The 72089-nt window shown below is 35.9% G+C and overlaps 3 protein-coding genes across 3 annotated transcripts; 1 reads left to right on the top strand and 2 right to left on the bottom strand.

The window, feature by feature from the left end:
- Window positions 1–25808: 25808 nt before the first annotated feature.
- LOC110739337 (glutathione S-transferase-like) lies at window positions 25809–40507 on the bottom strand. The gene is made up of 3 exons (XM_021919803.1): window positions 40448–40507; window positions 26508–26556; window positions 25809–26423 (listed from the first exon to the last, which is right to left on the bottom strand). Exons 1-3 carry the CDS (start codon window positions 40505–40507, stop codon window positions 25975–25977), a joined length of 558 nt encoding a protein of 185 aa, XP_021775495.1. The 3' UTR covers window positions 25809–25974.
- A 15724-nt stretch (window positions 40508–56231) lies between these two features.
- Window positions 56232–57914, top strand: LOC110739336. Its single transcript, XM_021919802.1, has 3 exons — window positions 56232–56627; window positions 56714–56805; window positions 57023–57914. Exons 1-3 carry the CDS (start codon window positions 56232–56234, stop codon window positions 57912–57914), a joined length of 1380 nt encoding a protein of 459 aa, XP_021775494.1.
- Window positions 57915–62786: 4872 nt separating this feature from the next.
- Window positions 62787–65115, bottom strand: LOC110739264 (glutathione S-transferase-like). Its single transcript, XM_021919730.1, has 3 exons — window positions 64851–65115; window positions 63606–63654; window positions 62787–63443 (listed from the first exon to the last, which is right to left on the bottom strand). The coding sequence occupies exons 1-3, from the start codon at window positions 64995–64997 to the stop codon at window positions 62986–62988; spliced, it is 654 nt and encodes a 217-aa protein (XP_021775422.1). The 5' UTR covers window positions 64998–65115; the 3' UTR covers window positions 62787–62985.
- Window positions 65116–72089: the final 6974 nt, after the last annotated feature.

The raw sequence follows: 72089 nt of genomic DNA, 5'->3' as shown, positions 1-72089 counted from the left end.
AATTATATGAATGATGATGAGTAGATTGAACATGAAATACTCATATATATGGATCTGAAGTTCGTTAAATTTATGAAGGGTCATAAATAATAATGAAGAAAAATGAAGGTACGTATATGATTTAGAAATTTCTAATAGTTTCTAAAGTATAAGAATGAATTTATATATAGATAATTTTGAATAGTATTCTAGATACCAACTTTGGGTGAGAATTGATGATACTAGATTAACTCACTTTCGGAAGTGAACGAGAATTTGTATGATTGAAAAGATAGTAAACACGTTTGCATGATGTTTTATTGATCATATATAACGGAGAAGTTCATTAGAACTACAAAAATGATAATATATTATCTATTTGAGCAAGAAATAGTGTTACGAGACATTCAAGAATTTAAAGATGACATTTTGAGCAACTTAGTTGAAAAATGTATTCATTATGTCCATACTTTAATTTTGAGAATTTTCGATATAAATATTCATATAATTGGGCCAGAGGAAAAAAAAAATAACTTTTCTTTGTTTGATACATGCATTGCAAAAGAATTTATGGCTTTAAAGGAGCAAGAGATTTAAAGATTGTTGGACTGTTTTTATACCCCCATATGCAAGGATTAGGGGGAGATAGTGTTTATTCCATTATTTTATGTAATCCTTGCACATGAATAATTAAATATGTTGATGGTTAGTTTGGTACATACACTAGCATAAATATCAATAATTTATTTAATAGAGGTGGCCACATGATAATCAAATATTTAGAATGATACCATCCAGAAGATGGATATGAATAAATGTCATTAACTATATACTAGCTATAAATGTACATATTAAGTTGATGTCCTAGAAGAACAACATTAGTTGCTACTGAAACTAGCACACCTGAAGTGTGGTAATCCAAAGGGTTACAACGATAAGAATCCTTAGAAGAGGAAAAGAGCAATAATTGACAATGACAAATTTGAGAAAGTGACGCATTTTGATGGATCTCCTGAAGAGATCATTTTTAGTACATTAAAATATGTTATGATTATATAAAGTACTCCAGAAGAGTATAAAATGTTGTCCAACGAGATTAGCATGTATCAAGATTACAATCAATTGAGTGTTAATTAATTGTCTTGCCAATCGTAGAAAGAAACACATGAATTGGTGTACTTATATCACATCATACTCATTGCCATGCATAAAGTATCTCTAATAAGGTGATCACCAGTATTATAAAACTGACCATAATTTAAATACTAAAGGAAAAGTGATTGGATGTGATAATTAAAAATTAGGCCATCTGGGGTTTAATAAATTCCCGTTATGGAAACCTGAAGTTTCATTTGATATGAAAGAAATAATGTGTTAATGCTCTCTCATGTTAAATATATGAAATAAATTGAATGGCAAGACATATTGAGCTATATTTGGATTGTGATTTTTAATAGTTTGTGTTAAAAGAAAAGTTCAAGAGATAATATAATTGGTGACCAGAAGTTCACTAGAATAATTTATATGCTGACAAATATTAGGTGACCAGAAGCTCACCAAGTACAAGTTATATGTGGAAATTTTAAGTGACTAGTATCATACTATCAATGTTTCTAGTGATCCCGAAAATCACTACCTAATGGAATTACAAAAAAGTTTATGTTTGTATAACAATTCTTTTGATTGGGCTATTGTATGTTAGCACATAAGAAAGAGAATAAGAAAATAGACAACTGCACAATTCATAATCCCCGTATTAATATTGATCTCTAGAAGAGAACAAAATTTCATTATTCTCCAGAAGTGATAGAAATTTGTTGAATGTATATGATTATCATACGAGATGAAATTTGTTGCACACGAAATTATATTATTTTAAGTTGGTGAAGAATTGCCCCAATATTTGAGATATTTTACCAACTTAGGGGGAAGAATTGAAGTAAGTTGGCAAAATTATAAAATTATAATTAGTTGATCCCTCTAATGGTACTTTGTAAAGTTACATGCCAACTTATTATAGTGATAATGATATTATGTGCATACATTAAGATTGATCTGAAAGGAATGGTGTCCTTCCAACAAGTGTATTATTCCGATAGAGGGTTCGGAATTATCGGAAAGCTAATTCTTCAGTAAGGTCAAGTGATCGGAATGTCTAGGTGGAGGCCGCTTCCGATCAGTAATATTAATGTACAATTAATATTACAGCTTAATCTTGACTGAACCCTTCGGGTGACACCCAATCGAGTAACCGATCCGAGGTGACGAATCAATCCGAAGGATTAGATGAGTCGTTAGAGTATTACGAACAAAGACGTCGGATATCGAGCTTAGAGCGTCGAAACCGAGTGTCGCAAGTCGAGTCGAATTTAGAATTCGACGAGACGTAAAATCAATCAAGTTACAAGTACGTGCCTAGCCGTAGCCTCACATTGGCCTAGCCATGTGAGTGCTAGGCTAGGCAAGCCCCATCGCAAGCCTAGTATGCTAGGCATGCTAGGCGCATGATGCTGGCCAGCCATGGCAGCCCCACACCATCGCATAGCAGCATGCTATGCTGTGCATGGTGCTGGGCGCTAGCAACCTAGCTAGCACGCTGGGCACTAGCAGCCTGGCTAGCATGCTAGATGCTGGGCAGTGGCACGCAGCAGCACCAGGCATCGCTGCGCATCATGCGTGCTAGGCATCGCATGGCAGCAGCATGCCTCGCACATCGCAAGCAACACACGCACCAGCCAGCAGCGTGCTAGGCATGCTGGGCAGTGCGTGTGTGCATGTGCCTTGCGTAGCAGCGTGCTAGGCTCATGCGTGCAAGGCTGCGCATAGTGCTAGGCAATGGCGCGCCCTAGCAGCCAGCCTCTCGCAAGCACGCATCATCGCAGGGCTGGGGCCTTGCTAGCAATGCGGGTTGTGCGTGAGAGTTGGGCTGGGCGTATTGCGAGGTCAGCAGTAGCATGGGCGAGCATCCTTGCCACACACAGCCTAGGCACTAGGCGCCAGCAAGGCTGCCTTGGAAGCCAAGGCTGGCTGGCAGCCAGCTGTTCCAGCCACATGGTGGACACGGTTTGGGTGAGGGGACCAAGGCTTGTGGGCATTGCCTTGGGCATCAAGGCAATGGTCCCCCCCTTCTTGGAATGGTCCTCACCTAACCATTCTTCCTCCATTTGACACTTGTAACTCATTGATTGCATTGTTCATTAATTTACTTTTGATTAAAATAAATTAGTAGGAAAATGAAATTCTCCCACATGGATGGGAGAAGGGAGATTCAAGTCTCTTTTCCCTATAAATACCCATGTTTGGGTTTTGGGAAAAACCACTTGAGTTGAACTCAATGAGGCATCTCCCTTAATGTGAGAAAACCTCTAAGTTTGTAATACTCTAGTCTTTCTTGGTCTAGCCTAGACTAACCTTCGGGGTAGGGGCCGTTCGGGTCGGGTCTCGAGGGTGGACTCCGTTGGAGGCCGTCACACTTGCGAGGCTAGAGCTTTCGAAGTAAGAGCTCGATTTGCGAGCGAAGCACGCGTCGAGGGTATAGCTTCTCTCTCTCTTCTTTTAATTATTGCTTAATTATGTTTATGCTTGTTTAATTGCTTTAGTTATCGGGGCGGGTCTTAGGGGGTTTCCTTTCCGCGCAGTGTGGGTCACTACGAAACCCTACAGCGGTATCAGAGCCGCGATCCTTTTAATTATTGCAATTATTTTTTAATTAAGGTGTTTTAAAAGAATTTATTTTTCTGGTTCATGTTCTTCTAATTAGATTAGAGGCTCGTTTTAATTAATTTTAAACTCGTATTTTTTATCGATTTGGCTGTCGAACCCAGATTTTGGCTCAAAAATAGTGATTTTTGGGTGGAATCGACATTCTGAAACAGATTCAACCCTTTTAGGACTGTCCAGAAGCCAAATTCGAACCAGAAACCCAAGTTTTTGGGGTTTTTTCGTTTTCAACGAAAATTTTAAATCTTTTTAAGCCTTGATTAATGCAAGCATTACAAGGTTAGATTAAATGCGTTATTGCATCACTAATCTACTGCTATTTTAATTATCCTTAAGCATAATTATGGAGTTTTAATTAGTGCTTAAGTTGATATGCTCTATTTCACATAAACTTGTTCATTCACAATTTTGCAAATAAATTGCTATAATGTGTGAATACTTGTTGTGAATATGTAAATTTAAGTTCCCAAGTATGTTAAAGATCTATTATTTAAATGTTTAATTGATTGGAACTTTAACCCTAAATTCCATATTGAACAACGTTTGGATTTTTTCATTTTTGGTTGATTAAAATCCTTGAAGTTCAAATTCTTGTGAGTAAAATAAAATTTTGATTAATCTTCATATTGGAAGATGTAATCTTGGTATTTTACACAAGTATGAAAGTTGGAAGATTTTTATCATTAGATGGTTAATTTATTTTTCCAACTCCCATTTGTCAAATCCATTATTAATTTGCAAATTGGCTAAATTAATTATGGACATAGCTCATTTGATTTAATGCATCAAGTTAGACCTAAAATTGATTCAAAGAATGGTTCTTGGATAATTTAGGCTTGTGCACCATCAAAATTGAATTTAATTAAGTTAGACTTATTTTATTTTCATATTTCCTCAAATTGATTCAATAATAAAATTTAGAATTAATTTATGTCACACATAAATCGGGATTAAAATCCCGAGAAAAATGCACGCAAATCTAGCCAAGAACACCCAAGCATCACCAAGGCTAGCCGGGCTGCCCACACAACCCACATGTGGCTGCCTTTGGTGCGCATGGTGGTGTTCTCACCTCGAAGCGTTGCGGGAATGTGGCAAAGGAATGGATGCGCAAGGGATGTTCTTGTGGCATGTGGTGTGTGGCTGCTGGGATGCTCGCAGGGCTGCTTGGCAGCAAGGCAGGGAGCCCCAAGCAAGCCCAGTCACTCCAGCCAGCACGCATGCTAGCATGCGCAGCATGCTGCGATGCATGCTTGTGCTGGCAAAGCGCAGAGAGGCCTTGCTAGGCAGGTTGTCTGCGCCCAAGCACAGCATAGCCGCGGAAATGATGCTAGGTTTTGGTTTTGTGTGGGCTGTTTTTGGATGCATGGGCTATGTAATTTTTGCGAAAATTTTGCCGTTTTAAAATTATTTATGTAATTATTTTAACGAGGTTAGACCTCGGTTTTTCGGGCTTTTACAAAATTTTGATTTTAACAAATTATGGGTTTTGCCGACTTAATTAATCGGATTAATTAAGTATGGATGCGAAATTTAGTGGGAGCTTATTTGATTGTTTGAGCAATTTGTTTTTAGAAATAATGAATTAAACAACTTTGGCTAGTTTTAATTAGGCGCGTTAATCGGATTAATCACCTAAGTTAGTTACTAGTTTTGCGTGTTTAATTGTGTATTTCGTAAAATGCATGGGCCATTCACAAATAGTGAATGGGTGAATGGAAGACTGTTTTCAAAACAGGTTATTGAAAATGGCAACTAGTGGGGCCCGACTAGGATAGAAAATACGGACTGCGCTCCGTTATGTATTTTTGTAAATCTAAATACGGTCTACGAACCGTTAAGTATTTTTGTACTATTAGATTAATCTTAGTCGTTCTTGCTAGTTTATTTTATTTTGGCCAAGATGTCTCAAGACGGCGTTTCGATGAAGACGAGCCAAGATGAAGACCCATGTAAATTGAAGATTTCAAGGGGTCATGCTAGTTGCCAAATGCATCTACTTTATGCTTTATATATATTGTGATTATATATATATTTGAATGTTAGATGCATGTCTAGGATTTCAAATGTTGCGATGATTAGTTAAGTTCACTTAAATCAACCGACATAGAAACCCTAGGTCCCTTAATAATATTGAGCTAAAATTTGCCGTTCCAAGAACAACACTTACCGAACTAATGCGCGTACGTGATGGATTACGCCAAAGCGAGGCATCACTACTTCCCTAGGAACGTAAGGTATACTAGGTATACAAGTTGTCTTGGTTAAACTATATCAGTAACGAGTCCTTAGATGTCGTGGCAATGGAGATAAAATGTCACGGAAGCATTAGATGCGACGTTTTATCGAACCAAGAGTAGCTTGGAGCTATTAGCAATTGGATTGCTTACCCTAAGATATTAAGTGTTAAGACAAGCCAAAGAATGCTTAATCACTTTCTGATTTTTGGGATCTTGGAATCGTTTTATTCTCGCCTATAAGGGACATTTATTTTAATGTGTGGATAAAACGCATAATAAGATTGAAAGTTTACATGCATGCTTAGAATTTCAAACTTATTATGATCTTGATAAATGGTTAAACTTTGCACTTATATTTGTAGAATTCGTAATCAAATTATATTGTTTCCGTTGATTGGTAAAAGAAATCTTCTGTTGATTGGTAAAAGAAATCTTTCAAGAATGGTTCACAAAGAAAGAAAAGGCATTTATAAGATACAACTTCTCATAAACGACTAAAGTCAGAAAGGACGGTTGGATATCATGTTTTCGAAATACTAGGTAGTTTTGATAAACATGAAATATTGAGTTGAAAAACTCAAAATTGTCAATAGTTGACAACCAACATATCTTTTCGCTTCATACACAAATGAGTAGGACTCATTGATGTAGCAATTCAAGTACGAATTGAAGGAAAAGATGGAACTTTGTTTCACGGCGCATTAGATGCTTAATTATGCCTAACAAAGTATAAAAGTCGAGGAACTTAAAGAAATGATCCTTAAATTTATGAGATGATGTACTATAAGAAATATAGGAAACAAGGAACAAAGAAAAGAATGAGATTCCTTTTCTACCCTTGAGTTCATGTTAGTATGTTCAACTTAGCAACTCGTTATCTTCACAAGTATTGGATACTACTTGAGTGTTCCACTTTGAAAGTGACCTCAAACCGTTGAAGACAAGCTAAGTTATTGACTTACAAGCTTAGAATGAAGCAAGTAATGCTACATCAGTTGTAAGGTCACTTGTTTTGTTTAAAGTCCTTTTAAGCCAAGGCTGGAACAAATAATGGTTATTGTGTTCCATAATCAGCAAACGATCCGTTTACACACGGAAAGACTCACATTCAATAAAAGAGCAATAGTTGCGGGATTTTATTTGAATGGCATGGTTGTCTAACCCATGAGCCAAGAATGCTTGATTATAAACAAACATTTCCCTGACATGAAAACTCAAAAGTTCAAGTCATGAACATGATTTGTGTTCCAAACATCTTTAGCAATGTCGCATCGATAAGAACATATTCAAGGCCCTATTAGATAGACTCTTGATAGTTGATGGATTCAGAATCGTTCTAAGACAAGCAAGTCTTACTTGTTAAAATCGACAAAGAAAGGAGCTATTATGCTTGGCGTAGACAATTGACTCCGAAAGCTAAAAGAAATTCATTACTTCAAATGTCTCACAAGAATTTGCAAGAATATGGCTATATTCATCAAATGTGAGCAAACTTGACCTCGAGTAGCTCAAATGTTCAGTGAAGTATAGAATCGACTTGGCAAGATATCAAAACATCTAGATTAGATCAAGTGATGTTTGCTTGAGCCAAGTGTGATCACATCAAACTTATGAAATTGAAATTTCATAAAGAGCTCCAAAAGAACATAGTGTGTCTTGACGGAGAACTCGATGCCATTTGGAAATGACTCGAATGATGATGGATCACATCCCTTCCTATAAAGTTCTTAAGATTTGCACAAATGACTAAATGTTACACTAAACAAAAATGTCGAAGCTAAGAAAGGACACCATATTCAGTTATGGATAGAAATAGTTTCTAGCGTCTTTTCAAGTATATGTCTAGGGCTCTTAGCTCAGTGGGAGTTCATTAACTCAGTGGGAGCTAAGTGGCTCAATAAGGGCTAAGGTAACTCGAGTGGGAGCTAACTGTTTGTTTCACAACGAACTTTTACCCAAAGACAATATACATGTCTCTTTGTAAGTATTCAAGTGAGACTACGGGCATTACCTCCATAACCTAATTGAGAACATAGTGTTTGTTACTCTAAATGGTGTCTTTCTGGAAAGTAACACCTTTCCAAAATGACAAGTGGGAGGAAAATCGAACTCGACGAAGTTCGAGAGGACGAGCAACAGTGTCAACCTGATAAAACTGACAATCAAAATGCTTTAGAAGCAGTTGATAAGATTGGTCAGAATCAAACAGACAATGCAAATGCTCAAAATCGAACTCGACGAAGTTCGAGAGGACGAGCAACAGTGTCAACCTGATAAAACTGACAATCAAAATGCTTTAGAAGCAGTTAATAAGATTGGTCAGAATCAAACAGACAATGCAAATGCTCAAAATTGAACTCGACGAAGTTCGAGAGGACGAGCAACAGTGTCAACCTGATAAAACTGACAATCAAAATGCTTTAAAAGCAGTAGATAAGATTGGTCAGATCAAACAGACAATGTAAATGCTCAACCCATTGCCCCGTACAGGTATAGAATTCACCAAAGGCTTGGATTGAATCCTTTAATTTTCTATTAAGTTAGAAATAAACCTAAGACTTACATACATATTATTCACCATTGGATGGTGAGGGAATAGTGTCTTGTAAATTAGCTACGACAAATCCAAATTTCGAATAATGGCTAGAAGCCATAAAATCCGAAATAGACTCCATGTTTGCAAATCATGTTTGGAACTTGATTCATTTGCATGAAGGGTGACAGACCCATCAATCGCAAATAAGTTTTCGAGAAGAAAACTGATAAATGTGGAAATGCATAAGCATACAAAGCTAGATTGGTTGAAAAGGATACAATTAATTCACGGTGTTGATTTTAATAAAAACCTATTCACCAGTCAGTACGCTAAAGTCTTTTCGTGATTGTACTAGCAAAATTGCGCATATGAAATATGGCTAAATACGAAACCGCCTTCCTAAAATTGGATTTTGGAAGAGACTATGGAAATAGTCTAAGGATTTGTAATTCTAAATAATGCTAGTTTTAAAAGCAAGCTCAAGAAATCCATTGTTGGATTAAATGAAGCATTGCATGAAGGAATTGGAATATGTATTCTCATATAGCCAATAAAAGGTTTGGCTAATGAAGAATCATAGAAAACCTCATAAACAAGAAGTTTAGTGGGAGCAAAAGTCAATCTTGTATGGTCCAAACAAGAAGTTTGTGAACTCTATTGTGAAATGACTATCAAATGCTAAATTCTTAGATTTGAAAGGATTTTTGATAATGGACCAAGCAAAAGGCGCCACTTAGTACATATGGGAATTAAGATCGATTGGATAGACTTAATGAAACGTTTAAACGAGTAAGGAAATTTACCGTGTTAAACATGAAGGACTTGAAAAGGCTTTCGACCCATGTGTATAAAGCTAAGTAAATTTTTAAACTAAGTATAAGCTTGGAAAATACTAAGTCAAACAAGAAAGACTCTGGTAGAGACTTTGAACCATGTCAAATAGCAAACGATTTAGCAAGACTCGGTGAAACTGGATGAGCTAAAAGTTACATGGATGGAATCACATTGGGAATAGTTCTGCAATTAAAACCATCATATACGCTGTGATATGGAAGCGCCACAAACTTACATGCTTAAAGCATGAAAAGTATAAAATACCAATCAATCTAAATCTAAGTGATGAATCGTTAGATTATGGTCAAGAAATTCCAAAGTACTTTGATAAGTAAAAAGGGGATGAGTTCTTGACGCATAGAAACAATTGTAATTTGAGAAATTGATGTTGCAAGCACATACTTAGCAAGGATTAGATCCTTAATAAGGAAGCCTCTTATAAGCACAAACTAGAATGTGTCGTGGCTTGAGAATGGTAACATGGATGTAAATCCACGTATAGTGTGCGGAAATTTAAGGTAAATTTCCATAATCACAAGTGATTAGGGCCTCCCAAATCTTTGTGAATCGTTCGGAATAAAATCCGAGCAAAGCAACGTCAGAATGTCTACTGAAATATACGTTGAGAATATTGTTGCCTGGAAGGCAATAATGAGAAAGTGTTCAATGGAAAGTTCGTTGTCGAACGTTGATTGTAGGTTGTCAAGTTGAAAGATCTCAAGTCATGAAAATGAGTGGGAGCCGTCACTTGGACAATAAATCCTAAATCACATATGATCCATAACAATCTCAAAATCTTATTGACTTATTATTCGATAATGAAGATGCTAAGATTTGCAAAGTAATAGTGGCTAAACCTATGCAATAAGTGAACAACAACATTCACAATTGCATAAAGAAATCAAGCATATTAAGTATGGGTGTGATTTCTATAAATGTTTAATGAAGAGTATTACTCTTGAAACATTTGGTGAAAGCCATTAATCATAAGATGAAACATTAAATAGTTTCATGGTGGAATTAAAATTTTACTAATAAAATTCCACAAACTATTTGATTATGGTTTAGAATCAAATAATGAGTCCATTCGATTTGTGAAAATATTCAAAACAGGGTATCAAGACCATGTCTTGGATAAAGAAACACCTGTTAAGTGAACATTGAATATTTAAATCGAATATTGTCCCTAATCGAGGTCATTTAAACAGATGGACGATTAATGACCACCAGAGATTAGTGCGTAGTATGATTTACAACACCGTTTCTTGTGCTGCAAGGACATAGTAGTCATGAATCATTTGCACAGGTGCTAGTTAGGAACTACACCTGATCGACCTATGAGAGTACTTTAAGAGATTCAAAATTGTCATAAGTACATATCTCATTATAACTATCGGAACCTCTTTCCTCGACCATGAGTATTGTTGAAGTTCTCTTGTTTGAGTACTAGTCGTTTTGATGTTGTCAAACGTCTGCCGTAACTGGGGATTATAACGGCAACACTCAGGCGGCTAGGTCCTCTTAGTAAGAAAGCTTACAATACAAGACTGGGAATGTCCCCCTACTAACAATAGGGAATATGTCTTTGTTGTTTACAAGGCCGCTCGACGAGCGAGACTGTGAAAATGCATGGCTGTGCTCAGATAGATTTTAGAAATCATCTGCTTATTGACAGTCAAACTCGGAGATCGAGAAACACTTCTGAACGTAATAAGGATGACGATGAATCTTACCTTATAGTTCACGAAGAGACATTAAGCGACATAAGAAATGGGCTATACACTATATGCACACTTGTCCGGAAGGACAAGTGGGAGATTGAAAGGAATGGTGTCCTTCCAACAAGTGTATTATTCCGATAGAGGGTTCGGAATTATCGGAAAGCTAATTCTACAGTAAGGTCAAGTGATCGGAATGTCTAGGTGGAGGCCGCTTCCGATCAGTAATATTAATGTACAATTAATATTACAACTTAATCTTGACTGAACCCTTCGGGTCACACCCAATCGAGTAACCGATCCGAGGTGACGAATCAATCCGAAGGATTAGATGAGTCGTTAGAGTATTACAAACAAAGTCGTCGGATATCGAGCTTAGAGCGTCGCAAGTCGAGTCGAATTTAGAATTCGACGAGACGTAAAATCAATCAAGTTACAAGTACGTGCCTAGCCGTAGCCTCGCATTGGCCTAGCCATGTGAGTGCTAGGCTAGGCAAGCCCCATCGCAAGCCTAGTATGCTAGGCATGCTAGGCGCATGATGCTGGCCAGCCATGGCAGCCCCACACCATCGCATAGCAGCATGCTATGTTGTGCATGGTGCTGGGCGCTAGGATCCTAGCTAGCACGCTGGGCGCTAGCAGCCTGGCTAGCATGCTAGATGCTGGGCAGTGGCACGCAGCAGCACCAGACATCGCTGCGCATCATGCGTGCTAGGCATTGCATGGCAGCAGCATGCCTCGCACATCGCAAGCAACACACGCACCAGCCAGCAGCGTGCTAGGCATGCTGGGCAGTGCGTGTGTGCATGTGCCTTGCGTAGCAGCGTGCTAGGCTCATGTGTGCAAGGCTGCGCATGGTGCTAGGCAATGGCGCGCCCCAGCAACCAGCCTCTCGCAAGCACGCATCATCGCAGGGCTGGGGCCTTGCTAGCAATGCGGGCTGTGCGTGAGAGTGTTGGGCTGGGCGTATTGCGAGGTCAGCAGTAGCATGGGCGAGCATCCTTGCCACACACAGCCTAGGCACCAGGCGCCAGCAAGGCTGCCTTGGCAGCCAAGGCTGGCTGGCAGCCAGCTGTCCCAGCCACATGGTGGACACGGTTTGGGTGAGGGGACCAAGGCTTGTGGGCATTGCCTTGGGCATCAAGGAAATGGTCCCCCCCTTCTTGGAATGGTCCTCACCTAACCATTCTTCCTCCATTTGACACTTGTAACTCATTGATTGCATTGTTCATTAATTTATTTTTTATTAAAATAAATTAGTAGGAAAATGCAATTCTCCCACATGGATGGGAGAAGGGAGATTCAAGTCTCCTTTCCCTATAAATACCCATGTTTGGGTTTTGGGAAAAACCACTTGAGTTGAACTCAATGAGGCATCTCCCTTAAGGTGAGAAAACCTCTAATTTCATAATACTCTAGTCTTTCTTGGTCTAGCCCCGACTAACCTTCGGGGTAGGGGCCGTTCGGGTCGGGTCTCGAGGGTGGACTCCATTGGAGGCCGTCGCACTTGCGAGGCTAGAGCTTTCGAAGTAAGAGCTCGATTTGCGAGCGAAGCACGTATTGAGGGTATAACTTCTCTCTCTCTTCTTTAATTATTGCTTAATTATGTTTGTGCTTGTTTAATTGCTTTAGTTATCGGGGCGGGTCTTGGGGGGTTTCCTTTCCGCGTAGTGTGGGTCACTACGAAACCCTACATGATCTTGCCAATTTTTCTTTAAATCACTACACCTGAAGTATAGATTGTATGATTGGTTCCAATATAGATATAAATATGGCAAGATACTGCAGTTGATACTTTTAAAGTACAATTATAGTATATTAATACCATGATGTGAGAAATACCCTTGATAGGTGGTATAGATATATGAATTATTATAATAGATGGCCTATTATGTAAGAAAAGTTATAATGGTACCAATGAAAAATGTATTCAGATATCATTGTCAAAATAGCATGAAAATTAAAATTGTATCTTGAGGAATTATATGATACCGGTATATGATGGAACCGATATATAATATGCATATGCAGAAGGAATGGACTTGTGCATAAGGGCACTACTACATTTTTTACCAAATGCAACGGCCTAATAAAGGCTAATACAACGGTATTTTAATTGCTGTTACAATAGAGTAGGCTATTGCCACGGATTTAAAACTAATGCACTTAGAGGTAGAGCTATTGCCACAGCTCTAAAGAACCGTTGCAATAGCCTAGCTATTTTAACAAAAATGAGAGCTAATGCAACGGTAGTGTTGTATCATGAAAATTTTAGCTAAGCGTGCATTTCTTCCCTCTAATTTTTTCACCAAAAATTTTGAACAACACGGGTTTAATTTTCACAACTTATTCTCACACATTCTCACAGCACCCATTCTCACATCACCCATTTTCTCAATTTCCCCCAATTCTCCATTTTCCCCATTTTCTCAATTTCTCCCAATTCTCCATTTTCCCCATCATCTCACATTCACATATTTGCTTCAACTCCAGAATTACTTCGGAATTCTGAGGTGAAAATCACGAAAAAAATCATTCAAAAATTCGAAGAGGAAAATAAGCAAATAATTATGAGGAAGTAGACGAAGGCGGCAGTCAGGATCGGAGGTGGTGGCTGATAGCGGCAGTCAGGCGGTGGTGGCTGATAGCGGCACAGGCGGTCTCAATTTCATTCTTGCATGTCCCTTCCTTAAGCTGATTGCTCGAAATTCTGTTCAAGGTATACAACGAATTTTCGTTTTTGAGAATTAAATTTGAAGTTTATGCTTTTGTGTTTGGGATGAAGTTGAATATTGATTTGGGGTGGCTGATTTGGTTCATTCATGGGGTAAGACTTTAGAGATCCAAGTTTATTACTTTTTTCTAATTGCTATATCCATTTTTGTAAGCTGTGAATTATTTGGGTGAACTTTTTTTCCCTGTTTCTCTCTTATGTATGTATATGTATGTAAATTTCGGTTTCTGACTATTTATTTTTGATAATTGGAGGCCGATTTTTTTTTTCCATTTTTCTAATTCAATGTCAAATTAGGGTTTTTTTGATTTGTTGAATTTGATTTATCTAGAGAGTGATTTGCATACCAAAAGAACTGACCACACTGAATTTTTAGATAAGAATTCTGAATCCGTTAAACCTATTCATCTAGAATCACCGTCTTCTCTGCTCCTATGGACGTTGATTCTCATGTTCGGTATTCCACTTTTTCTATAAATTTATATACTTTTCAACTCTTTTTCAAAACCATGATTATACATGTCAATTTTGGGTTTGTATTTTGTAGAATTGGTTATCCCTGAGGTTGATAAAGCCCTGCATCAGGAACTTGAAGGAATGGGATTCTCAACTGCACGGACTACTATTATATAATGTGGCTCTTATGTTCAGGTAATTCCAGTCTTGAGGGTGCTGTCAACTTGATAGTTGAACACGAGAACGATGCTGACTATGGAATGCTGTAATTGATCTGATATCCATCTGTTCTTATCAAACATTTAGGTATATAGTATAGATTATGGAATGATCATTGGACATTGGCTGAACATATTTGCTGATTCAGATTTATAATCGATGTATTTATATGTTTGCATATATTAGACAGATGAATTTAGAATAGAGCAGAATAAATATACTGAAGCTTTGCTTGGTTTGAACGGGTATGGAGGAAATGATTTTGGATTTTGGAAGGAGTTTGACTTGGCTAGTTTGGAAAGGAAAATATAGCTTCTTTATTCTTTAATACCTTAGGCCTAGTAATTTATGTTCCTCAGTATGTATTTGGCTTTGATTTTTCTTGTTTCATTCTTGGTATTTGATTGTATTTAATGGCATTATTTTTGTTGAAGAGGTCTATTGACTAAGAAGATTTTGCAGTCTTTATATGGCATGTAATGGTTCAGAACGTTGCACATATTTAAAATGCTTGCTAAATTATGAGGAATAAATTAAGCTGATGAAATATTTTGCTTTAATTTTAACACTATTAAGCAAATACCAGATGAATAATATTCTATTGGTTGGGTTGGTTGTTTATTAGCTAATAAAGCATCTTGCATGTACCTGAAAATGGCTTGCTTCTTGATATTGTCATTGAAAAGTTGCTGTTTTGATTTTTCCTGATTTCTATCTCAACACTTTTGTCTTCTTTCCTAACTTTAAAATTTAAGTTCTCATTGTTGATTGATGCAAATACCTGCCTATGCAGAATGAAAATAAAACATTTCACATGCTTCTCCTATCTATTCATAAGAAATTTGGGTTTGAGTTCTTTTTATAAGTTTTCTCTTTTCTTTGTTTCCTTCTCTTCCACTCAAATTCTTCTGATTTCTACTATTGCCCAAATCTCAAGGAAAATATCGTTATTTCTTCTCATTTTATGGGCTATTAGCCCCAATTTCAACTAGTAAAATTGGTGAGTTCACTGATATGAGCCTCGTTAATTCCGCCATATTTTTTTTAATAAGACTTTAATTCCGTCATTTACCTTGTTCATAAGTTAAATTAATTTTTGGTTTTTATCTTGTTGTCTTAATTTGGTGTTATATATGGAGTGGATTTCGATTTTTTGGTTATTTACCAATTTTACACTTTTGTCAGTTCATAATTTTGTTGAATTTTTTTATTCGTTCTTTGTTTGGTTAATAGTTATGTATAGAACTCGTTATACTGTGGTCTTAGTTGATTATTTGCAATTCTAAAATATTGTGCTCTATAATTTATTTTTCTAAAAATTAATTATTTTGAAAATGGAGCTCCCCTTTCTAGATCTGTTTAAATTGTAGAAGAAAATTGAGGAATTAGGATAGGAAAGGGCCGATAACGACCAAAATATATGTTATCACTATCGAGAATTTTTATTGAAGGTCTTTACTTTTTCTCTTCTACCTTATCAATGGCAGATCAAAAGTTTCTAAGAAATAGATAATTATTTGTTGAATATGGTTTTGTAAAGGAAGTGAATGGAGGAGGAGACACACTTTGTGTGTGAGGTGTGGCTTTCACCATTCCCTCTTTAGCAAAGTCGTTGCTTTGGTTGTAGATCTCCCGTTACTCACAAGCGAAAGTATAATCTTTCTCTTCATTTTTTTAATCTCTTTTTGGATTATTTTATAGCTTTGATTTGATTCGCACGGTCTAATGTCGATTTTTATTCATTTATGCATGATTTTGTGAATTAATTTGAGTGATAGGTGGTATTATAATTGACTATGATTTGAGCTAATTTGAATTGGTAGATTGGTTTTGGGAAATTGGGTTTAAAAGTTTATGGTGTAAATCTAGAATGTGATTATAAATTTTTGTTGTCCATTGTTATTGTTGTAGTTATTATTATTGATATCTAGCCTTTAATATTGATATTGTTGTGGCTGTTGTTGTCTCTGATGTCTATTGTTATGTAAATTGTAAATTATAAATTTTAATAGCCGGAGAGCCACTGAAATTCTTTAGTCAAAACTTATGACATACTTATGCATCTGTCTTTCTAATGGCCTATTTCTTGTTCTATAGATGATTTATTGTCAGGTCAAATCTAGGATGCTTAAAAATATATGGCCTTTCATTTGAATGCCTTTTCTTTTACTACGAATTGTAATTGACTTTGTAAATTTTTAATTTTGAGGTGCCCCTTTGTAGGCTACGATGCTTGCTTCTGATTTCGGCTAGTTCTTTGTCACATTTCTTTCTAGACCACTTATTTGAGGTAATGCTCTTTCGCCAACATTATTGTGAATAACTGCATCTTGTAGACTTATAGTATGAAGTGATAAAAGTTAAAAAATAAAGCTAATACCTGGGTAGCAGAACATTATTTAGTGGTCCGATGCAATTAATATTAGAAATTGTTTCCTCTACCGGGTTCTTGTTTGAAAATTTTTCCTGCTGTTAGCGTTGTGTATCATGAGAAAGTTGTGAATATTGAATCTGTTGGCCTTTTGGGTTACTCTGAAAAAAATGTAGTGGAAGACACATGGTTTGTAAAATCAGTTTTCCATTCTATTTAAATAATTATAGTTGATCATGCCGTTCTTGATTCTTGCTACTAATTTTCTTTATGAGTTTGTTTAGAGATATTGGAGTATTGTTAATGTTCGTATTGGATATGAGTTCATAGGGTATGATAATACGAAGATAAAGCTTGACAAAGACAAGTTATCACTTTGAAATACTTTGCTTGGTTTTGTATAATTTTGTTGCATGTATAGTAGTTATCCTACTCAATTCTAATTAAGGTTTTTTTTTTTTTTTGGGTTTATTCTCCTGTTTTATTATCTATATATAAAAAGAGCATTAGGATCTATGATTTTGTATACATGGCTAGCTTTAATTTTAATTGATTTTGGCAAGCTTAAATTGACAAACGTACATAATGAAGCTTGGAAAACAATGACAAGATATATAAACAATAAAAAACAATCTCAGATCAATGTCAAAATGTGACTTCTTTAAGCTTTTGTGCTACTATAATGTTGGGATGTTTATGTTGCTTGTTATGTTGCTTTTGATAACTATAGGACATCTAGTTCTCTAAATTTGTCTTTATTTTGATCCAAACACCCAAATTTGTTGGTAAAAAATGGTTACAGGGAGAGTAGACTTAGTTGCTGTTCTTCTGAAGATATTACATTCTTGAAAGTTTGTAAAATAGGGGAAATTGATGTGAAAGGGAGGGGGGCTGTTTTTACTCGTTTTATGGATAGCTGGGTGCCCTGGTTTATTGTTTAATAGATGTGTTTGGTGTGTGCCCTCCTTATTTGGCTTATGGTTGCTGCTGGTTGCCGCTTCTGGTTTGGTTTCAGTGTTGGATCTGATAGTGGCAGATCAGCAGCTCTGGTTCAGGGTTCCACCTGCTTGCAGCCTGTTTTGTGCCTGTTGTGTTTTTGTTTGGTTTTGGGTTGGCTCCTGCGTGTATTGGCTTCAGGGTGCTGCTGTTGTGGCCTGCGGTCTAACATGAGTATTATTGTATAGCTGAATTCTCCGTGCGTTTTGAACTTTTCTCATGTTGATTGTGGCCTTGATCTAGTATAATTTATAATTTAGTTCTATTATGTTTCTATTACTTTATTCTATTTTACGTGTAGGTGCATGGGGGAGCTAAATGGAGCTGAAGTATAGTAACTAGCTAGTCATTTAAAAAATGGTGCATATACGTTGGCGACTCTTATTCAAGCTCAACTTTGTGAAGATTTGGAAATTCCGGCTTATATATATGTTGAAAATTTGTATTTTGGAGGATTAAATTAATTATATAAATTTTATTTATTATTAGTAGGGTGTCATACAAAAAACAAGCAACTAATATTTTATAATGTACGTATTTAGCATTATAATTATTTTACATAAATTTAATGATATTTTGTTTCTTAGTATATTTATATTTGTACTGACTATTTATACATATATTATATTACCGTACAATTCAAAAAAAAAAAAAAAAGATCAAATGATCAATCCGTTGCAGTAGATACGTACTCCATATATCATTTGTATTAATTAGCTTCAGGCATTGCAATAGGTATCAATTTCATCACAATTAGTAGTAAGTAATCTATTGCAACGGATAATTTATACCGTGGCATTAGGTGTAGAGCTATCGCAACGGATTATAGCTGCCGTGGTATTAGGTGTTGTATATCGTTGCAATAGACCTACTGCAACGCCAGCAAATACCATGGTACATGGCCGTTGCATTCGGCCTAATGCCACGGAATTTGAGGCCTAATGCAACGGATTTGGGGGTTGCAATAGCTCAAAAATGTAGTAATGGGGATCAGAAATATATGTTCATTTTGATGTCCACATGAAACTAAGATAATAAATCAAAAGCTTATCATGGACAAGAAGTCCAATGAAATATGAATGCTAATGATCAAAAGTTTATCATGGACTAGTAGTCTAATTAGAAAATGGATTTCTGAAATCCACACTGTACAATGTTTGCATTTTGAGTCTTTAATTTATGTGCATGTTTGAGTTTTAAATTTATGCATCACTCATTGTATGTATAAGATGTAATTTGATGCATTACTCATCACATATATATTTTGTTTAATATTTTATCATGAACTCTACATCTCATATTGCATGCATTAGTAATAGTTCTATACAACAACAATTGTGTTATATGTGAATGTTTGTGGTATGACGAGTCTATAATTATGATGAATACTTACAAAAAGAAACTTATACTCCGATGGGCTTATAATTGTGATGAAAGTTTATATGATGACGATCCAATTGCATGTTATGTATCATGCATGCATGAAAAGTTCCCGAAGAGCTTACATACAACGTATTCAAGAATCTAGCCCTTCAAATTTTATATTCTAAAAAATGACAATGTTGATATTGTAATCAAACTCATGGAGAGTATTGGTGACTAAGTTATTGAGAAATCAACCTAAATTTTAACCATGTGAGAGTTAATCGATTTTGTACACATTGGAGAACTCTCGTATAAAATGCAAAATGTCTAAAGAAGAATAGTAATGAGATATATTATAGTAAGAATCATCTTCTTATGGTCCAGAAGAACCATGAGTAAAGTATATAATAATTACTTATGTTATATATTACTAATTCATATAAACTTAGATAATGATATCAAGATATCACGAGTTGCCATAAATTATTATCAATATTTGATTATCAATAGCTACTTTAACGACCTCTAGAAGTAGGTATAATTTTGATGGTAAGGTAACTTGAAAGAAAAATGTCATATAAGATAGTGGTAAACGCAACATAGATATTGTTCTCACAAGTGTGGAGAAATGAAGATGTCTCACAGTGAAGATTAGAAGATTCAAGTTTGATTATATCAGGGAGGATCAACTATCAAGTAATGATATTCAGCTACAAGTGTGAAGTAACTAAGGCATTGGATCATTACATTGGAAGATCTCAAGTTATGCATTCATCAGGGAGAGAAAATACGCGCTGCACTATTTTTCCCTTAACCATGGTTTTGTCCTACATTAGGTTTTCCTGGTAAGGTTTTTAACGAGGCAGCATGTCAAGGCGTATTGCGACAGTGTTGTACTCTTTTTCCTTCACTAGGTTTTTATCCCTTCGGGTTTTTCCTAGTAAGGTTTTAACGAGGCACACTATTCGATAATGGTCATCCAAGGGGGAGTGTTATATAATATATGTATTTAGTGGATGCCCATTATACCATTATGATAATTCTAGGATATTCTAGATATACTATGTTTATTATTCTACAAAGAAACCCTAATTGTATCACATGTATATATATATGTACTCCTACATCATTGAGTAAATAGGATATAGATCTATTTTCTCCCCTATTTTCTTCTCTTTCTCTTTAATTTCATAACAATGTTATGATTTTTACGAGTCTGAGAGATTAATTCGTATTACATACAATAACTAATACGAGTGCTCTCTCCATTTTTTAAGTATTTTGTTTTGAATTTCATTCACGAAATTTGAGAAAGAGTTGAAAGTATTAAATTATTATTCAAGTGACTATGTTGTAGGGGAAAAAAAGCATTAGTGGATATTGTAAGTAGGAGCGAGAGAGAGTGAAAATTATAATACTTTCCTCCCGATCACTAATGCCCCCATTTCAGTTCAATAATTTTCATTCTCTCTTGCTCCCTTCAAAAAAAAAAAAAAGAAAAGGAAAAGGAGCAAGAGAGAGTGAAAATTATTGAAATGAAATGGGGGGTCTTAGTGGTCGGGAGGAAAGTATTATTATTTATAATTTTGTATCTAGTCGTTTGATATTATTTTTCAGCTATGTGTAAGATATGTAACTTACGACACCATTGCAAATAATGTGGGTAAGAGATCAAAATAACCAGCTTTAATACTTAATTAGTTGATAGTGAAATTGAAAGATTAAGTATGCTTTTCATCTCATAAGAAGACCTTTATGTTAAATATATTGTATATATTAGTCAAAGGAGATAATTCTCATAATTATCTTAGTTTATAGCCTCTGTTATATGTATATTGTGTAGTTTGTTCTCCTAGTTTGTAGTCTAGGATAATGCATAGCCTTTGTATATATATTCTGTAAAAAGCAATGAGAAAGCTAAGAAAAATATTCCCTCATCTTTCATGGTATCAGTTGCCTAGGGCACGATTCCTTCTTCTCTTTCGCTACTATCCTCGACTTACCGCTCACCATTATTGTTTTCTCTTCTTCTTTTTTTTTTTCTTCTCTTCTTTCTCAATGGGTGATTCTAAGTCATCTTTCTATCCGCAACATACCGTTCCCAATATCAAGAACATCATTTCCATTACCCTAGAAATGGAAAATGTGCAATACTCTACGTGGGCGGAGTTGTTCAAAATTCACACAAAATCTCGTCAGGTCCTTCACCATATCATTCCCCCTGCTGAGACAGACAAAGGCGCAAGGAGAAAGTTCCATCTACCGAGGAAGAAAAGGAACTATGGCAGACCCTTGATGCCACGGTTTTATCGTGGATCTATGCTACTATCTCACGTGACCTCCTCAATACCATTATTGAACCAGATGCTACTACCATGGAAGCTTGGGATAGGCTGCGTGACCTATTTCAAGACAATCAACATTCTCGGGTTGTCACTCTTGAGCAAGAGTTTTCCACCACGATTTTGGAGGACTTCCCTAATGTTTCGGCATAATGTCAACGTCTGAAATCTCTCGCTAATCAACTTAAGAATGTCGGTGCACCTGTTTCGGAAAGTAGGATGGTTCTTCAATTAGTTGGGGGCCTTACGAAAGCGTACAGTGGTGTGGGTACGCTTATTAGGCAGAGCAATCCTCTACATACCTTTTATCAGGTACGATCAATGCTCACCTTGGAGGAGGCTGGCATGGCCAAAGAAGCATCGACGGGGTCCGATTCGGCGATGGTGGCTACATCTCCTGATAATTCGCAACTTGAGTCCGGTTCTCATGGACATTCAAAGGGCAAAAATCAGAAAAAGGGGAAGTCTGGTGGCAACCGAAAAAATTCTGGAGGTGGATCCGGTAGTGCAGGTCGCGGTTCCGGCGGCGGCAAGGCTGGTCAGGGGTCCGGGTCCGGCGGTGCAGGTCGCGATTCAGGCGGCAGCAGACTCCACCTCCATACTGGCAACAACAATATCCGAGTGGGGGTGGATGCCTCAAGGTTGGCCCATTCCACCATGTCCCTATCCAACTCAAGGATGGGCTAGGCCCCCCTTTCAACAAAGGCAGCTAGGTATCTTGGGCCCACGCCCACAACAAAGTCAGCAGGCTTATACAGCTTCCTCTACTGGGCAGCCCGGTTCTTATGGTCCTTCTTATGCTCCAACAGACATCGAGTCCATAATGTTATGCACACTATGACTTTTTCTCAACCCGATCTGTCGTGGTACATGGACACTGGGGCTACTTCTCATATGACCTCCTCTCCCGGTAATTTCTCATCTTATTTAATTTGAGCACTCATCCTAATAATGGCATTGTTGTTAGTAATGGTCATACTATTCCTATACTTGGTTATGGTCACACTAACTTACCTTCCCCTACTACTCCCCTTTCTTTAAAGAATGTTCTTCATGCTCCTAATCTCATAAAAAATCTCATTTCTGTTAGAAAATTTACCGATAATTCTGTGATAGTTGAGTTTGATCCTTTTGGGTATTCTGTGAAGGATTTTTGGACGGGGATACCAATCATGAGATGTGATAGCCAAGGGGACCTTTATCCTTATACCAACAATCAAGCTCATTCTTCTACCTTCGCCGCCATCTCTCTTAAGCTTTGGCATGATCGGTTGGGTCATCCGGGTGCTCCTATGTTAGATGTTCTTAGGCATAATAAAAGCATTGATTGTACTAAACATTCTAGTTCTAGAATTTGTGGTTCTTGTGTTTATGGAAAACATGTTAAATTGCCTTTCATTTCATCTCTTCAAACACTATTATGCCATTTGATATTATTCATAGTGACTTATGGACATCTCCTATTTTGAGTTCTTCGGGCCATCATTATTATATTGTGTTATTGGATGATTATTTGAAATATTTATGGACTTTTCCTATAGCTAAGAAGTCGGATGTTTATGACACTTTTCTAACTTTTAAAGCCCATATCCTCACCCAATTTGAACTGAAAGTAAAAAATATTCAATGTGATAATGGGAGGGAGTTTGATAATGGTCCATTTTGGGATTTTTGCAAACGAAATGGCTTGTCTTTTCGTCTTTCTTGTCCCCATACATCTTCTCAAAATGGGAAAGCCGAACGAAAAATTAGAACTATCAATAATGTCACTAGAACTCTTCTTGCTCATGCCTCTCTACCGCCTTCTTTTTGGCATCATGCTTTGCAAATGGCCACATACCTCCTTAATATTCTTCCGAGTAAGTGGTTGGGTAATAAGTCTTCTTTAGAGATCCTTTATCAATGGATTCCTTCTTATTCTCACTTACGGGTTTTCGGGTGTTTATGCTACCCTCTTATTCCATCTACAACCATTAATAAGTTACAACCAAGGTCTACTCCTTGTGTGTTTTTGGGTTTTCCTCCTAATCATCGAGGCTACAAGTGTTTTGATTTATCTTCTAATAAAATCATTGTTTGTCGCCATGTCTTGTTTGATGAGAATGTGTTCCCATTTGCTAAAATTCATACTCCAACTACTCACTCGTATGATTTCCTAAGTGATGGATTACATCCTTCTATTATTCATCATTTAACCCAAGCTGGTGATATCCTACAACAGGCCCAGCCCACATCTCCTCCTACTTCACCCACGGCCCAACCCAACTCCCCTCCCTCAGCTGCTGCCCAATCTCCTTTGGGTACGCAAGAGGTGCATGGGCCTCCCTCAGCTTCTGCCCACTCTCCTTTGGGTACGCAAAAGGCGCATGGGCCTTCCTCTCCTTCAAACCCAATCCGTGCCTCACATATCTCTTCTTCTCCCTTGGCCAAGCTACAAAACGGCCCACCTGCTCCCACTCCTACCCATATTCCAGTCCAACAGCCTTCCGTCGTTGTGACTCGTAGTCAGAATGGCATTTTTAAGCCAAATAACAAATATTTTTCCAATGTTGTTGTCACGAGGTCTCCTTTACCTCGTAATCCGATCGCGGCTTTGCGTGATCCGAATTGGAAAATGGCCATGGAAGATGAATATAATGCTCTAATTAAAAATAAGACGTGGGAGTTGGTGCCCCGTCCGCCTGATGTGAATGTTATTCGATCTATGTGGATTTTTACTCATAAAGTCAAGTCTAACGGTAATGGTAAAGCCCGTCTTGTAGGTGATGGTAAAGCTCAACAGGTTGGCATTGATTGTGGCGACACTTTTAGTCCGGTTCTCAAACCAGCTACAATCCGTATGGTTCTTAGTCTTTTCTTGTCGAAGGCATAGCTTATACATCAGTTAGATGTTAAAAATGCTTTCTTACATGGTGAGCTACAGGAAACATTTTATATGCATCAACTAGTTGGTTACAGAGATCGGGTTCATCTAGATTATGTTTGTCTCTTGCGTAAGTCACTTTATGGACTTAAGCAGGCTCCCCGAGCTTGGTATAAGCGCTTTGCTGATTATGTGTGTTCTCTTGGATTTACTGACAGCAAGATGAATAACTCTTTGTTTATCTACCACAAAGGGTCTGATATGGCTTACATTTTATTATATGTTGATGATATTATTTTGACTGCTTCTTCTGATGCTCTCCAATGTTCTATCATGGCTCTTCCTAGCTCCGAGTTTGCTATGAAGGACCTTGGTCCTCTGAATTATTTTTTGGATATTGCTGTGACTCGACATAAGGGTGGTTTGTTTCTCTCACAATGTAAATATGCCGAGGAAATAATTGACCGTGCAGGGATGTCATCGTGTAAACCGTCTCAAACTCCGGTTGACACGAAGTCAAAGGTAGGCACTACTACTAGTGCTAATTTTGATGACCCATCTCTGTACAGGAGCCTTGCAAGGGCTCTACAATATCTTACATTCACCAGGCCAAATATTTCTTATGTCGTTCAGCAGATTTGTCTTCATATGCAAGACCTGAGGGTTGATCATATGTTTACTCTCAAACAGATTATTCGGTATGTACAAGGTACTCTTGATTATGGTCTACATTTATATCCATTTTCTATTTCTTCTCTGGTTGCATATACTGATGCAAATTGGGGTGGGTGCCCTGATACGAGACGTTCGACGTCTGGTTATTGTGTTTTTTTGGGTGATAATCTGATATCTTGGTCATCCAAACGCCAACCCACATTGTCAAAATCTAGTGCAGAGGCCAAATATCGTGGGGTGGCGAATGTTGTCTTCGAATCGTGCTGGATTCAGAATCTTCTCTTGGAATTACATTGTCCAGTTAAAAAGGCTACTCTTGTTTATTGTGACAATGTTAGTGCTATTTACTTATCAGGAAATCCAGTTCAACATCAACGTACAAAACACATTGAAATGGATATTCATTTTGTCCGAGAGAAGGTTGCACATGGGGAAGTTCGAGTTCTACATGTGCCTTCACGATATCAGATAGCGGAAATCTTCACTAAAGGTCTTCCGCGAGTGTTGTTTGAGGATTTTCGGGACAATCTTAGCGTCCGTCGACTTCCTGCTTCGACTGTGGGGGTGTGTTAAATATATTGTATATATTAGTCAAAGGAGATAATTTCTCATAATTATCTTCCTAGTTTATAGCCTTTATTATATGTAAATTGTGTAGTTTGTTCTCCTAGTTTGTAGCCTAGGATAATGCATAGCCTTTGTATATATATTTTGTGAAAAACAATGAGAAAGCTAAGGAAAATATTCCCTCATCTTTCACTTTATAGCTAAAAAAAACTCAGGTATTATTATTACATAAGAACAGCACATCAAGCCAGAGTCATTAACATTACAACCACATAGAAAGCAGAACACCAACATAAGTTCGGGTGCATTACACTCTAACATAGCAGGACTATACATAGCCGATTATATTATAGCATGCCTTAAGTTTGTTTCTGCAAGGCCAAGGACTTTCCCCAAGAGGGCCTAGCTAAGATATCCTTGCTCCAAGCACTCACATGAGGGCGTTCATCGAACAACTTCTTCTCTTTTGTACCAAGCACGTAATGCATGGTAGGCAAGTGATGAAGATCAGCCAAAGTGAAGGAATCACCGGCCAAATACTTGAACTTAGACAAATGAGCCTCGTAGACATCAAGGATCTTAACCGACTTAGCTTCGTTCTCTTCAACTACAGCGTTGTCAGTTTGTAGGCCGAACGTGCTCTTGAAAACAAGCTCCCAAGCGAGTTTATAGGCTACTTGATCAAATTGGTGAGCCTCGACTTCCATCCAAATAGCTAGGTCGGCCATTTCCTTTCCTTCTTTGTACACAAGGGGAGTTCCCTTGCCTTCATGGTTGTATGCTATGTATTTTGTAATGGCCCTTGACTCTGTTTTAAAAATGAACGTATCAAAACATGAGAACAACTAATCAAATCGTCGCAATTCGTGTTTGTTTAGGTATAGTGTCTTACCAAATAGCTTGACATCTCCATCTTCGAAAGCTGGTACTTGATCAAATGGCTGCAATTATACCACGAATAAATCAAGTGTCTTCTAGAGAGCCAAATCTAAACTATGAAGACTAATGGAAACCAGTCACAGCTATTTCAAATTATTGCAATCAAACAATTCCCCTCAAGCTTAGGATGATTATTGCTTTTGCTTCAAATAATTCACAATCATTAAAATATTATGGTAGTTATATTTCAAACGGTCATTATAAAATTTTCATAATTTATTGTAGTCTAGATGAAATTGGAGAATGTAGATGCCGGATGGCTTTTTATTAATGAATTGATTTGTTTCAAAAAAAAAATTGAAATTGGAGAATGCTTGTCAAACATGATTCTATTTGTAATTACAAACTAAGTTTATTAGGCGTTTATTAGGTTATCATTTTTAAAGGAATGAAGGTGGGGTATAATAAATAATTGATTATTCATCAATTATAATGGTGTATGAAGGTTCAATGGGCACTCAAGAGGGGGGGGGGTGAATTGAGTGTTAAGTAATCGTTGGCTAATTTTGCTTCTTTTCGGATTATGTGTGAGGAACCAGTTGTGCTGGTTCCCGTACGCAGCGGAATATAAATAAGCAATAAAGAAGACAACAAATTTAACGAAATAAAACAAAGCAATAAAGAACACAACAAATTTAATGAGGTTCAGCCAACTCAGGCCTACGTCCTCCTATCCTAAGTTCTTTATTAATCTACTCCGAAAAACAAAGACAAAGAACACTCTGCTGTTCCCTACTCCGGGAACCAGCAAACCCCACACTCTACTCCGAGTGTGCTCTCGACTTACACTCGTAAGCCCAATGTGTTTGAACTCACAAACACTCACCCAGCCTTTAACCCCTTTGTTAAAGACTCAATACAAGAATCAAGAACTCCCCTTTGATCTCACTTCTACGAAGCTAATTAAGAGAAAATATTTAAGTACTAGAATGCTCTTGTATATGACTTGATGAATGGGATTAGTGCTTAAGTATATGCTCTCAAATAATTGCTCTTTTGATTTCTGGAGAGGCACACGAAATATGTGAAATAAGATGAGTTTATATAAGCTTAGATTCCTAAAACCTAGTTTCCTTAAATCACACAATCTTAGAGAATAAGATATAATGTAATTTTAGGAAAGTTTTTATCTTATTTGATTTAATCACAAAGATAGAATCAATTAAGATAAATACTCCTAGTTTTTAGGTAACCAAGAATATTTCATCTTATTTCCAGCTGCACAAAATATTTTCAAGATAATCTTTTCGAAAAAATCTTTTTGTAAAATCTTTTTCCAAAACGGCAGCTCGAATACAGTGAACCTGGTTTCCCGACCTGGTTCCCTGAATTGAAACATGTTATGAAACCTGTTCCAACTTTGTACCAGATTTCATATCATACTTCAATATACTTTTAAGCACTTATATAACCCAAACATGCAAGCATACTACGGAGCATATTACATGAAAACCTAGATAACATATTAAAGCATAAATCGTCTTTTCTTCATGTAATCTTCAAGACTTGAATCTTCCTTGAATACTTCTATTATGAGCAAACAATCTTTCTTCGAAATATCTTCGAAAGGCTTCTATGCTCCAAGTCTTGGAATCAACTCAACTACTGCACATGTAACATGGTTAATGCACAATAAAGAGTATGTGACTGCTTTACCACGTAGCAGCCATGGAAACAGTACATACTGGTTCCCTACCAGTACATAACACTTTTATCATATAACTGTTCCCTGTATAAAGACAAGTTAGTTCAATAAGAAAACTCATGTAAGTAATAACTTGTCTGGGGAAACAGTGTTCTATGTTAGCTGGTTCCCCCAACTGTATCGAACACTTTCAAGGACCTGTTTCCCTTAGCTGTTTGTCATCATTCAAAACTATCAATCAAAACCTAAGGGACTCAACAAATTCCCCCTTTTTGATGATGACAAACTTTTGAAGTTCCTGAACCTGTGAACATGCTCAAAAGGAAAACCGTCAAAAACTTCAAGGACTCAAGACTCTTTGGAACAAGTCAGTTAGGCCAACTGGTTCCCTAAACATAAAATAGAAAATACGAAATAAAAAGACTCAAACTGACTCAATCTAAACTAGCTAAACCTTAGGCTTCAACTTCAGACGACTTCCCCCTTTTGGCATCATTAAAAAGTATCCACAAGTAAAAGCAATGTGCACAAGTTAATGTGCTTATCCATACAATGGCATCAACCACCATTCAAGCATTATGCTGCAAAAAGAGATTAGTCAAACAGTTCATACCATAGCAGAGTTAGTAGTTCATACAAGCCAACAAAGTTCAACCAAAGAAGCCCAAATCCATCCAAAAAGAAAGTTCATGGAATGGAGAGAAGTAGACAGACCAACAAAATCAGTTATTTTAGAATAAACATGAGGGTGAGGAAACAAGAACAGAAACAGCATCACTCCTCATCATCATTCTCGTTCCCTTCCTCCTCCTCGAACTTTGCAACATCTTCTGTATTATCATCTGATTCCTCTTCATCCTTGTCACCATGCTCTGCTTAAACCAAAATCATTATATTGCTAAGCATATTCTTGTGATTCCCCAATCTGTTTCAAAACCACTTCCTGACCTGCTGGTTCCTCTATTTTTTTTTTTTTTTTTTTTTTTTTTTTTTTTTTTTTATAAAACATGAGAGATATGTACTGATTCAGAATGTTCTCCTTGTTGCATAACGAGTGCAAAACTGTTCTCCTTGTTGCATAATGAGTGCAAAACTAGCATCACATCAATCAAGCAAAGAGGTTCTTGCTGGTACCCTTTTTCTCTTGGTTCCTGGAACAGCATCAATGGACTGTTCCTCCTGCACCTTCTCAGTGAACTTCTTTAATTGAGTTACTCTACTTCGTACCATGGTCTTAGCAATGGGTGTTTCCTCATAATAACCAACAATCTCTATTTCATCCTCTTCACTCTGAATTTTCTGAATTTCCTCCAACTTCGGGCTTAAGGACACTTATGCTTCCATCTGATGTTCCCCCTGAGACTGAGCTGGTTCCTTGAGTGAACAGTAACCAAATGAACAATGATGAATTTAAAGCATACGAGAGAGAGAAAGAGAATTTCGAGTGATGATGATTGATGATCTGCACAAAGGGTTAGTGTATATTTTTAACAATGAAGCACAAAGAGAGAAGAAGGAAAGAAAAGAGTTAGTTGAGCCAATAAAAAGCAACTGTAAAGGATATTTTTAAATTGAAATCAAAAATTTGGTAATTATCTTTTACCATAATTATCTCAACCAACTATAAATAAGGCATATGATATGTTTGCCTTTTATATGGGATTAAATAACTGAAATAAGATAAATTCCTTCCAAAAGGAAATATCTTATAGTAATCTTCCGAAAATAAAAGATATTATCGGATGACATATCAGAGCTGGTCTGCTGTTTCCCTTTGCTGGTACCTGTATAGAACCATGTCACGCTGTTTCTGGCAATTCAGCCTGATTTCACCTGTTTCTTACAACAATGATTCTCAATCCTTTTGAGATTTTGAACCATCTACACAACACTTGAAAGATATCAACATAAGTATGTACACACACTATACAAGAGAATACCATTCTAACCAATCATTGAAGGAAGTAATTGAAGCCAATACCTAAAATCTAACTAGACCTAAAAGGACTCTTAACCTACAAAAAGACTCTCTACACAAAGGCTTTGTGAAGATATCAGCAATTTGATCTTCACTTTTACAAAACAACATCTCCACCAATCCTTTTTCCACATTGTCTCTTAAAAAATGGTGTCTTATTTCAATGTGTTTTGTCTTGGAGTGTTGCACAGGATTCTTTGAAATATTGATTGCACTAGTGTTATCACAAAAAATAGGAACACTTTTATAAATAACACCAAAATCTTTCAGCTGGTTCCTTATCCACAGTAGCTGGGAACAGCATGAAGCTGCAGCTATATATTCAGACTCTGCCGTGGATAGGGCCACTGAATTTTGCTTTTTAGAACCCCATGAAATTAGACAAGAGCCAAGAAAGTGTGCCATACCTGATGTGCTCTTTCTATCAACTAAGAAACCAGCATAATCTGCATCTGTGTATCCAATAAGATCAATGGTACTGCCTTTGGGGTACCACAATCCCAGATTTGCTGTTCCTACAAGATACCTAAGTATCCTTCTAACAGCCTTCAAGTGAGATTCCTTTGGATTGCTTTGAAACCTAGCACACAAACCAACAGAAAACACAATGTCAGGTCTACTAGCTGTTAGGTAAAGTAGAGAACCTATCATTCCTCTATAAAGAGAAGCTTCAACATCTTTTCCCTTAAGATCAGCATCTAATTTTGTAGATGGGGGAACAGGTGTATCATAAGCTTTGCTGTTCTCCATGCCGAATTTTTTCAGCAACTCTTTTAAGTACTTTTGTTGATGGATCATTATTCCATCATCCATTTGCTTAATCTGCAGCCCTAGGAAGAATCCTAGTTCTCCCATCATGCTCATTTCAAATTCACTCTGCATAAGATTAGCAAATTCATCACATAAAACCTGATTAGTAGCACCAAATAAAATATCATCAACATAAATTTGTACTACAATCAAGTGTTTCCCCCTGGTTCTTATGAACAAGGTCTTGTCTATTGTTCCCCTCTTGTAATCATTTGCCATCAAGAAATTGGACAATCTTTCATACCAAGCCCTCGGAGCTTGTTTCAACCCATATAATGCTTTGTCCAACTTGTACACATGTTGGGGGAAAGGTGCATCTTCAAAACCAGGTGGCTGCTCCACATATACTTCTTCCTTTAAATATCCATTGAGGAAGGCAGTCTTTACATCCATCTGAAACAGCTTAAAATTCATGTGAGCAGCATAAGCAATTAAAATCCTAATAGCCTCTAGCCTAGCTACTGGTGCAAACGTCTCATCATAGTCAATTCCTTCTTGTTGATTGTACCCTTGCACCACTAGCCTTGCTTTGTTTCTGACTATAGTACCAAGGTCATCTAACTTGTTTCTAAAGACCCATCTAGTGCCAATGACTGATCTTTCCTTGGGACGGGGAACCAGGTGCCAAACCTGGTTCCTCTGAAACTGATTTAACTCATCTTGCATAGCTAGTACCCAATCAGGATCAGTCAATGCCATTTTATAGTCAGTAGGCTCTACATTAGACAAGAAAGAATAGAAAGCACAAAAGTTTTGAAAAACATTTGTTCTCGTTTGAATCCCCTTATTTATATCACTAATTATTTGATCAGTGGGATGAGAAGATTGATATCTATAACTTTTAAAATTAAGACTGTTTTGTGCTTTCTCATTAAGTTGGGAACCAGCATGTTCATGGATCTCTCCTTCTTCTGAGGAGCCAGGAGGATTCACATTCATGCTGTTTCCTCTATCATTACTTACCTCAGGTTCAGGGGTGGTACCTTCTTCTGTTCCCCCTGAACTCATTACCTGTCTATTATTTGAGGAACCATCAGGACTTGGTTCCCCTTCAGAGTCCTCATTATCTTCATTTTCTTCTCTAGGCACTTCATCATTATCATCTGGTGGAGTATTTGGTAGGCCTAGATCTGCTTGCACTTCATCCGTGGGACCAGTATACTGGTTCCCCGTGAAATCCATCAATCCAATCACTTCATCAGGTTGTACCTGCGCAATCTCAGAAGACATGTTAAATTCATCAAAAATGACATGGACACTCTCCTCAACACGAAGAGTCCTTTTATTAAAGACTCTATATGCTTTGCTGTGAGAAGAGTATCCAAGGAAGATTCCCTCATCACTTCTAGGATCAAATTTATCAAGCTGGTCCTTCCCATTATTATGCACATAACATTTACATCCAAAAATGCGAAAATATGTAATGTTGGGCTTTCGACCTTTAAGCAGTTCATAGGGAGTCTTATTTAACTTTGGTCTAATGAGACCTCTATTCAATATATAGCAAGCAGTGTCAACAGCTTCTCCCCAAAAACTCTTTGGGAGACCACTCTCAATGAGCATCGTCCTCGCCATCTCCTCAAGAGTTCTATTCTTCCTTTCTACAACACCATTTTGTTGAGGTGTTCTAGGGGCTGAGAAGTTGTGATTAACTCCATGTTCCCTACAATAATCAATAAAGTTAGCATTTTCAAATTCAGTACCATGGTCTGATCTTACCGAGACCAGCTTGTGGGTGAGCTGGTTCTCCACTTGTTTCACCAATGTTACCCATTCTTCAAACGTTTCATCCTTTGTGTGTAACATCATTACCCAAGTGTACCTGGAATAATCATCAACCATAACACAGACATATCTATGACCTCTTCGACTTTGTACTCTCATGGGACCACACAAATCAATGTGTACAAGTTCGAAGGGTCTGCTGGTACTCAAAACAGTTTTAGACTTAAAAGAAATTTTGACCTGTTTCCCCCTTACACATTCAGAACAAACTTTATCAGCTTCATACTTAATGTTAGGAAGGCCTACAACTAAGTCACGTGTTTTAAGTTTGTTTAGAAGTGTTAGGCTAGCATGTCCAAACCTCTTATGCCAAATCCATTGATTATTGTCAGAAACAGCTCTCAAACAGATGGACTTGTCTTGAGGGATTTTATCTAAGAAGGTGATGTAAACATCATGCTTCCTGGTTCCCTCACATACAAGTTCTCCTGTTTGTGAGTTAACTATGTGACATAGGTTGGCTTGAAACTCAACTATATTACCTTTGTCACATAATTGAGAAATACTCAAGAGATTATGTTGCAAGCCTTCAACATAATAAACATCATCTATTGCGTTAGAAAGTGTCTTACCAACCTTACCTAAACCAGTGATGGTTCCCTTGTTGTTATCCCCAAAGGTGACACTTCCTCCATCAAAGGCCACTAGTGAAAGGAATTGATCTTTATCCCCGGACATGTGTCTTGAGCAACCACTGTCCAAATACCAATAGGTGTCTCCCTTCACTCTAGCCTGCAAGAGCAAATCAAACATTAGTTTTAGGAACCCAAACATACTTGGGTCCCTTTTCAACAACATTAACATCTTGTTGATCCTTTCTTCTCCACACATATTTTACACCCTTGCTGTTCTTATTAGCACTAATTTTCTTAGCTGGACATTCATGTATCTTATGTCCATTTTTACCACAATGAAAACACACATGCATTTCTTTAGTCATGACATACTTGCCTCGTTGATATTCTTTGATCCAGGTGGTTTCTCTGGGAGACCAGTTAGTCCTGGTTCTCTGTCTAGTATAACCAAGACCAACTTTTCCTCTGTTTCCTCTTGATGAAATCAGGTAATTTAAGGATTCTTGAGCATTCAATAATTTGTCCACATGTCTATGACTATCATTAAGTTCTTTTTCTCTGGTTTCAAGTGTTTTAGTTAACAATTCGTTTTTCTCTTTAAGAAAATCAAAGTTACTTTTTAAAGCTTCGAATTGTAGATTAAGTTTTGAAACCATAGAGTCAATAGACATGTCAACAATCACTGGTTGCTTGTCCTTTTTCAGTTGATTGATTTCCGCATGCAAATCACAAATATTACTTTCATACTTATCAATCGTATTACTGACATCTACACTGGTACCTGTAGGGGAAACAGTGAACTGTGCAGCTTTAAGTGAAGCAATTTCCTTGTGAGAGTTTTCCAGGTTGTAAGCCAATGTTTCAAAGGCCTTCAACAAGGAAGTTCTAGTACACGAATTTGCTTTACTTATAGCTACTGAAAAATCAAGAGTATCACTAGTGGTTGATAAGTCTCTAGGGAACCAGGAGGTCAGATCCTCTTCTCCATCAATTGGTTCAAACGATCTTTCCTTTTCTAGTTCCACTTTACACTTGTCCAATTCAACCTCTAGTTCTGCTACTTGATTTTTTAGTTCATAACAGACTCCTTCTAGATGATCACAACTAGCAATAGCAATATTACATTCACCACGTTTTTCTTTTAATTCTCTTTTGCAAGTTATGTATGTTTCACTTAGTTTATAGCATTCATCTAGTAAGGAATCAATACAAGCAAGCATATTTTCTCTATCATATTCATGCATATCTTCTCTAATTTGCTCTAAGCTTACCTTGCGTTCATGTAGTACATCCTTCTTTGCCATAAAGCATTTGTTGAATGTACTGGTTCCCCCTCTGGTTCCTGGACCAGTGCTGTTTTCCTTGATGTTTGTAAAGGCAGTTAGGCAAACATCTGAGTTGGGTGATCCTTCTTCTTCATCTGACCCTGAGTCAGAGTCTCCCCACATGGAAGCTATCATGGCATTCTTGTATGCTTGTTTATCTCCGGATTTAGACTGTTTGTCATTCCACTTAGGACAATCTCGAATAAGATGTCCTTTTTCTCCACACTTGAAACATCCTGTAGAAGAAGAATTAGAGTTAGATTTTTTATAGTTTTTAAAATGCTTACCTTTGAAATTCTTTCTTTGATCTCGAAGAGATCTCTCAAATCTTTTTGCAATCATGCTAATTTCATCTTCATCATCTTCTACTGTTCCCTTAAGCGCCATGCCTCTTGCTGGTTCCTTCTCAGACTTAGAGTCAATCAGCATCTCATGAGTCATAAGGGAACCAATCAGCTGTTCCAGAGACAAGGTAGACAGATCCTTTGCTTCATATACTGCTGTTACCTTGGCTGTCCATGCATCTGTTAAACTACGCAATAATTTTCTCACAAGATCCTCGTCAGATAAATTTTTACCAAGAGATCTAAGATCATTTACAATAGTCATAAACCTACGAAAGCAGTCATTGATTTTTTCATTTTTATTCATGGCAAACAATTCATATTTAGACATGATTAAATCAATTTTAGACCGTTTTACCTCGCTGGTTCCCTCAAACGCAAGTTCAAGGGTGTCCCATATCTCCTTAGCACTACTACAGCCAGAGATACGATTTGTTTCGGTCTCACCTATTGCTTGTTGTAGTATTGACATTGCCTTAGCATTCTTTTCCAGCAACTTGTAATCAGCAATGACCAATTCGCTATCCTTCTTGGGAACCTGGTTCCCCTCAACATCTGTCTTGAGAATGATATTAGGACCATTTTTAACTACGAGCCAGCATTCATAATCAATACCCATGATAACATTCTGGATCCTGTTCTTCCACCAAGCATAATTATTTCCATTAAACTTGGGTGACTTGTTGTCATAACCGATTGCACTTAATTCTTGAGTACTCATTCTTAACTCCTCTAGATGTTACTCTTTCGAGAAGCTTAGGCTCTGATACCAATTGAAGGTTCAATGGGCACTCAAGAGGGGGGGGTGAATTGAGTGTTAAGTAATCGTTGGCTAATTTTGCTTCTTTTCGGATTATGTGTGAGGAACCAGTTGTGCTGGTTCCCGTACGCAGCGGAATATAAATAAGCAATAAAGAAGACAACAAATTTAACGAAATAAAACAAAGCAATAAAGAACACAACAAATTTAATGAGGTTCAGCCAACTCAGGCCTACGTCCTCCTATCCTAAGTTCTTTATTAATCTACTCCGAAAAACAAAGACAAAGAACACTCTGCTGTTCCCTACTCCGGGAACCAGCAAACCCCACACTCTACTCCGAGTGTGCTCTCGACTTACACTCGTAAGCCCAATGTGTTTGAACTCACAAACACTCACCCAGCCTTTAACCCCTTTGTTAAAGACTCAATACAAGAATCAAGAACTCCCCTTTGATCTCACTTCTACGAAGCTAATTAAGAGAAAATATTTAAGTACTAGAATGCTCTTGTATATGACTTGATGAATGGGATTAGTGCTTAAGTATATGCTCTCAAATAATTGCTCTTTTGATTTCTGGAGAGGCACACGAAATATGTGAAATAAGATGAGTTTATATAAGCTTAGATTCCTAAAACCTAGTTTCCTTAAATCACACAATCTTAGAGAATAAGATATAATGTAATTTTAGGAAAGTTTTTATCTTATTTGATTTAATCACAAAGATAGAATCAATTAAGATAAATACTCCTAGTTTTTAGGTAACCAAGAATATTTCATCTTATTTCCAGCTGCACAAAATATTTTCAAGATAATCTTTTCGAAAAAATCTTTTTGTAAAATCTTTTTCCAAAACGGCAGCTCGAATACAGTGAACCTGGTTCCCCGACCTGGTTCCCTGAATTGAAACATGTTATGAAACCTGTTCCAACTTTGTACCAGATTTCATATCATACTTCAATATACTTTTAAGCACTTATATAACCCAAACATGCAAGCATACTACGGAGCATATTACATGAAAACCTAGATAACATATTAAAGCATAAATCGTCTTTTCTTCATGTAATCTTCAAGACTTGAATCTTCCTTGAATACTTCTATTATGAGCAAACAATCTTTCTTCGAAATATCTTCGAAAGGCTTCTATGCTCCAAGTCTTGGAATCAACTCAACTACTGCACATGTAACATGGTTAATGCACAATAAAGAGTATGTGACTGCTTTACCACGTAGCAGCCATGGAAACAGTACATACTGGTTCCCTACCAGTACATAACACTTTTATCATATAACTGTTCCCTGTATAAAGACAAGTTAGTTCAATAAGAAAACTCATGTAAGTAATAACTTGTCTGGGGAAACAGTGTTCTATGTTAGCTGGTTCCCCCAACTGTATCGAACACTTTCAAGGACCTGTTTCCCTTAGCTGTTTGTCATCATTCAAAACTATCAATCAAAACCTAAGGGACTCAACAGTGTATATTATAAATTATAATATTATAATCAAAACACCACTCCTCCCATCACTTTCTATACAATGGTGTTTTCTCTTTACCAATTACAACCACTAATCAATCTTTGGAAGAGACGTAACCACTACATCATCCTTTATCTTTTACAAATCTCTTTAAAGATTTTGAACGTACAATAATTCAAAGTATGAATAAAAAATACTACACCGTACAAAAAACATTTAGAGGAGTACTTTAGGATAAAACTTTGATTAAAGGTGCAACTAAACCCATATTACTCCTTTTGTTCTTTTAAGTGTTACATACTTTGTACATTACTCCATTAATTTTATACGTAGTATGTACTATTTATCTTCTGTTGCGCATTAATCTCAATTACATCTTAATATACAGAGTTAAACTCGACTTAACCTCCTAAAACTATAGTCTAAAAGAGTGTTAGAATGGTCAAATTGGGTGTTCTAGTCAAATTTAAGACAGCTAGTCAAGTCGTTGTCCTAACGTCTCAATTTTTTACAACTCTATCCGTATTAATTACTTTATGAACATCAATTGCATGTGATTTTCTAAACCTTGTTTAGTTCTATTTATTTTCCCACTTATTTCAAAAGGAAAAATATAGTTTTGATCATGGTTATTAAGTTTATATAAACTCAAATAAGAAATTTTAGATAAGATAAATTTAGAAAAATTCATATAAGTTGTGAATAGAACACATTTAAGTTTGATGAGTAACATTTTTTTTTCCTAGTCCTTCACCCAGAAAGAATAAAGAGACATATGGTCTCGTTCACTTCATCTTGATTTTGCTGAACTGAAATTATTTTTGCTGAACTGAAAATATTTTTGCTGAACTTAAATTATTTTACTGAACTTAAATTAATTTTACTGAATTGAAATTATTTTTGCTAAACTGAAATTATATTTACTGAATTGCTATTATATTTTTTCTTAAAAGTTACTGATTTTTACTGAATTGAAATTATTTTTACTGAACTGAAATTAATTTTACTGAACTGAACTTATTTTTATTGAACCGAATTACTGAATATTATTTTTTAAAGGTAAAGTGAACAGGGCCATAATAACAAAATGCATTTAATAATAGTTGAAATAATTATCTCTATTTTCAGAGGTGTCAAAACTTTACCTGACCGGCTTGAAAAAATATATTCGATATAGACTTTAATCTACCCGCATGAACATATTAATCTAAAGAAAAAAAATTAGAAAATAACACCCCAAAATTGTCACGATTTTGATAAAAAAAAAAAAAAAAAAACCTTTTATTATAACACCACAAAAAACAAAACCAAAAAATTGGTTTCACCACCACTTAACTTTGTCATCCAAAAAAACCGTTAAGTGGGCCCCACACATTACACGTGTCAATCAACTATTGGATTAAAAAAAAGAAAAATTAAAAAAAATACCCTATAATCTTATCCCAGCCACCACCCCCACCACCGGCGCCGTTTCCCACGACCGTCAACCCTACACTACCACGGCCGTCACCCCAACCCAACCCCCATCGCTGTCTCCCCGACCTGAAACCATCGCCGAACCACCCAGACCCCAACCCAAACCAGCCAGCCCCCATCGTCGTCTCCCCGACCCGAATCCATCGCCGAACCACCCAAACCCCAATCCTAACCAGCTCAGCCACCGTCGCCGAACTCCTCTACCCTACCCAAAGTCGTCGCTGAAACCCCGACACACACCGGCACACCCATACCCATACCCAAAACCACAAACCACCCTACTCCTCTCACCTTCACCTGAAACTGAAGCGGGGCTGGTTATTTCGTGGGTACGGTTGGGCTGATTTCGACGGTCGAGGGTGGTCGGCTGGCTGGCCGGTTTTGTGGGTCGAGGGTGGTCAGTTGGGATTGGGTGACGGCAGTGGGGGATGGGTTGGAGAACGGCGGTAGCGTTGCCGATGGTGGCTGGGTAATTTTAAGGTTTTTCCTTTTTTTAAAATTTTTTTTTTGTTTTTTTAATCCAATACATAATTGACACGTGTACAATGTAGGACCCACTAACGGTTTTTTAGATGGAAAAGTTAAGTGGTGGTGAAACCAATTTTTTGGTTTTTTTTTTTGTGGTGTTACAATAAAAGTTTTTTTTTTTTTGGTGTTATAATCAAAATCGTGACAATTTTGGGGTGTTATTTTCTAATTTTTCCTAATCTAAATAAAGCACTTAAAAATATAGAGAGAATAAAAATTTAGTTAATTATAATAACAAATCAAAACATGGGAATTATGGACTAAAGCATGATCAATAGTATAATCATAAATCATTATTAAATTAGCACCAACCAAAAAAAAAACATTTTATTATATTTAAGAGTAATAGATGTAACAATCAGTATCAAAACAATAAATTTTATTAATTTTCTAAAAAATAATTCAATTCATTAATAAAAGATCATGCGAAAGAGATTAGGTTTAACAAAAACTTACGTTAAGATTTCATATCAACGGTAACAAATTCGAAATCGAGTTCTTTCTCATGAGCCGCGACCACGGCAAGGAGGGTGGTGGTGGACATAGGGCTTCCATGAATCTTAATTCCCATGTCTAATATACTAGAAGCAAGTATTTGTTATGCCTTAAATTTTTGTAAGATCAAAATTTGAGAAGAAAAGCTTTGATTGTTTCGCCGATGAAAAATCACTAGTAGAAAAAACTTAATAGGCACCCCCCTATAGCACCGGTTCTTGAAAATCGGTGCCAAAATTAATGGGCGGGACTTAAAAATTCATAGTTGGCACCGGTTCTGAATTAAACCGGTGCCAACTACACTATTTAGCACCGGTTCAAACCGGTGCCAACTGTTTTTTTTAAAAAAAAAAAAAATTAAGAAGGTTAGAGTTGGCACCGGTTTAAAGCGAACCGGTGCCAAATACGCTGATTAGCACCGGTTCAAACCGGTGCCAACTGTTTTTTTTTTTTTTAAAAAAAAAAGGAAAAAGGTTAGAGTTGGCACCGGTTAACCGGTGCCATTTAAAAAAAAAACCCGGGTTTTTTAGGGTCCTGTACACATGCAGTTCAATTCGTTCTTCAATTCATATTATTTGCTAAGGCGCCTTTCTTGTTCATCCTCTTCTCTTCTCTTCTCTTATTCCTTCTCCATTGAAGCATTTCAATTCGTTCTTCATTAAAGCAGTTCAATTCGTGCTGCGACATTCTCACCTCCATTGAAGCAGCTAGTTCGTCGCATTGCCCCCCCTCCATTGAAGCAACTCCACCCATATAACTACCTCCATTGAAACGACTTCAAGCTAAGGTAGGTTTTACTTATATGAATTCCTTTGAGTTTTTGGTGCATTTTTTTTTACAATTTAGTAATTATATGGCCGTTGTAATCTAGGGTATGTGAATATACACGTGCATTGCCGCCGCCCCCTCCACGTAAAACAACCTTCTTGCTCGCTCTCATTGTGGGTCTAAGGCGCCATTTCAGGTAATTGAGAAGATTGTGTGATGTTTTGTGGTTTCTCAGGCAACATAGAATGGGCATGCATCCTTGTTTGGTTGATTAATTTTGATTCTGTTTGTGCAATGATGGGGTACAATGGTACTAATTTTGAGAAGATTAATTTTGATTTTTTGACTGATGTAAGATATTATTTACGAAGTTGAGTATTCGGGTTAATTTTTCTGTGGGAGTTGCGAATTGATTCTGTTTGTGCAATGATGGGGTACAATGGTACTAATTAGTAGCTGTAAAGATGTGGGTTGATTTAATGATCTGATGAGCATATGCTATTTGTCTTGTCACTGAAAACATAATCACTAGATTAATAGCTGTTATCCTGGACTTTATCATGCAATCTTGACACCTTAGTACATGGAGGGGGCATGCATAGAGGAGTACACGTGCAGGCAGGGGTTCAAGGGATGAGTGCAATAAGTGCAGGCAGGGGGGTGCAGGGAAGTGGGGGCAAGTGCATACAGGGGTGTAAGGGATGGGGTAGGGGCAGAGAGGTAGGGATATGTTTAGGGGCTGGGAAAAGGGTGCAGAGAGGGGGCATGCATAGAGGAGTACACGTGCAGGCAGGGGTTCAAGGGATGAGTGCAGTAAGTGCATGCAGGGGGCATGTACTAGATTAATAGTACATGGAGGGGGCATGCATAGACGAGTACACGTGTAGGCAGGGGTTCAAGGGCTGAGTGCAGTGAGTGCAGGCAGTGTGGTGCAGGGAAGTGGGGGCAAGTGCATCCAGGGGTGTAAGGGATGGGGTAGGGGGAGAGAGGTAGGGATCGGTTTAGGGGCTGGGAAAAGGGTGCAGAGTGAGATGTAGTGCAGAGGCTGGGAAACGGGCTGTAAAAGAGGGATGCAGTGCAGGAAGGAGGTGTAAGAGATGGGAGAGAATTTCTATAGGGAGAGGGGTAAGGATAGGGGAAAGGAGATATGTTTTTGTTTAATTGTTATATTTTTGTCTAGTTTTCCTGTCTCTTGTGAGTTGTAGCCATCCGAGCTCCAAGTCTTATCTAACTAGCCAATTTAGTTCCTACTTTGTAGCCTTAGAATACGAGATGTACTATGTATATATTCTGGGACTTTGAATGATAAAGCAACACATTACATTCTTTCAAGTACGATGCACTATTTAAGAACGGGGTTAAGATTTCAATGTTCTCAACTCAAACTTCTAATGGAAATATCTGGTTCGGAGAAAAATGAAATAGAGGTTTATATAAGTCGGAGGGTTTTTGTAAAAGTTTATTGAGAAACTTTTTGGAAGAGAACCTTGTGAACTTAGTGATGAAATGATTACTTTCAAGTTTCAACTAAACTACCAAGAATTCTAAAAAAAATCCCAATTTACATATTTATGTCAATAAATATTCTTATTGGTTAGAATGAACCATTTAGGGGGGCATAGTTTCACATTTGATTGCTAACTTTAGAGAATTTCTCGTTCTCTTTAATCATATGCCCCTATTTGTATTTATTATCCATTTCTCATACATACTTACTAATAACTTTTAGTTTGTTTTTTCTTTTTATAGGTTCATATGTGAATTGAAGTTCAAGTGTAGTTTGAAGACTACACATTAATTTAGCTCAACTGGGAAGTTAGAAAGAATACATCTATTGTGTTGGTATGAATTATAAACTTTTCTAAGCTATAAATATTTGTTTCTCTCTATTATTATTTTAATAAACGGTTTTTCATGCTAGCTATTAGATTCGTGTATTATATAATGACAAACTAAATACAACATTAAATATATGAAATGTTTGCATCATCATATGCCTAGATACCCGTTCAAGGCTTTCTCATTAGGAGAAAGTCTTGAATAGTCCCCGGTTGGGACTGTTCTTGAACGTTTACTCTCACTTAGGTGGTGAATGTATGTCTATTTTTTTCGATTTTAAGGAACATCTTGACTTACCATTTCCTCGAACACCATGTTCTCTGGGTACATATGTGGGTAACTTATTACCTACATCGTGTACTTGGAGAACTGGGGGGAAATGCTGCCGGATATTCCTTAAAATTGGAAATTCGACATACATTCACTAGTGAGAGGAAACGTTCAAGGATGGGTTAGGTTGGAGTGATAAGGACTCTTTGGAAGCATATATGCATTTTTATATCTATATGAATGTTATATGCATGTTGTATGTTTGAATTTGATTTACATATATAATAGATGGTAGCAATTATACATGATTCGTAATATGTTGCCATGGACAATTTACCTAATGGAGAAGGATCGTGGCTGGATGTATGGTAGACGTGATACATTGGAATTCTTTAATGGGGTTCAAGAGTTTTGCGAGAGGGCTTCATCTTACAAGCGCAGAATGGGTTTCGATTGCCTCTATTGTCCTTGTGTTGATTGTAATAATGTGAAGGTGGTCAATAGTGTTGCTATCATTAGAGATCATGTAGTTTGTCGTGGGTTTAGGCTTAAATACCATGTGTGGATTTGGCACGGTGAAGAAGGAGAATACAGTGGGGATGTTATTGGGAATGATGTGCATGATGATAGAAGCAATGACATTTGTGTGGATGAGGAGTACAAGAATAATGATGAACATATTGTTGATCATGGTGCTGAGGATGGATTTGAGGATGATCATGTGGATGAGTTCGAGGATGAAGGGGTGGATGAGATGATGCGTGGTTTTGAAGGGAACGTGTTTGAGTCATTATCGGAGGCTTCTAAAAAGCCTTTGTATCCTGGGTGCAAAAAATACTCTAAACTATCCGCCGTGCTAACACTTTTTAACATTAAGTCGAAGCATGGGTGGACGGATAGTAGTTTTACTTCTTTGTTGAGCGTGTTAAGTGAGATGTTGCCTGACGGGAATGAAATTCCTAAGTCTTACTATTACGCTAAGAAGCTCATGTGTCCATCTCGAGCAAAGCAAGTGTTTTACGTAAGTGACCCAGCCGACTCAAAATGGTGTATTGTGCTAGCCGACAAAAGAAGAATCCTTGGCGTTGGAGATGTCGAGGATGAGGAAGAATATGATGCGTTTGATGACTCGGCACCTTTCGTTGTTCCTAGACCTGTTGTACCAAATGAGATAGACGACCAAGCCAATTACATGCGATCAGACCACGACGAAGGAATATTAGATGGAGGTACTATTTTTTGTTAGTTTGAAATTGTAGGCGTCGAAAGTATTAATAAATCACATTTTTAGGTGAAAATGAATGAATTTGCTAACTTACTTGCCCATATTTCTTATTTTCTTGTAAATGAATGAAGTAACTTAGTTCCCCATTTTCTATATTAATTTGTATTATAATTCAGCAATTTATATTTGATTATAAGTTTATAGTACCAATTTATTTATATTACAACTAATAACGTGTTATGTTTGTAATGACAGGTTTTTACATCTCATGGCGGACGATCAGTACCGTATTGTAGTCGAGGATGTACAAGACGACGGTGATGATTCATCTGATGATGGGGACGAGATGTATGATGTGAACAAGGAGCCTGATTTGGGTGAGGCAGAAGATCAGGCTCAAGATGTTTTGGATCGTATGCTTGATGAGTTTGAAATTGCAGCTGAACAAGCGCTTCCTATCGAGAATGCAATGTTTGAGTCGTTCGGCGAGGATCAAAGTGGAGGGGGGGTGAAGAGACCAGCGCAGAAAAAGCTGAGGGGTCCGACTACAAGTTTCAAGAAACCTGTCGGTCCAATGGTCTTGGAGTATGACAGGGTAGGACAACCTACAGGCAAATGGCGTCGTCAGTATGCTGTTCAAGTTGGGATTTGTGCGCGCAAAATTCCCATTACTCTTCGTTTGAGCGAAGTACCTACAGGCTTGATTGACACGTTTTGGAATGATACTAGGGTAAGTGTTTTTTTTGCACATTTACAAATTCCTTCATTTTATTATTATTAAATGGGAAAACTAATAATGATTGTTATTTGTACTTGCAGAGTCTATTTAACATTACAAATGAGTACGCCAAGCGAAGGGTGTTTGAATCCTTACTTGCGGCAAGATTCAGAGGCTTCAAGATCACCTTAGTTCGTCGGTTTATCACAAAGAAGCTTGTGAGAAAACCAAAGAACAAGAAAGAAGGTGGCATGGATGAAGAAGTCATTGATGAAGAGAAACTCCCATGGAAAATATGGCCTAGTGTATCAAAGGAAGATTGGGATGCTTTCGTTCTTCAAAAAAGCAAAAAAGAAGCAATTATAAGTTCAAGTAACTCTGATGACAATTGTAAAATATATTTAATATATGTTGGTAGTTTTGAAACTAATATGTCTAATTATGTAGGAAATAAGAGAGCAGAATTCCAAGAATGCATTGCAGAAGCAATACTACCATTGTATGGGGTGTATGACGTATGATGAATGGAGGGAGACGTGGGTAAGTGAGGGAGTATACCCCACTTCGCTACTAGGGTCCTCCACTGTGCCCTCTGACTCCACGACCAGTACTTTGGTGAGTCGTGCTGGAGATTTCTTCTGTTCTTTGCATTCTCGTGACAAGAAAACCGGTAAATGGTCCATCATGGCTCCGGAAACAAAAGAAATGGCAGATAAACTTGTAAGCAACTATGAATTGTGAACTGCATGAATCTGTTGTACATATATCACTTTACATAAACACTAACTTGATGTTGCCTTTTTGCTTTTGCTACAGCTTGAGTACACTGGAGAGCTTGTTGAAGGCAAGCTCGTCCCAACAGTGGAGAAGGACCCTTTCACCTTGGCTTTGGGAATGCCCTACCATCCAGGACGCGTTTTGGGTGCGGGGGGGGGGAGCTTGCTAGGATGGGAGAAGGTGATGGGTCCGGAATATACCAAATCAGGAAGATCTCGGGCAAGTGTGAACTCACCGGTCAACTTGGACGCTACGGTGGCATCAATTAAGGAACAAGTGCGCAACGAGATGCGAGAAGAGTTCAATGCATGGGCAAAGCAAATGAACTTGCCGAGCTTGCCTTTCTCCTCGACTACACCGGTCGACTCTTGTAGTTACCCACGAAAACAAGGAGAAGATGAGATACATGCAGACGAGGAGGTACATGATTAAGTGATATTGACATCTATAAGTATTTTGACTTGCTGAGTTACGTAGGTTCTAATTAGGTCCATACTATCAATACACTATTGCAGGTTGGTAATCCTGCACATGCGTACTTGAGGGAGCTTGAAAATCCAACACCTCATGACTTTCCGGTTCTACAGGTGAGTTGTGTATTTATTTCTTTGGATGGTGATATTGGTTCATTGATTCAGCTGTGAATTTGTGAAGTTTGTTATGTTGTGAGGTTTTTGCGTTGTTTTGTGTTGTATGTTGTTGCGGTTGAGTTGCTAATGATGTGTTGCTATTGAACTGCTATTGATCTTCCTAATTGGTGTAGGAAGAGACCCGTTGTGAACTTCTTCACCTGAGCGATTCATACAGTGGAGCCTTGAACTTGGTTGCGTATGGAAGTGCTCAACCGGCCGAACAAGGTACGGTCCATTTGCGATCGCTTCGGCCAGAGCACTATTCGGTTGGGATCAATTCTGTGGTGGCCGGGTTCGAGGACATCCTAATACCTGTGCCCGTAGAGGAGGATGAGTTCACTACACTTTGGGCATCCAAAGGTAGTTTTGTGCAATGGCCATGTGCTTGGATACGGTTTACGACCCAGGTAATTTACATTTAGAGTTCATGCTTTACTCTATACCCGATTTTAATCCCAAGAGTTGGTAGAAATTCTTTTTTAACCATTTGTGTGCTGTAATTTGTCTTATTAGTCATCGAGGAAAAGCCAAACTTCAAAGAAGAGGGTGGAGAGGCAAAAGAGCATTGATCGACCGATGTCAAAGAAGAGGAGTGAACATGGGTCGATGAGTGGAAAAGCGCCGAACAAGAGCTCTTCGCGAGGTTCAGCTATGCAAGCTACTCCACTAGTTGAAGACACGGTGCTTCAATCGCTCTCTAAGGAGTTAACTTATCTGCACAACCGTGTTTGTGTGTTGCCTAGTGATAGCCCCATTGAAGTTCCACTACCTAAGGAAATGTTCCACTACGATGATGATGCAACCGCATGGCTATTCAAAGAAGATGTGAAGGAATTTCTAAGTGGTGCAATGCTTAACATTTCCCTTCTTCAAATATGCATGAGGTAATTCAACTAGTACTCTATTTAGCCTATTCAGTTTAGTGGTGATTGTCGTTTGGTTTTCGATTAACATTCTATTATCATGCATGCATAGCACTCCAGGAGCAAATATGGGAGCTTGAATCTCCGTGTCAAATTGGGTGGTTATGCCCTGAGCAGATGTCCACTGCTAGAATCTTAGGCAACTCCGCTGATGTGTTGTACTATGCTGAACGGGCTATCAAGGAATCAGTGACTGCGAGAGACAAGTTTATATTCGTCCCATATTATGAGGAGTACGTCTGATTATGATTGTCAAATTCATTTGTTTTGTGTGTTTATATGCTGTACTAGTCTAAATATTTATTTGTTTGTCTCGTGTGTAGTTCTCATTGGACCCTACTGGTGATTTGTGTTTCCAGTAACACAATCTTCTTCTTTGATTCTGCTCGTTTACCTCAACCAAGAAAGCGCCTCGTGAGGTCCATACTGCAAAAGTAAATATCTTGTTTGTTTCAATTCTTGTTATTGATTATCATAACCTAACTCATATGTATTAATTATACTAATCAAATTTGAACTTACTTTTCTATGTAGTGTTATGAAGAAGATAAATCCTCGAGCTCCTCGAGGTCCTACATGGAAAGCACCCAAGGTAATGCCACATAATGTTGTGATATTCTTAATATATAATGCGTAAGATGTGGCTAATTTGCTATGCATTGTGATTCATGTGCCATTTTGTTCCTCATGCTAGTGCGCACAACAAGAAAACGGAGTTGATTGTGGCCTATACGTGATGAGATTCATGTATGACATAGTGATGAGTCATTGTACAGACACACAACAACTTGAAGAGGTATGCCATCTTGGTTGAAAATGCGTTCTAAAACCCCTTAATTGCTATTTTCTTTTAATTTCAAGCCTTGGCCACCAATAACTAAGTGATATTGACATCTTATGACTATTTATGAGTTCACTAGACAAGAATTGTAGGAAATAGGCATCCTTGTAGTGAAAATGGCCTTACACGGGCCATTTTGGTTGAAAATGCGTTCTAAAACCTCTTAATTGCTATTTTCTTTTAATTACAATCCTTGGCCACCTATAACTAAGTGATATTGACATGTTATGACTATTTATGAGTTCACTTGACAAGAATTGTAGGAAATAGGCATCCTTGTAGGGAAAATGGCCTTACTCGGGCCATTTTGGTTGAAAATGCGTTCTACAACCTCTTAATTGCTGTTTTCTTTTAATTTCAAGCCTTGGACACCTATAAATAAGTGATAAAGACATGTTATGACTATTTATGAGGTCACTTGACAAGAATTGTAGGAAATAGGCATCCTTGTAGTGAAAATGGCCTTACTCGGGCCATTTTGGTTGAAAATGCGTTCTACAACCCCTTAATTGCTGTTTTCTTTTAATTTCAAGCCTTGGCCACCTATAAATAAGTGATAAAGACATGTTATAACTATTTATGAGGTCACTTGACAAGAATTGTAGGAAATAGGCATCCTTGTAGTGAAAATGGCCTTACTCGGGCCATTTTGGTTGAAAATGCGTTCTATAACCCCTTAATTGTTGTTTTCTTTTAATTTCAAGCCTTGGCCACCAATAACTAAGTGATATTGATATCTTATGACTATTTATGAGTTCACTAGACAAGAATTGTAGGAAATAGGCATCCTTGTAGTGAAAATGGCCTTACTCGGGCCATTTTGGTTGAAAATGCGTTCTAAAACCTCTTAATTGCTATTTTCTTTTAATTACAATCCTTGGCCACCTATAACTAAGTGATATTGACATTTTATGACTATTTATGAGTTCACTTGACAAGAATTGTAGGAAATAGACATCCTTGTAGGGAAAATGGCCTTACTCGGGCCATTTTGGTTGAAAATGCGTTCTACAACCTCTTAATTGCAGTTTTCTTTTAATTTCAAGCCTTGGACACCTATAAATAAGTGATAAAGACATGTTATGACTATTTATGAGGTCACTTGACAAGAATTGTAGGAAATAGGCATCCTTGTAGTGAAAATGGCCTTACTCGGGCCATTTTGGTTGAAAATGCGTTCTACAACCCCTTAATTGCTGTTTTCTTTTAATTTCAAGCCTTGGACACCTATAAATAAGTTAAAAAGACATGTTATGACTATTTATGAGGTCACTTGACAAGAATTGTAGGAAATAGGCATCCTTGTAGTGAAAATGGCCTTACTCGGGCCATTTTGGTTGAAAATGCGTTCTATAACCCCTTAATTGTTGTTTTCCTTTAATTTCAAGCCTTGGCCACCAATAACTAAGTGATATTGACATCTTATGACTATTTATGAGTTCACTAGACAAGAATTGTAGGAAATAGGCATCCTTGTAGTGAAAATGGCCTTACTCGGGCCATTTTGGTTGAAAATGCGTTCTAAAACCCCTTAATTGCTATTTTCTTTTAATTTCAAGCCTTGGACACCTATAAATAAGTGATAAAGACATGTTATGAATATTTATGAGGTCACTTGACATGAATTGTAGGAAATAGGCATCCTTGTAGTGAAAATGGCCTTACTCGGGCCATTTTGGTTGAAAATGCGTTCTACAACCCCTTAATTGCTGTTTTCTTTTAATTTCAAGCCTTGGCCACCTATAAATAAGTGAAAAAGACATGTTATGACTATTTATGAGGTCACTTGACAAGAATTGTAGGAAATAGGCATCCTTGTAGTGAAAATGGCCTTACTCGGGCCATTTTGGTTGAAAATGCGTTCTATAACCCCTTAATTGTTGTTTTCCTTTAATTTCAAGCCTTGACCACCAATAACTAAGTGATATTGACATCTTATGACTATTTATGAGTTCACTAGACAAGAATTGTAGGAAATAGGCATCCTTGTAGTGAAAATGGCCTTACTCGGGCCATTTTGGTTGAAACTGCGTTCTAAAACCCCTTAATTGCTATTTTCTTTTAATTTCAAGCCTTGGACACCTATAAATAAGTGATAAAGACATGTTATGAATATTTATGAGGTCACTTGACAAGAATTGTAGGAAATAGGCATCCTTGTAGTGAAAATGGCCTTACTCGGGCCATTTTGGTTGAAAATGCGTTCTACAACCCCTTAATTGTTGTTTTCTTTTAATTTCAAGCCTTGGACACCAATAACTAAGTAATATTGACATGTTATGACTATTTATGAGTTCACTAGACAAGAATTGTAGGAAATAGGCATCCTTGTAGTGGAAATGGCCTTACTCGGGCCATTTTGGTTGAAAATGCGTTCTAAAACCCCTTAATTGCTATTTTCTTTTAATTTCAAGCCTTGGCCACCTATAACTAAGTGATATTGACATCTTATGACTATTTATGAGTTCACTTGACAAGAATTGTAGTAAATAGGCATCCTTGTAGTGAAAATGGCCTTACTCAGGCCATTTTGGTTGAAAATGTGTTCTACAACCCCTTAATTGCTGTTTTCTTTTAATTTCAAGCCTTGGCCACCTATAAATAAGTGATAAAGTCATGTTACGACTATTTATGAGGTTACTTGACAAGAATTGCAGTAAATAGTCATCCTTGTAGTGAAAATGGCCTTACTCAGGCCATTTTGGTTGAAAATGCGTTCTACAACCCCTTAATTGTTGTTTTCTTTTAATTTCAAGCCTTGGCCACCAATAACTAAGTAATATTGACATGTTATGACTATTTATGAGTTCACTCCTACTAACTTACGTTTTGTGTATTTATTCCAAGTTTTGCAATGGACAAACGGGAAATTCGTTCACGAGCGAGGAACTCAATGTAATTCGAGACATGTTGGCGGCCTACATCACATTTAATTTGTAAATATCATTTATTTTTGTTTTAACAAGCTTAGTGTACTACATTATTACTAATTAATTTTGTTTGTTTGTAGTTATGACACAATTTTGTAATTAATATCATATTTTGGGATTGTTATCAATATTTATGTCCTTGTTATTATTTTCAATTGTTGTTAATATTAATATATTAATAATACTATTTATTATTAATATTATATTAATAATAATTATTATTATTATTAAAATTAATAATAATTATTATTATTATTTAAATTAATAATAATAATAACTATTATTATTAAGAAAATTAATAATAATAATAATTATTATTATTATTATTAATTATCGGTATTATGTGCAGGATCTCATGCGTATTATGTGCAGGTATTAGTATAAATATTAATATATATTATTTCCGGGAAAAAAAAAAGAAACCAAGTCAATGGCACCGGTTCATGCTTAAAATCGGTGCCAACTACATTGAAATTATTAAAAAAAAAAAAACTGGCGCCATTATAGTTGGCACCGGTTAACCGGTGCTAACTCAATGTAGTTGGCACCGGTTAACCGGTGCCAACCTAATGGCGCCAGTTTTTTTTAAAATAATTTCAATGTAGTTGGCACCGATTAACCGGTGCCAAATTTTTTAGGATTTGGCAACCCTCAAATCCCCAACGGTTCAAAACCGGTGCCTTAGGGGGGATTTGAACCGGTGCCAAATTTTTTATTTTCGTCTAGTGAATGTGTAATCACAAAATAGAATGTTTATACTCCCTCCGGTTTTTTTTAATTGCAACTTTTGCCATTTTTGTCCGCTCAAAATTATGTGCAACTTTCTATTTTATTTATATTTTGGGTAAACAAAATCCCTGAAAATTACTATTTTACCCTTACTTTCCTACTATTTTCCCAAGTGGTGGGCCAAACTTTCTCTCGTTGTAGTTATGAGTGTCTAGAAGTCTCCACGTAACGTTTGTTTCCTTTGTTTGTGTGTTATTCTTTGTCTTCTTTTTCTTTTTCAATATTATATAACCTGTAGTAGCATGTTTTAGTTTGACTTTTCTATAATGACGTAGCGGAGTCTTACGTCTATAATGACGTACAAATTTATATCTTCGGGTTGATAATAAAGATACGAGTAAGGTTCCGTTCACTTTATCTCATTTTTGTTGAATTGAAATTATTTTTACTAAACTAAAATTATTTTTGCTGAAATGAAATTAATATTACTGAACTGAAATTATTTTTGCTGAGCTAAAATATCTTTTACTGATTTTCTTTTACTACCTCCGTTTAGAATATTTTATATCTCACAAATAATACCTCAAAGTTGCAAAAAATATGAAACGGGGGTAGTATATTATATTTTTTCTTTAAAGTTACTGATTTTACTGCATTGAACTTATTTTTGCTGAAATGAAATTATTTTTACTAAATTAAACTTATTTTTACTGAACTTATACTATTATTACTATTACTTCGTATTATTATTATTATTATTATTATTATTATTATTATTATTATTATTATTATTATTATTATTATTATTATTATTATTAAACGGGAATTTCATTTCTTAATACTTTAATTGGTTTCTCGCCTAATTCTAATACAAATACAAATAACATAGTAAAATGGAGAGAGTTTAACAACATAGCGTAAAATTATAAATACTTTATCTATGCATATAATCATATAAGAAAATTTGATTAATTAAAATTTCATTCTTTTTTATTTGTATCTTCAATACTTTTATATATTATTATATTCTAGGAAAAAAATGGACCAAATATTATTAAATCAGGGTTATTATTCTTGTGCATTAGGTGTAAAACATAATTTTAAATTTGGTTAATAAAAAGAAAATTAATACTAATTCATCAATGAATTTTTAAAACGCTCGTATGATCTAACATGTAGTTTTAATATACTCATTTGTCTATTCAACTCTTTCGTGATATTTCATGTTTCATTTCATTATATACGCAAAATAAGAAGATAATAAATACATTATAGTTGTATTTTGTCTATGTTATTTTTAATACACTTTTTTTTTTGTTGATTAAATGTAGTGAAATTACCGTATATAGCACGAGACCTAGTATGGTATTATAATGATGTCTTACCGATAAATTAATCTTGATTAGCTAGTGATGATCGAAAATATCAATAATTGACTTACAAACATGTTGACATTAAATAAATATTTGGCAATTAAATAGTTTGTGTAGATGGTTCTAGTTAAGATTTTAGGAATTGTCTAAAAACTGGTTATACAGAAGTCGAATGAAAGCTTGTAAGAACCTCTAATCCATGTGTCGAGATTTCATCGATCATGAGATTAGAAGTTCTAGAATTCAGAAGATTCTAACCATTGAGGTGAATTGAAGGCTATAAATAAGCACTTTCATAGTCCAATGTATTTCTAAGAAACTATAGCCAACTCAATGTATTCTCTTACAAATCAATTACAACATTCTTTCAAACAATTTAATTTATTTGCTTACATGATTTTCTAATTTGAAATTGAGGTTTGAATTAATTTGAAATCAAAAGTTCACTTAGCAAATACAGTCAGAAATAGATTGGAATAAAACTTATAAGAACCAATGAATTGAAAGAGTAACATGAATTGATCATCTCATTATGAGCCACAAAAATGAAAAATAAAATTAATGGATAAGAAATAGGATTGAGTTTGATGAGAAGATAAACAAAGATGTATATTATTCATCGATTTCTATTTTGAATGTAGATTTAAACGCACATAAGAAATGTTTCGAATCTATCATAATCTCCAATCTATAAAACCCACAACATATCAATAAGCAATTCTTTATATACAATGTTGAGACAATTTCGCCCCTCAAAATGTTAATTGATTTTTTAGATCCTTTGCTAATAAGGGCTGTCAAATGGGTCATGTCGAGTCGGATTCAAGTTTGTGTCGATATTAAAACGTTGATAAATCCTTAACCTAGTTCTATTCATAATTATGAGCTTCTGATTAATCATATATATACATATATATATATATATATATATATATATATATATATATATATATATCTTCTCTTTCCTTATTCCATACCCACTCGGTCTAATATAGAAACATCACTACATTTCTTTCGGCTCTCATATGTCTTTCCTCTCTTTCTCATTAATTAACTCGAATTAAGTTTTCTCTTATATTTTTTCCCTTTTGAATTTCAATAATACAGCTTAGAGAAAACGAAAGTCATACCATGAAATTCAATTGAACTCAAAATTTCATCAATTAAAAATACGGAATTTTTTTAAATAGTGTGTTGCTCATTTTACAGCTCAAATAGTGAATTCCTTGTGTAAAAAAGTGAATTTAAATGTTTAACAAATAAATATTGTGCTATTGCTTATGGATTCTTATAAATGACTAGATTAATATTTCATATGATTAGTGCATATCTCATATGATTAATATAGCAAATATGAATGTTCATATGTTTTATTTTTTCCTTTATATAACATGGATTAATTTTTACCATTGGCCACACAGTAATTCATAATACTATGAATCTATGATTATTGTTTTCCCAAACATGACATAGTGTATCAGTCTTATAAGAATCCAATTAAAACAAATAATTGAAAGCATAGAAGATCACACTACTAGAAAAAGGCCGTTTTCCAACAGAATTGTTCCAACGGACGTAATTTCGGTCGGAAATTTTGAATTTTCCAATGGAATTTGGGTCTGTCAGAAAATTCCGCCGGAAAAGGTAAGTTGGTGCGGAAAATCCCTCGGAATTATCCCGACGGATTTTTTTCCCTCAGGAATTTACTGCTTCCGACGGAATATTCCGTCAGAATCTGTAAATTCCGAGGGAAATAATTCCGTCGAAACTAATAACAAAATTAAAAAAAAAGTCAATGCATCTCAACACCCAGATTCAGAAATACGAAGAGAGAGAAAGGAAGAGATAGAGAAAGAGGAAGAGAGAGAAAGGTAGAATTCCGGCCGGCGAGTCTCTTTGTTCCGCTGACCACCACCGAGCCGCCTCAACTACGCCGCCACCATTGGTAAGTGTAGTTAATTTTTTTTTAATCAAATTTTATCGTCAAAACCCTAACTACCACCATGTCAACAGCCACCACCGGGTTTCACCACAACCACTAGCCGTGAAGCCGCCGTCCCCTACTGATCCAACGCCGCCGTCCGGTAAGTTTCTTTGTCATTTTTTTTCGTGAAATCCTAACCACCACCATGTCAACAGCCACCACCGGATTTCACCACAACCACGAGCCATGACTCCGCCGTCGCCTTGTGACTCCAACGCTATCGGTCGATAAGTTTCTAAGCCATTTTTTTTTCTTTGTAGTTAAAAACTGACCTGAGCTCAGCCACCAGGACCACCACCAGCCTCCCGCCGATCTGCGACCCGAACCACCACTAGCCTACCGTTGTTCTGCAGCCCCAGTTAGTCTTGCCCCCCTTTTTTTTGTTTTTTATTTTTTTATAAAAATTGACAGCATAAACAGGAATTAAGTTATTAATTTGAATTCTTCGTAGGATTTGTAGAGTTACTTGGTTTGATTGTCAATAACAAGTGCAAATCTACAGGTTAGAGACTATATAAACCCTAAAATTCTTAGTTTAGTTTATACTTGGCATGTTAGTGACTAATTGTATTTAGATATATGTTAGTTTATTATTGTTTTTAGTGTAGTGTATACAATTTGTTGTATTTACATTTTAATATGTTGAAATATTTGAAATGAATGTGTTGTATTATGATATGTTAGTTTAGTTTAGTTTATTTAAGTTTACTTTTTAATTGTTGTGTTATAATATGTTAGTTTAGTTTGGTTTAGTTTAATATAATAATGTATGTTAGTTTAGTTTAGTTTAGTTTAATATAGTGTATGTTAGTTTATTTAGTTTAATATTTTTTTTTGATATAATGTTTAATATAATACTTAATAATTGTGCTCATTTATTTGTTTAGTTTAGTTTAATTATGATATATATTTGTTTAGTATAATGCATGTGTCCTTTACTTTATATATTTTGTAAATGAATCATTTTCATAATTATTTGCCTAGATACCCGTTCAAGGCACACACATTAGGAGTATGTCTTGAATAGACCCCGGTTGGGACTGTCCTTGTACGCTTATTCTCAGTTAGGTGGTGAATGTATGCCTTGTTATTGATTCTAGGGAAAATCCTGCCTTTTCATTTCTCTACAATGTTCTCTGGGTACATATGTAGGTGTGTTTAATCGCCTACATCGTGTACTTGGAGAACTGTAGGGAAATGCTGGCGGATTTTCCATAGAATTGAAAACCTGGCTTACATTCACTAGTGAGATTAAACGTACAAGGATGGGTTAGGTTGGAGTGATAAGGACCCTTTGGAAGCATTTCAAATCTCATGTGCTAAATGTAAGAACAAACGGCTTTGGGATCCAAAAACGGTTAAAATTCATCTGTTTCGCACGGATTTTATACCTAATTACTATGATTGGGTGTGTCACGGGGAAGGGTTTCCAAGAGTTCCTGAACAGCGGTTTAATGAATATCGTGAAATGGTTTTCGATGCTTTTGGTCATAGTCACGATCAAGGGAATTCCGAGCAGGCTAGTGTTTCATTAGAGGAGGATCCTAATGCACAAGCTAAGCATTTTCTGGATTTGTTGAAGGCTTATGAAAGGCCATTATACAAAGGGAGTTCGTTGTCTGTGTTAGAGATGGCTGCTAGAATCACTAGTCTAAAGTGCGAGTATAATCTGCCCCATAGATGTGTTGATGGGTTTGTTTCTTTGCTCAGTAAAGCAATTCCTAACAACAACCATATGGCCGACACATTTTATGAGGTGAAGAAGATTGTGAAGGGCTTGGAACTGCCTCATGAAAGGATTCACGCATGCCCGAAAGGATGTATGTTGTTTTGGAAGGATGATGCTCAGCTGTCTACATGTAAGGCGTGTGGCAGCGACCGATACAAGCAGACTTCCAAGGGTAGCCTAGTGCCTTTGAACGTTTTGTTTTATTTCCCGATCACACCCAGGTTGCAAAGGCTCTTTACAACCAAGAACATTTCGGAGGAAATGACATGGCATTCAAAAAATCCTTGAGTTCAAGGCACAATGGTACACCCTAGTGATAGTGAAGCTTGGAAACACCTCGATAGTTACTTTCCAGAGTTTGCCTCCGAGCCTCGTAATGTTCGGCTTGGCTTGTGTACAGATGGTTTTGCTCCTCATAGCAAGTTTGGGGGACAATATTTTTGTTGACCTGTCATTTTGACCCCTTACAACTTGCCTCCCTCCATGTGTATGAAAAGACAATTTATGTTCCTTTCGTTGCTCTTTCCTAGTCTTAAAAACCCTAAGGGCAACTTGGATGTGTACATGCAACCGTTGATAGAGGAGTTGAAACACTTATGGGAAGTTGGCGCGCATACATATGATATTTCGATGAACCAAAATTTCAATCTTCGAGCAGCCATCCTATGGACCGTTAGTGACTTCCCGGCTTATGGTATGTTGTCCGGTTGGGCCACATCTAGTAAGAAAGCTTGTCCATATTGCATGGAGAAAAGCAAAGCATTTTGGCTTGAACATGGTTGTAAGGTTTCTTGGTTTGATTGCCACCGCCAGTTCCTTTCGACAGATCACCCTTTTCGGAATAGTAGAAATGCATTCTGCAAAAACAAAGTTGAAAAGGGTACACCTCCACACATTAGGTCAGGAGAGGAGCTATGGGAATGTGTGAAAGACCTTCCGAGGGCTACAGATGGACCCGAGTCACTTCAACGCCTCAAAAAAGAAAATAAGGGGTGGTTCAAGCAAAGCATACTGTGGGAGCTTCCATATTGGAAGCATCTACTTATTCGTCACAACTTAGATGTCATGCACATTGAAAATAACTTCTTTGATCAGTTAATTCACACAGTAATGGATGTGAAAAAGCATACGTGTGACACGCCATCCGCTCGAAATGACATTGCCAAATATTGTAAACGTCCGCAGCTTCATCTTCAGGAGGATGATAGAGGAAAAGAGTTCATGCCAAGGGCTCCATTCGCTCTTGACAAGGCTCAGAGAAAATTTTTGTGTGAGTGGGTTAAACAGCTGCGATTTCTCGATGGTTACACCTCTAATTTGAGCAGATGCGTAGATATGCAAGCATGTAAGCTACACGGAATGACAAGCCATGACTGTCACGTGTTCATGGAAAGGTTGTTGCCTACTGCTCTGAGGGAATAGCTCCCTTGCCATATTTGGAATGCAATAACAGAGATCAGCCAATTCTTTCGCGATTTGTGTTGCTATACAACATCAGTTAGTGACATGGAGCGATTGGAGAAAAACATAGCTGAGATCCTGTGCAAGCTTGAGAAGGTCTTCCCCCATGCATTCTTTAACTCCATGGAGCATTTACCTATTCATTTGCCATATGAGGGGAAGTTAAGTGGTTCTGTTCAATATAGATGGATGTATCCGTTCGAAAGGTAAATCAAAGACCCATGCACATCTTATTTCTTACATCAAATTCAATGTCATGTCGTGTTTATACATATACATAACTATGATTGCAGGTTCCTCAATCATTTGAAACGAAAAAATTGGAAACAAGGCTCGAGTTGAAGGTTCAAGGATCCATTTGCAATGCTTATCTCACCGAAGAGATAGCAAACTTATGCTGTAACTACTTTCAGGCGACAGTTGACACTAAAACACGAGATCTCGGTCAAAATGTGAATGCCGACGTGGACTCCACAGTGGACGACGCTGAAATTCCAGAGTTGTTCACGGAGGATAGCGGTCATGTGTCAAATGAGGGCAAAACTCGGTTTTTAGATGAAAAAGAACTCGAGTGCGCTCATTTGTTCATGTTACGAAACACCGGCATTCTTGGTGAATACGAAAGGTATAATATGTTTAGGAATGAAGTGTGTTCAAAGCTATGAACAACTAAAATGATTACAATGTTGATTTACATTATTTTTGGCCTTGTAGGAAGTTCGAGGACTACATTCTTTGTACTCGACCTTATCTGCGTAGAGAAGAAGTAATGGAGAAATGCGAAGCTGAATTCTCTGATTGGTTTCATCGCAAGGTGATATAAACTGTCTAACCGTGACATAATTATGATTTTCTATTCCTTGCTATTCAATTTACTCAATTAGGGAAGTGTGACGGTTATATTCAAAACGTCGATAGGTTGTTGAAGAGGAACCAAATTCGGATGTGCTGCGAGCATTGTGCATGCACCCTTTCAAGCGTGTTCGAACTTGGAAGCAGATTTTTGTCGGTGGCTTTAATTTCCATACACATGCCCATGGCAAGCACAAATCTACGATGAATTATGGCGTGTGTGTATCAAGTGAGGATGGTGGAGAGTACTTCGGCATTTTAGACGACATTATTGAACTGGTCTACAATGGTCCAGAAAAAGAGTACAAGACTATTTTGTTTAAGTGTAGTTAGATGGATTGTGGTAGGGGAATGAACATACATGAACAATACAAGCTTGTCGAAGTGAATCATACTAAGAAATCCCCAAGTACGATCCCTTTGTTTTATCTTACCAAGTGACTCAAGTGTACTACGCATCATACCCTAGCCTGAAACGGGATCGAGTACAATGGTGGGCTGTTTTTAAAACATAGGCTAGATCAGTGGTTGATGCTCCGGTGGACTTAGAGTTTTTGCAGGCACCATCCCCACAAGTACATGCAACGCTTTGCCCACCGAATGATATTCCAGACTATGTCCTAGATGATGATGATGAAGATGATGACGATGGCTTTGTTATCTCAAGCGATGAAGATGATGAATCTAGCATCAACTCTAGTGATAGTGACGAGGATGATGATATCGATGTATTATTAGATGATAGTAGTGATGATTTCAAGTAGTGATAGTAGTGGTGACATTAATGAATAGGAGAATATGTTACTCTCCTTCGTTGAATTTGTTTGTTATTGTAAAATCAAAAATTGACTTGGTCTTATAATAAATCATTACTTTTACGCTGAAATTTTATTACATTGTACTACACTGGTAACTTATACTATGTTGTCATGTTATTAACAACTATTTCAGGTGATCATGGCGGGCGGTAAAGATAAACGTAAACAGACAATGGTGATTGACTCCTCCGATGAAGACATGGCGGAAGCGGATGCACGTGATTTGAGTGCTACTCAGGAGTCCACTTCCAGCCCATCACGAGATCAGACACAGCAGCATTCACAGTTGCCGGTATTAGACCCTACTGTGCTCTGGACGTACATACATTCAATGAATTGGTTTTATATTCTTAATTTTGAGAAATTAACCTATTTATTATCTCTAACAAGTTTTATAATACTTTTTGTTGATGATCATCTAACTTTGTGGTTTCGTCTTTAAATGTAGGTTTGACGACAACAAGGTGAGGAATGCGGTCTCCGGGACGCTAACCGGGTACTATCGAGAGCCTTGGAGGAATTATGGAGAGGTAAATGAAGGAACGAAGCAACACTGGTGGAACTTATTCAGCGTAAGCTATTTTAAACGTAATTAATACATGTTTTATGAAAAGTATGAGATGACGTTGAGTATATGACTTTTAAAGTTTATTATTTGCAGAAAGAATTCACATGGGCACCTCAATTGACCGAGGAAGTGAAGCACACTTTTGAAAAGAAGAAAGGCGCCAAGCTAGGCTAGCTCAATGAGGACGTCCACAAGAAAATAATGGATATTGTTTCCACTGATCCAACTTACAAGAAGAGGTCGGCCCAAAACAAGAAGAACAAGAGGGGCAGTTCAATGGAAAATGCGGTTGAAGCTACCTACTATCAGGGTTCGATGTCAGCTGTAAAACATGCTAAACGGATGGTAAGTTTGTTGAATAGGCAGGTAAAATAGAAGAGAATTGTGTATTACTATGTAAAGGTGCTCTAACATTTAAAGTTTATAATTTTCTACATGTATAATCAAAGGCGGCGAAGAATAAAGGCCAGCTCCCAACAGCTCATGAGCTTTTTCTGAAGACGCACTTCAAGGAAGTGCCTGGGAAAGGCACAGTACCAGTCAATACCAAAGAACAGCATATTGCGGTAATAACTTCAATAACACTCAGGATTTGAACTTATTTGATTGATTCATGAATTACTTTCCAAATGGTTCCCAAAACTTAGGTAGTTGGCCCATTTTTGTGATTTCAAGGCTTGTACACCTAAAATCTAACTAAAATAGACATGTTATGAGAAAAAAAAATGGTTCATTTGGTAAGAAATGTAGAAAATGGGCAAAGAAAAGGTCATATAGGCCTCACTTGGATGAATTTGGTCCAAATGGTTCCCAAAACTTAGGGAGTTGTTTTTTTTTTTTGTGATTTCAAGGCATGTACACCTAAAACTAACTATAATAGACATGTTATGGGAAAGAAATGATTTATTTGGTAAGAATTGTAGAAAATGGGCAAAGAATAGGTCATATAGGCCTCACTTGGTTGAATTTGGTCCAAATGGTTCCCAAAACTTAGGGAGTTGGTTTTTTTTTGTGATTTCAAGGCATGCACACCTAAAAATACCTATAATAGACACGTTATGAGAAAGAAATGGTTCATTTGGTAAGAAATGTAGAAAATGGGCAAAGAATAGGTCATATAGGCCTCACTTGGTTGAATTTGGTCCAAATGGTTCCCAAAACTTAGGGAGTTGGTTTTTTTTTTTTTTTTTTTTTTTTGTGATTTCAAGGCATGCACACCTAAAACTACCTGTAATAGACCTGTTATGAGAAAGAAATGGTTCATTTGGTAAGAAATGTAGAAAATGGGCAAAGAATAGGTCATATAGGCCTTACTTGGTTCTATTTTGTTCAGAAAGCTTATTTTAACTTACATCTGTGTGCACCTTTTCATATGTGTATCTTGTAGGAGGCCTACCAGAAGAAAGTTGAAGAAGCAAGCACCCAAGGGATTCGGAAGAGTCTAAATGAGTTGTACTGGGAAATTGTAGGTGGTCGCAACAAGAAGGGTCGTGTGAAGGGACTTGGCCAAAGTGCAGAGCTATATTATGGCAGTAGGAAGGGTCTAGGTTCCAAGTGTTCCCTGAAGTACACGCCTTCCATTCTTTCCCAGATGCAGGATCAGTTGGAACAGAGGGTGGAGCAGAGGGTGCAAGCTCTTCGGAGTCAAATGGAAGTCGAGATGGAGGCTCGACAAAGGAGAAACCAAGAGAGGTATGATGAGATGATGCGTCGATTCTCCAGCAACGACCCATGTTCCAACATTCCACATCAGCGTCGAGACCCCACGAACGACCCGGTAGCGGCGGTGCAGGGCAGGGTATTCCGGTTGTAGCTTAGAATTTGTGTATATAGTATGTACATTTACTTAGATTGGATTATGTTGTATAGTTGCACACAATGTATACATTATTATAGATAAATATATTAAAATATTTCCGTTATTAAATCATAAATTCAAATTTATCTTAAATTAGGTGCAGGAGATATAAGTTTCAAATAGTGGTAAATTCAAATTAAATCGTTTAATTTGCTAAAATTAACAAGACTAATTCCGACTGAAAAATCCGTCGAAAGCTCTTACTTTCCGACGGAATTATTCATCGGATCTTCTCCTCTTCCGACGGAATTATTCGTTGGAATCTTCTCCTTTTCCGACGGAAAATTTCGTCTGAACCGTCTACCCTTCCGATGGATTTTTCCGTCGGAACATCTCCTCTTCTGACGGAATTTTCCGTCGGAACATGTACTTTCCAGCGGAAAATTCCGTCGGAAGAGGAGAAGATTCCGGAATTTTCCGTCGGAATGTTTTTTTCCGACAGAATAATTGTCGTCGGAAAATTGCGACGGAATCTCGCTTAAAGTCAAAACCAGCTCCGAGAGAATTTATTCCGTCGGAAAATTGGCTTTCGACGGAATTTCCCTCGGAAAACGTAAAATTTCCTATAAAGGATTTTGCGACAGACTGATTCCGACGGAAGGCCGTTTTCCGACGAATTTTCCTATGTTTCGATGGAAAATTTTCGTCGGAATCCAGCTGTTTTCTTGTAGTGTCAATCACAGTACAAGACCTTTGTGTAGGATTATAATGCACAAAACTTCCATCTAAGGTCAACATTTTTTATATGATCCCATTCCTACTCCACTTCTCAAATTGGCCACGCTAAAACTCATATTTTATTATTATTATTATTATTATTATAAGAGAGAAAAAAAAAAATCTCACACAAAGTAAAACACCAAACATACAATTCAACATGGTACACATTACAACAACTATATCACAAGGAAAAGATTAAAAAAAATCGCGGTAACGTCAATCGTTTCGAGCTTGTTTCTGCAAAGCCATAACCTTTTCCCAAGCAGGTCTAGCTAAGATATCCTTGCACCAAGCACTCACGTGAGGGCGTTCATCAAACAAATGTTTCACTTTTGTACCATTTAAGTATTGAAGTCCAGGCAAGTGATGAAGATCCGCTAAAGTGAAAGAGTCACCAGCTAGGTACTTGGACATAGCCAAACGTACCTCATAAACATCAAGGACCTTAGCCAACTTGGCCTCGTTCTCCTCGACAATAGCATTGTCAATTTCCATACCGAAAAAAACCTTGTAAACTAGCTCCCATGCGAGTTTGGTAGACACTGGATCAAATTGGTGAGCCTCGACCTCCATCCACACGGCTAAGTCAGCCATTTCCTTTCCTTGTTTTGATATAAGAGAGGTTCCTTTGCCTTCGTTGGTGTATGCAATATATTTTGTAATTGCCCTTGATTCTGTTTAAGGTCATTTTTGAATTAATTCATTTTGAATAAAAAAAAAAGAGGCAATCAAATTGTAAATGTAAATTTGATCTTCTTATATTAGTGTTTTTGGTCATTAAATATTTAAGTGAACCATTTGATAATTAAAATTTAGTTTAAGGTGTCTTAGCTTACCAAATAGCGTTAGATCCCCATCTTCAAAAGCTGGAATTTGTTCAAATGGCTGAAATTACAAGACAAAATAAAAACATTAAATTTGTTAGCAAAGAAACTAATCTAACTCGATCTATAATGTATAGTGATACTTGATACTTAATTTTATATTTTCCACATCCATTAGTTGGTGGATCACACTTATAAGATAATGTCTACTTTCTCCGTTCTACAAAATATTGCAATAATTGGATTTTTGCACTATTAATCACTCTTGTTTGATCGTATTATATAATTTGTAAGTTAAGTAAAATTAAATATAGGAATCTTGTTAATTAGATTCGTCTCACAAAATACTCATACAATATCAACTTTTTATAATTTTTAATCTTATGCAACAATTTGCAACAAGGATGAAATTACGTATTCTAAGTCATATTTCATCCTTGTTGCAATATTATTGGAACGGAAGAAGTATTATGTATCAAGCATATTTCACGTTTTCTAATGAATAATTTTTAAAGTAAAGTTGCATTGTTAATTACTTGTGTTTTACGATACTATATTTGTATCATATGCAATTAGTAGCTTTTTTTTATTTTTATTTTTTTTTATTTTTTGGTGGGTAATAATAGTACTATCAAAATTCTTAATAAGTTGCAATAGTGTGATATCCTTACAAACAACTATTTCTATTTTAACTCGATCTTAAAACGTAGTCCTAATGTCCACACATGCTAGCCATGTTTTACGCATAAATAGAATGAGATGGTGAATATGTACGAGTAGCAATTAATTGCAGACGTACACTCACTTTCGAGTAAGTAATGTAACTTAACTAAATTAAACAAATTTAAAATAGAACGGTATTCTGATAAAATGGACAAGCGATTTTATTTATAAGCTAATATTTATACTATATATTAAAAGGCGTTCCTTTTAAAGGAAGTGGCACTTTTCAACGTATATGACACCATGTCACTATTCAAACATCTCAACCAACTTATATTAGTGTTTTAAATTTCATATAATTAACATTATATATTCCTTTCAAATTAGAGGTTATTTAATTTATTTGTTTTTCACAATATTAGAAAATAAATACATATGAGGTAAGAAAAATCGTGACATCCGAGGCAACGCCTGTATTACACACTAACTATACAAATAATTGAACATAATTATCAAATTAAAAAATTACAAAGTACAAACTAGCAATTCGGGGTATCGTCCAGGACACACACTAGTTAATAAATTAAAACTTACGTTGATGGAAATAAAAGGTTCTTGCTTGTGAGCACCGGATCTCAAATCGACGGGGACCAATTCATACTCAAGCTCCTTCTCATGAACCGCGGCTAAAACTCGAAGAGTGGCAGTTGAGTGAGGGATCCCGTAAACCTTGACTCCCATGGCTATGGCTTAATTAGCTAGATAAAGAGAAAATTAAACAGATGAAGTAGGCAATTAATAATTTTACTCAAAAAATTATCAATGAGATACGTTAAGTCGTTTAATTAGTTGATAAAATCTCTTCTATATTACGCAGAATATTTATAGTAGGAGCCTTAATTGAAGACTTTGTCCATATATATAATAATATGTAACGCCCCCTTTTTCTTGACTTTGACTCCCTTATTTTTTAATAAAATAAAATAAACTACGTCTACAGTGACGTTCCATATCTTTGGGTTGAGTTGCCGTCCTAGGTGTTTTTTATTTTAATCAATTAATCAATCAATCAAAACCTTAATCTCATAAGTAGGGTTGGCTAATTTTAACCAAATTTGATTATTCCGCCTAATTATCGACATAAATCTTCCTCCTCCATCCCTTACAATCCAATGCTTCATCTTCATGCAAATCCATACACTTCATATCCTTCGTAACTCCTTCCAACCAAGTCATTTTCGGTCTCCCTCTCCCTCATTTAACTCCTCCATGGTCCACTCTTCCACTCTTTGCACCGGTGCACCATCGGGTCTCCGTCTTACATGCCCAAACCAACGCAGACGATTTTCCCTTAATTTATATGCAATGTCTGCCACACCTACTTTCTTGCGAATAACAAAAAATATTCTAATACTCGTAGTTTTTAATTTTTAATCATACAATTGGTTGTAATCGGTGAACAAATGTATTTCTTATTTTGATCAAATGAGCAAATTAAATTAAATTTTCGAGTAAATGAGTAATGTAAATCCGAGTTGCTTATTTGTGTAAGGGAAGCTTCCAGCATAGTCATCGACTACGAACGATTATGACGACTATGTTCGACTGCAATAAGAGATTAAATCTGAACCGTTGATATTGTTTGTTGCTTAATCTTAACCTTTGAATATTACATTTTTAAAATAATTAAAAAACCTTATTTACACATCATTTAAGTCATGACAAGTCAACGACCAGTTAGTAAAGTATTGTTTGGTTTCTTATTTTTAGAGGGCAAATTGTTTTTTTCCAGGTTATAATATTATAATGTAAACAACCATCCAAAATTGTAAAATTGAAGTAAGTCGTCCAAAGTAAATTTTTCTTAAAAAAAATTGTACAACTTCATCCCCATTTTTATAGCTTCATCCATCTTCAATGCCGCACTTCATCTTCAACCTTCATTATTTGTCCATTACACAACCAAAAATTACCAAAGTATATTAGAAATCAATAAGAATAAAGTATACTCATCACTTTTATGCTTCATTTTTTTTAAATAGTTTTTAATCTATTTAATTATTTGGATAAAAAAATCGTTTGATTTCAGATTTTATTTTATAATATGGAATTAATTGTTACTTTGTTAGAAGTGGTATGATTTATTTTGCGGTATAATTTTGATTAGTCATATGAATTCGTAAGTAATCATCCGCTATTATTGAACATTGAAGCTATGTGAATGATTTTAGGTTGAAGATGAACAAAAATTAAAATAAAAATAAAAATTTCGTTAATAAAAATAAAATAAAATAAAATAAATGAAAATAAATTGAAAAAAAAAAAACACCTGAAACAAGACGTTATTCAAGGTAAATTTATTCATTTATTATTATTTTTTTGATATAGGGTATTTTTTTAAGGGATATTTATTTCCTTAATTATCTCTAGTGAGAGTATGGTTTGAAGAGTATCCTAGAATCACGCCAATACAAGATTTTATACCCTTAATTTCCATTATGAATTTTATAGCTTAATTTCCACTATGAAGTTTAGAATTAAGCAGGAACATTTTGAATGTGAGACTATGGCAAGTTGGCAACCGACCAACCGTAACATTTATATCCTTAATCTTATATATTCCTCCAATATAATTTTTTTTTTTTTTTAAAAAAAAAAATATCTCCAATATAATCTTTACAATCAATAACCTTTTTTTTCTTAAAAGAAGAATTGTAACATTCTAACATATATATTAATTTTTATTTTGTTTCAGAAAAAATAAATATATATATAAATTTTTATTTATGACAACTACCTGTATATAAAGCTATCTAAACAAAGACTTTAGGACTAAAAGGCAACAACCCAACCACCTCAAAACATATCCTAAAAAATATGATATACTCTAAGTAGTAGTTTATTCTACGAAGTATCATATATTCTCATATCCTTGTAAATATATTTTAAAAAAGTATTATATCTTTGCCAAAGTTGCATTTAGATTTCAAATACATGTACTTAAACATATTTAGATTTTAAAATATTCATACATGTATATTATTTTAATAAATGTTATAGATGTTATATAATATATGTATTTAGTGGATGTCCATTATACCCTTATGATTATTCTAGGATATTCTAGATATACTAGACTTATTATTCTACAAGAAAACCTTAATTGTATCACATGTATATATACATATGTACTCCCACATCATTCAGTAATAAGAATATGGATCTATTCTCTCCCTCACTTTTCCTCTTTCTCTTTAATTTCGTAACACGTTATCAGCACCAAAGCTCAATATAATTGAATTAGTTAAATTACGACGCATAATTCATCCGTGATCAGGTATGTAGTCACCTCCACTTTTTATTTTTGAATTTCTTGAGTAACGTAAGTACAATTGATCATTTGCACAATAGATTTGTTTTATATTCTTCTGCTTTTGATTTTCTAATAAATCCACCACCTAGTGACATGCATAATCAGCTAGCAACATTACCGCAAAATTATATTACGTTTTGGTTAACTATTTAGTAACATGATTGATATTGTAGTGTTTAAATCCTTTTCTTACTATAGTTTAGGATGCATAACTATATACTTACGAAGTTAACAATCTTGTTTCTGATTTGCAATTTTGTTTAATTTATTTATATGTATTATTAGATCCCCAATTCCTTTTAACTCACTACCTTGAGTGATTAATTAATTATTCAATAAGCAAGTATTAATTTATTTATTTTACGCTTGTTTGATGTGATAATTTGATATATCAAAAGGTAACCTGATGGTAGTGATAGTATAACATATCTATATGCAATTCAACTAAGTGAGTAAGTGGTGATGAGTGTTTACCACATATATGATGATTAATTATTTTTCCATCTCCATTAATTTATATTACCTTATGTACCAGTACCAATTTTAATTTACCTTATGTGTCAGTACCAACTATAGATTTATTTGCAAAGCTGGTCGGATTAATAATTTTCATGGTTTTGATTGACTTTGAGATTAATCCTAGTTTTATCTTGAAGGTAACTTCATATTGTTTACTCCGTATATAGTTTAATGTAAGGTATAGTAAATAAATTATGTCATTATAATAAAACTATATTATAATTTTGTTTGTTGATTTTATTTCGTTTGCTGAATTTAGAATTGTAACCGTATCTTATACCATGAAGGAAATTGATTTATTCTGTGAGTGTTATATTGCTAATCAGAGAATATATGTACAAATTACAAGCTAGAAGTTAGGCTACAAAAATTAGCTAACTAAAAGATAATGTTGACAGCTATCATTAACTCACTAAAATAGCTAAACGTTTGCTAACACTAAGGAAAGGAAATATATACTAGCTAAATTAGATATATACAAATAATTATAGAATATATGATAAACATATTCTAACACTATCAAACTTGATTAGCATTATCCTTAGATTATCAATTAGTCATGATAATTTATTATAAATATATCTCTCTAAGCAATTTCCAAATTAAGTCCTCATTTATAATATTTATTTCCCATGACAAGTTTATATCTTATACCGCGTATGATAAATGACATGCGTTTGGTATACTGGTATATTAAGTTCACTACTAAAGAGAATCACACTAGTTTTGATTTGTTATGGAGAATACATATTGGGTTATTAGTCTATCTAGTTGTTAAAAGAGCTTAACTTTGATTAAATTAAGTGACTTTAGTGAGTATGGATTAAACTTTGTGGACTAAATTTCATAAAATGCAACGAAGTCTTTTAAGATGTTCAATATTGCTTGTACTTTATGAATGGGATTACTTGTATGTGGGTGACGAAATAATCTCATTGACCATATGAATATTTGCTTAAAGATATTTGAAGTCATTATCAAGAACTAAAATTCATGAGTATGATTTGGCTCTTTGATGATATATAGCATTGTTTTTAACTACCTTTATGATTGAGATTGCTAATATTTGCATGATGTCATATACTTAGTGACTATATGGATATTTTCTAGTTGACCTCAAATTATGTTAATTACAATCCATCTTGTTTTTTTTTTTACTTCTTTATTTTGTTAATTAGATGGAAAAAGAGTTGATTGATAAATTATAGTTAGTGATTATAATAATGACTATTACATGAAATCCGACATATAATTTCTATGAATTGAAATGGTCAACTTTCAAACTAATACTCATTCGCATCCCCATTTTTGGGACTTGAAGTTTCACATTTTGTTCTTTTAATACTGACATGCTTACAATGCTGAATATTGATTGATGTATGATTGAATTCAATTATATATGATCTCATATGTCTACATAAAATTGGTTTATAAGAATGATGAGTAAATTGAACATGAAATACTAAAAAAATATGGACTTGAAGTTCCTTAAATTTATAAAGGGTTAAAAACACCCAAAAGTTAATATGAAGATACATATATGACTTAGAAATTTCTTTTCTAAGGTAAGTTGCTAATATACAATTCATAATACTAATGTGATCCTATAAACACAATGTCGTGAGAATGATTATACAAAATATTTTGAATAGTATTCTAGATTTCGAACTTTGGGTGAGAATTGATGATTTAATTTATAGATTACTATATTTACTTAATCCCAGAAGTGAATGAGAATTTATAGGATTAAAAAGATAACAAACTTGTTTGTATGATATGTTATTGATTATAATTCATTTAAAAGTTCATAAGAATATCAATTTGAACAAGAAATAGTGTTATGATGAGTTCAAGAAATTAATCATGACATTGTGATCAACTTACTTAAGAATATTTATTATGCCCATACTTATAAGAGATTAATATAATTGGGCAAGAGTTACGAGTAAAAGTTTATAAGAATGATTTTATTATGCTTGATACATGCATTGCTAAAAGAATTTATGCCTTAAAAGGTGGAAGAGATTTAAAGGTTGTTGGATTCATTTCATGCCCCATATGCAAGGATTAGGGGGAGATTGTATTTATTCCCTTATTTTATGTAATCCTTGGACATAAATAATAAAATGTATTGATTGTTAGTTTGGTACATACATTAACTTAAATATCAATGATTTATTTAATAGAAGTGGCCACATGTTAATTAAATATTTTGAAAAGATACCATCCGGAAGATGGATAAAAATAAATGTCATTAATCATATATACTAGTTGTAGAAGCTTCAATCAAAATTGATGTCCCAGAAGGACAACATCAATTGCTAATGAACCTATAGCACGCCTGAAGCGTGATAGATCAATAGGTTCTAAAGATAATTTAGTATCGTCGAAAAGGAAAGAAACCACTATTGACAATGACAAATTTGAGAAAGTGATAAATCCCATTACATTTCTAGAAGAAATTTATACTCTGATGGGCTTATAATTGTGATGAAAGTTTATATGATGACGATCCAATAGCATGTTATGAATCATGCATGAAAAGTTCCCGCAGAACTTATATACAACGTATTCAGATATCTAGCCCTTCAAATTCTATATTCTGAAAAATGACAATGTTGATATTGTTATCAAACTCATGGAGAGTATTGGCGACTAAGTTATTGAAATATCAACCTGAAGTTTAACCAAGTGAGAGTTACTCGATTTTTATATTCATTGGAAAACTCCCGTATAAAATGCAAAATGTCTAAAGAAGAATAGTAATGAGCTATATTGCAGTAAGGATAATCTTCTTATGGTCCAGAAGAACCATGAGTAAAGTATATAATAATACTTATGTTATATTATTACTAAATCATAAGTAAAGTTGCCATAAATTATTATCAATATTTGATTCAATAGCTACTTTTACGACCTCCAAAAGTAGGCATAATTTTGATGGTATGACAACTTGAAACAAAAATGTCATATAAGATAGTGGTAAACGCCACATAGGTATTGTTCTCACAAGTATGGATAAATGAAGATGCTTTACAGTGAATATTCAAGTTTGATCAGGGAGGATCAACTATCAAGGAATGTTATTCAGCTATAAGTGTGAAGTTAATAAGGCATAGGATTCATTACATTGGAAGATCTCAAGTTATGCATTCATCAGGGGGAGAAAATACGCGATGCACTCTTTTTCCCTTAACCATGGTTTTGTCCCACATTGGGTTTTCCTGGTAAGGTTTTTAATGAGGCAGCATGTCAAGGCGTATTATGAAAGTGTTGTACTCTTTTTCCTTCACTAGGTTTTTATCCCATCGGGTTTTTCCTAGTAAGGTTTTAACGAGGCACACTAGCTATTCGATAATGGCCATCCAAGGGGGAGTGTTATATAATATATGTATTTAGTGGATGTCCATTATACCCTTATGATTATTCTAGGATATTCTAGATATACTAGACTTATTATTCTACAAGGAAACCTTAATTGTATCACATGTATATATACATATGTACTCCCACATCATTCAGTAATAAGAATATGGATTTATTCTCTCCCTCACTTTTCCTCTTTCTCTTTAATTTCGTAACAATAGATACATGTGTTGGGAGTTATTTGATACATAATAGAGAATAAGTAAAATTAATTTCATTTCAGTAAAAATATTTTTATTTTTAAAGGCGAAAATAACAAAATCTTACCTAAATTTTATTTGGGCATGTTGGGATGATTAATCCATTTATGTGCATGTATACATTTTCGAATCCATGAATTGTTCATCTATTCTTCTTTTTGAATCATTAAAAGTGTTAAAAATAAAAACCTTTTTTTTTTTTAATTTTGTTAATTGGGTGGTCCTAGATCAAGGTTGGGTATCCCCACCTTGTTAGGTTATGATGAAAGAGAGGTTGATCTTTGATTGCATTTTTATATATATCACTAGTTCAGC

Source organism: Chenopodium quinoa, unplaced genomic scaffold (genome assembly GCF_001683475.1).
Source record: "Chenopodium quinoa cultivar QQ74 unplaced genomic scaffold, ASM168347v1, whole genome shotgun sequence".
NCBI lineage: Eukaryota > Viridiplantae > Streptophyta > Magnoliopsida > Caryophyllales > Amaranthaceae > Chenopodium > Chenopodium quinoa.
The sequence above is the reverse complement of the archived record's forward strand: the minus strand, read 5'-3'. Positions and strand labels throughout refer to the sequence as shown.

Coding starts and splice junctions, on each gene's coding strand:
- LOC110739336 (XM_021919802.1), top strand. CDS start 56,232: ATGGTTTTCGATGCTTTTGGTCATAGTCACGATCAAGGGAATTCCGAG. Junction 56,628..56,713: donor CTCAGCTGTCTACATGTAAG/GCGTGTGGCAGC, acceptor GATCACACCCAG/GTTGCAAAGGCTCTTTACAA. Junction 56,806..57,022: donor AGGCACAATGGTACACCCTA/GTGATAGTGAAG, acceptor GCTCTTTCCTAG/TCTTAAAAACCCTAAGGGCA.
- LOC110739337 (XM_021919803.1), bottom strand. CDS start 40,507: ATGGGTGGAGTTGCTTCAATGGAGGGGGGGCAATGCGACGAACTAGCT. Junction 26,557..40,447: donor AACTAGCTGCTTCAATGGAG/GTGAGAATGTCG, acceptor GTATAATTGCAG/CCATTTGATCAAGTACCAGC. Junction 26,424..26,507: donor TGGAGATGTCAAGCTATTTG/GTAAGACACTAT, acceptor TTTTTAAAACAG/AGTCAAGGGCCATTACAAAA.
- LOC110739264 (XM_021919730.1), bottom strand. CDS start 64,997: ATGGGAGTCAAGGTTTACGGGATCCCTCACTCAACTGCCACTCTTCGA. Junction 63,655..64,850: donor AACCTTTTATTTCCATCAAC/GTAAGTTTTAAT, acceptor TTGTAATTTCAG/CCATTTGAACAAATTCCAGC. Junction 63,444..63,605: donor TGGGGATCTAACGCTATTTG/GTAAGCTAAGAC, acceptor GACCTTAAACAG/AATCAAGGGCAATTACAAAA.